General features: G+C 35.2%; 2 non-coding genes across 2 annotated transcripts; one reads left to right on the top strand and one right to left on the bottom strand.

Moving 5' to 3' along the window:
* The first annotated feature begins 45,310 nt into the window (after window positions 1–45,310).
* LOC121223845 (small nucleolar RNA R71) lies at window positions 45,311–45,417 on the top strand. The gene has a single exon (XR_005921311.1). It is a non-coding gene; the product is annotated as a small nucleolar RNA R71 (small nucleolar RNA).
* Window positions 45,418–55,822: 10,405 nt separating this feature from the next.
* Window positions 55,823–55,929, bottom strand: LOC121224043 (small nucleolar RNA R71). Its single transcript, XR_005921506.1, has one exon. It is a non-coding gene; the product is annotated as a small nucleolar RNA R71 (small nucleolar RNA).
* Window positions 55,930–72,089: the final 16,160 nt, after the last annotated feature.

The raw sequence follows: 72,089 nt of genomic DNA, 5'->3' as shown, positions 1-72,089 counted from the left end.
GGTTTAAATTTTCTTGACTGGTTCCGTAACTTGAGGATTGTCCTCAAACAAGAACGAAAATTATATGTCATTGAACAACCAGTTCCTAACAAACCACCCGCTAATGCCTCGAGGGCTGATAGAGATGCTTACAAGAAGCATCTCGATGACATGGTAGACGTTGGATGTCTTATGCTTGCCACTATGAATCCTAAGCTTCAGAAGCAACATGCGGACATGGTTACTTACGAAATGATTGAGCACCTGAAAGAACTTTATCAGGGGCAAGCACGATAAGAGAGGTTCGATATCTCTAAAGCTCTATTCCAATGTAAGTTGGCTGAAGGAAGCCTAGTAGGACCTCATGTCCTTAAGATGATTGGCTATATTGAAAGCCTATCTAAGCATGGGTTTCCATTGAGCAAAGAGTTGGCCACTGATGTTATTCTACAATCGTTGCCGGATAGCTACAGCCAGTTTGTCTTCAATTTCAATATGAATGAAATTGATAAGACTCTGCCACAGTTGCTCAGTATGTTACGAACTACTGAAGGCAACATGAAAAAGGTTGGACCTAAGCCTATACTGATGGTCCGTAATAATAAGGGCAAGGGAAAAGCCAAAGTTCAGACAAAGCCCAAGGGCAAAGGTAGGCCCAAGCCTGGAAAAGTAAAGGATGCATTGAAACCTAAATGAGGGGTGGCTAAGGAAGGGAACTGTTTTCATTGTGGTGTGACTGGACATTGGAAGCGGAACTGCCCTATCTATCTTGAGGAAGTCAAGAAGGCCAAAATAAGCGGAATGTCTGCTTCAGGTATTTATGTTATTGATATTAATTTATCAACTACTACTTCATGGGTATTAGATACTGGTTGTGGTTCTCACATTTGTACTTCTGTATAGGGACTGCAAAGGAGTAGGACTTTGGCTAGAGGAGATGTGGACCTACGAGTTGGAAATGGAGCAAAAGTTGCTACATTAGCTGTGGGAACATATAATTTATCTTTGCCTAGTGGACTTGGTTTATGTTTAGAGGATTATTATTATGTGCCCAGTTTGACTAAAAACATTATTTCAATTTATTGTTTAGATAAAATTGGTTTTGAGATAATTATTAAGAATAATTGTTGTTCCTTTTATCTCAATAATGTTTTCCATGGTTCGGCACAATTGATTAATGGCCTCTATATTTTACATCAAATGAATCCCATTTACAACATAAATACTAAAAGATCAAAAATAAATGACTCAAATCAAACTTATCTATGGCATTGTCGTTTGGGCCACATAAGTGAGGAACGCATATCCAAGCTCCATAAAGATGCCCTCTTGGATTCATTTGTTTTTGAACAATTTGAATTATGTGAATCTTGCTTATTGGGAAAAATGACTAAGTCTCCTTTTACTGGTAAAAGTGAACGAGCTAGTGATTTATTGGGCCTAATACATTCTGATGTATGTGGGCCAATAAATATACAGGCTAGAGGAGGATTTCACTACTTCACTTTCAATGATGATTTCAGTAGATATGGGTATGTCTATCTCATGCGCCATAAGTCTGAATCCCTTGAAAAGTTCAAAGAATTCAAAAATGAAGTACAAAATCAACTAGGAAAAACTATCAAGACACTTCGATCTGATCGAGGTGGGGAGTATATGAGCTTAGAGTTTGATGATCTTTTGAAGCAATGTGGGATTGTCTCACAAATTACTCCTCCTGGTACTCCTCAATGGAATGGAGTTTCTGAAAGAAGAAATCCAACTTTGTTAGACATGGTTCGATCCATGATGAGTCATGCTGATCTGCCGACTTCCTTTTGGGGACATGCACTTGAGACAGCTACTTTCACACTAAATCATGTTCCATCTAAATCGGTTCAAAAGACACCGTATGAGACGTGGACTGGGAAACGTCCTAGTATGTCTTTTATGATAATTTGGGGTTGCGAAGCTTATGTTAAATGTCAAATGTCTACTAAGCTTGAACCCAAATCTGAAAAATGTGTTTTTGTGGGGTATCCAAAAGAAACCAAAGGATATTATTTCTTTAATCCCACTGAGAATAAAATACTTGTTGCTCGAACTGGTGTCTTCCTAGAGAGAGAATTTGTTTTTAGAAAAGGAAGTGGGAAAAAGATTGAACTTAATGAAGTTCGAGAATCGAAAAATACCACTGAACCAGAGATAGAACAACAGCAAGTTCCACAAGGGATTAAGGAGCAAGTAATTCCTATAGAAATACAACCACCGCGTAGATTTTTAAGAGAACGCCAAGCACCTGAGAGATATGGATTTCTCGTTACAATGCATGGTGACTTTCTACTGATAGTTCAAGATGAGCCTAGGACTTATCAAGAAGCAGTGACGAGCCCAGACTCTGAGAAATGGCTTGAAGCCATGAGATCTGAGATGGATTCCATGTATGAAAACCAAGTATGAACTTTGGTTGACCCACCCGAAGGGGTTAAGCCCATAGGGTGAAGTGGGTTTTCAAAAAGAAAACCGACATGGATGGTAATGTACAGACATACAAGGGGCGATTAGTCGCTAAAGGTTTTCGCCAAGTTCATGGTGTTGACTATGATGAAACCTTTTCTCCTGTAGCTATGTTTAAATCCATCAGGATCTTGCTCGCTATAGCTGCATTTCATGACTATGAAATCTGGCAGATAGACGTCAAAACAGCTTTCCTTAACGGGAAACTTGAAGAGGATGTGTACATGACACAACCTGAAGGTTTTGTCAATCCAAAGGATGCTGGAAAGGTATGTAAGCTACAAAGATCCATTTATGGATTAAAGCAAGCTTCTTGAAGTTGGAATCTTCGTTTTAATGATGCAATCAAAGAGTTTGGTTTTATAAAAAATGAAGATGAGCCATGTGTTTACAAGAAAGTTAGTGGGAGCACGATAACATTCTTGGTATTGTATGTGGATGACAGACTTATCATAGGAAATGACATACCTACCTTGCAGTCTATTAAGACTTGGGTAGGACGTTGTTTTTCTATGAAGGACTTGGGCAAAGCCACTTACATCTTAGGAGTAAAGATCTATAGAGATAGATCAAGACGACTACTAGGTCTAAGCCAAAGTACATACATAGACAAAGTACTGAAAAGGTTCAGTATGGAAGAATCTAAGAGAGGATTCCTACCTATGAGACATGGTATTTCACTCTCGAAGGAAATGTGTCCTTCAACTCCACAAGAGAGAGAACGCATGAGTAAAATTCCATATGCTTCCGCTATTGGATCTATCATGTATGCCATGTTATGTACCCGTCCAGATGTCTCATATGTCTTAAGCATGACGAGCAAATACCAAGTAGATCCTGGTGAAGGTCACTGAACCACAGTCAAGAATATCCTTAAGTACTTGAGAAGAACTAAGGATACTTTCCTAATATATGGAGATGAGGAAGAGTTAAGTGTAAAATGTTACACTGATGCCAGCTTCCAAACTGATAAGGACGATTCTTGATCACAATCAGGTTTTGTGTTTTGCCTTAATGGTGATGCTGTGAGCTGGAAGAATTCAAAGCAAAGTACAGTAGTCGATTTTACAATAGAGGCCGAGTATATTACAGCCAGTGAGGCAGCAAAAGAAGCGGTCTGGATCAAAAAGTTTATTATTGAACTAGGGGTTGTGCCTAGCATATCAGATACTATAGAACTCCGATGTGATAACAATGGACCCATTGCACAAGCTAAAGAACCTAGATCTCACTAGTGATCCAAACATATACTTAGGCGCTACCATCTTATTCGAGAGATTATCGATCAAGGGGATGTAGAGATATGCAAAGTACCTACAGATGATAACATTGTTGATCCATTGACCAAGCCTCTGACACAACAGAAGCATGATCGTCACACTAAGTCACTTGGTATTAGATATATAAGTGATTGGTCTTAGTGCTAGTGTCACGGGGCTGGACCTTTCGTCTCGCGATCCATGCGGCCTTAGGCGATTCGCTCGTCCAAACTCGCCCAAGTCAGCCTTTGCTCGAATGAGGATTCCTTAAGAACTCCTCCAAGGCACCAACTCGTACAGCGGAAGCGAACTTAAGCCAAAATAAGCTTATAAAGAACAACAGAAAGGGACGCACACAAAGTGTTTGAGTAAATGCTCTCTATTCTCTTATTCACAAAGAATAATGAAACAATGAATGGAGTGAGTACAAATGAGGGGGAGGCTCTCTATTTATACTTGAGCTCCCCCAAAACCGACGGTCAAGATACAATTACATCGACGGACGAGATTAAAGTTTACCTACCATCAAATCTCTAAGAATATAATATCATATCTTCTAAGATTCCATATCTTAGATAAGATATATAATCTTATAAAATAATATCTTATAAGATTCCATATCATATCTAAGATCTCTAAGATTATAATATCATATCTTTTAAGATCATGTTTCCATGTTAGCCTAAGTTGCCATCTCTTCGCTATCGGGCCAACCAGGCTTCAATCTGATAGGCTTCTCCAATATCTCATTGAATCGGGCCAGTTCTCGTGGGCCAAATGATCCCCATCTGAGCAATAGACCTCCATTGGATGCATTTGGTGCGATGGTCACGGGCTTTGAACTGTGGCCCGTGACATTCTCCCCTACCCATTCTCGCAACGCCCTCGTTGCGACTTCTGAATGGTACTGACTTGATTCGTCTCGATCTCGTCTCGACGCCTTAGCCTTTCCCTTTATTTGGGACTTTTGCCTCGGCTTCCGTCGCTTCTTAACTCGAGCCGTCCTACTCGTTTGTACATCTCGACGACAAGGAGTTATGTCACTCCTTTGCCCACATTCTAACTTCCCTCGAACAGAATCCTCATGATTCACGACACTTGGCTTCGCTTTGCCCACAGTCTCTTGGCCTCCTTGCTCAAGAACTTCGAAAGGGCCCCTACGTTCTCGCCAAGTACACAAGTTAGAATGCAAAACACTATCAGAGTGTTTCGAATGTACCTTTGCATTTACTCGGGTCAACTGTCCCACATGCATCACTTCTTTTTCCTTGAAGTCCGATGCACCACCCACCTCTCCCATAGGTGGAAGCCTTGTCGATGACTCGGCCAACTCCGACGCTTCACTCGATTCGAGCCTCATTGTTCCTAGCTTCACTATTTTCATCGCAACTTCTTCCTCTAAGTTCGATGACAAACTCACCTCTCCCTTGGGTGGAAGCCCCTCCGACGACTCTCTATGCTCGGACGTTGCCTTTCCTTTGACTACGGCTTGCTTTGGACAGTTCCGCAACTCATGCGGACCACGGCACAAGAAGCACTTTACTCGCTTCTTTTTGCTCCTCTTAGCCCTCTTGGCTTCGGCTTTACCCTTGCTCGAACCAAGCTTCTTGGGCTCCGTATCTGCTCGATCATTCCCATCGATAACAGACTTCCTCGGACACTTTCGCAACCGATGCGGACCATGACATAAGAAGCACTCGACTGGCTTCTTCTCGCTTTTGGCCTCCTTAGGTTCAACACCCCTTGCGCTCGAACCAAGTCCCAAGGCCTTATCTTGAACCGTTCCACTCGTTGGTACATTCTGTTGGCAAGTAGTCTCCACTTTAACTTGCCCCAATTTTGACTTGTTTCTGTTGCAATCCCCTTGATTCTCATACCTCGGCTTCGTACCGCCTACAGTTCCTTGGCCTCCTCGCTTATGAACTTTGAAAGGGCCCCTACGACCTTGCCAAGCCAACAAGTCAGAATTCAAAACACTATCAGAGTGTTTGCAATGTACCTTACTCGTAGCATTTACTCGTCTCGACTGTCCTTGCATCGCTCCTTTTCCCTTGAAGCCCAATGCACAACCCACCTTTTCCAAAGGTGTCAGCTCCACAGTCGATCCCGCAGGCTTCATATCGGTCCCTTGCGCCACTAACACTTCCGAAGAGGCTTTCGTAGTATTCCGTTTTGCCGATTTAATGTTTCTCCCATACGAAACATCTTCGACTAGTTGGATTGACGACAACACCTTAGTCCCAACTTTCACATCCCGATGCACCGGCACAATACTCTTTGTTGATGGACCGGTGGCAATATGGATTTGATCGGCCCCTAGTTGCAGAGTTGCCTGAATCCTGACAAGGAAGTTTAAGCCAAGCACAAAATCGTAATCATCTAATTGGATTACCTCGAATTCTTCCTTGCTCTTCCATTCGCCGATTTGTAGTTCCACATCACGAACTACTCCCACAGTTGGGGCTTTCTCAGAAGTTGCTACCTTGATCTTCTTATTTGATTTCCTAACCGACAAACCAAGCTTCTTCGCAGCTTTTACCGACATGAACAAGTCCGATGCTCCCGTATCAATAAGAGCACTCCGCTTCTGACCCGCAATGTTGATGTCTACAAACATCAACCCATTTTCATTCCTCTTCCCAGGAATGAGCACCATCGAATTGATTTTCGATGTGTTTCTCTCGGTAGGCTTCGCCTCCTCCTTCGGCTCATCCTTCTTTGCCGAAACCATCACTTTATTTGGACATTTACGCGCCATGTGTGGTCCTTGACAAAGGAAGCATTTCATCTTCTTCCTCTTGTCCCTTGGGTTGTCTAATCCCCGCTTCGCATCTCGTGGTTTCCCATTGCCACTTGTGCTATCAGTACTGTTGCCCCCATCGCTATGTCCCCTTTCATCTTCTTCATGGTTTCTCTCACCATTGCCCCTTCCATTGGGCTTAGATGCCTCAAGCTTGTCTCCCGCCGGATCAAGCTCAACAAAGGACTCTGCTTCGGCCATGGCTACAGTAAGTTCGGTGATTCCTTGCCTTCGCAACTCCTGTTTTGCCCACGGCTTTAACCCATCCTCGAACCAATAGAATGCTTCTTTCTCGCTCAAGTCGGAGATTTGAAGCATCAACTCGCTAAATGCCTGCACATACTCCCGAACAGTGTCTTGTTGCGTGAGACGACGCAACTTTGCTCGAGCCTCCTTCTCGACAAACTGAGGGTAAAATTGCTTCTTCAACTCTCCTTGAAACTCCTCCCAAGTTCCAATAGCCGTTCCTCCACGTTTCTCATCCGTGGACCTACGTCGCCACCACAAGAGAGCAACATCAGAAAAGTAAATCGAAGCAGTGTTTACCTTAATGCCATCATCCTCGATGCCCATCGCTCGGAAGTATTGCTCCATTTCCCACAAGAAGTTGTCCACATCCCTCGCGGATCGTGCACCCTTAAACTTCTCCGGTTTGGGAACATCCATTGCATGTTGCTTCGGCCTTGAAGACAACATCCCATTACTCAAAGCGACTTTGTAAATCGCGAGCTCCCCTTTGAGCTCCTCCATTTCTTTCTGCATGGCTAGCACCATATCCTCGAGAGCTTCATCCCTCTCTGCCAGCTTTACCTCAGTGGCCTCGAGTAATTCCGTTATCTTTTCCCTATTTGCATCGAGAGAATCCAACACAAAATCTCTGAGTTGCTCTTCCATTGAGTCTAACCCATCTGTGCGTCCCTCGACCAATTCAAGCGTCTCTTTCACGTTTCCTACGGATTCCTCAAGATTGACCACTCGATTCTCCAAAGCTGTCAGCATTTCCCTCGAGCGACTGGCTTTTCTAGCCCTCCCACGGGTCTCCATTGGCTCACTCTGACCAACGACTTCTTTCGACATCCCAACAGTGCCTTTGAACCAATAGCTCAGATACTTCTTTGTTCGAACTCTAGCTCTGGTACCACTTGTCACGGGGCTGGACCTTTCGTCTCGCGATCCGTGCGGCCTTAGGCGATTCGCTCGTCCAAACTCGCCCAAGTCAGCCTTTGCTCGAATGAGGATTCCTTAAGAACTCCTCCAAGGCACCAACTCGTACAGCGGAAGCGAACTTAAGCCAAAAGAAGCTTATAAAGAACAACAGAAAGGGACGCACACAAAGTGTTTGAGTAAATGCTCTCTATTCTCTTATTCACAAAGAATAATGAAACAATGAATGGAGTGAGTACAAATGAGGGGGAGGCTCTCTATTTATACTTGAGCTCCCCCAAAACCGACGGTCAAGATACAATTACATCGACGGACGAGATTAAAGTTTACCTACCATCAAATCTCTAAGAATATAATATCATATCTTCTAAGATTCCATATCTTAGATAAGATATATAATCTTATAAAATAATATCTTATAAGATTCCATATCATATCTAAGATCTCTAAGATTATAATATCATATCTTTTAAGATCATGTTTCCATGTTAGCCTAAGTTGCCATCTCTTCGCTATCGGGCCAACCAGGCTTCAATCTGATAGGCTTCTCCAATATCTCATTGAATCGGGCCAGTTCTCGTGGGCCAAATGATCCCCATCTGAGCAATAGACCTCCATTGGATGCATTTGGTGCGATGGTCACGGGCTTTGAACTGTGGCCCGTGACACTAGTGGGAGATTGTTAGAGTATGCCCAAAGATCAATCATGAAATGGTTGTAATAACATACTTGATTTATTATGTTTATTAATATAAGGCGTTACCATTGTTATTTCAGTTTCTTTTCTGTGTGTATAAATAAACTGCTTTAAAATAATGTCCTAAGAATAATATGATTATTCTGAAAAGATCCTTAGTAAAGTATTATTGTTGGATAGGACAACGATAATGCATTAAGACTAACATGTAGTTGATTAATGATAAAGAGTTGTCATTGATATGGAATGTAAGAATTGATGCATGAATATGTGTGTTAGAGAACAACATATTGGACTGACCCATTATGAGTATGTTTCTTGGATTATTATGTAATTGTCACGACATTATGTTTCTTGGATTATTATGTAATTGTCACGACATTACTAATAGTGATTAATATGTATATGATCCTCAGACTTGAGATCATCATAATCCCAACATCGTGAGTAGTATATTTTGATACAGTCAAACGTACACCATAACTGGTTGTTCTATAATGGCTGACGTTGGATATATCACAATCGATGCAGAGGGATATGGTTGGTCGATATAGAATAAGTCTGTGACACCCCTAAAGTGACCCTAGTCGGAAAGCGGTCTCGGGACCGCTAGACCGAGTCACCAAATTATTTGAATGTGATAATTATTGCCTAAAATATGTGAATATAAATGTGTGAAAGTTTTAAGCTTCGATTTAGTTAATTGCATGTGAATTTAGTTGATAGGACTTATGGGAGAAAATTTAGAAATGTGCTAGGCAAATGCAAGTGGCCTAATAGTGCATGTAATCAAAGGGGTGGACTTGCATGTCAATTTCCCCCCCATTTAAGTACTAGTGGCCGGCCATGACAAGGGATGATGGGCAAAACATGTCATGAAACATGTTGTGTTAATGGAAAAATAAAATAAGAAGCATGGGCAAAACATGTCATGAAACATGTTGTGTTAATGGAAGAATAAAATAAGAAGCATGGGCAATAAACTAATAAGAAATTGAAGGAAGAAAACAAAGAGAAAAAAATGTGTTCATCATTCTCATGCATGACCAAAAAAAAGAAAGAAGAGAAAAGCTCTCATGTTGTTCTTGGCCGAATAGGAGAAAGAAAAAGAAGGAAAAAGAGCTTTGAGGAAATCGGCTATGGTGGTTTGATAGACTAAGGTATGTTTGATGATGTTCCATGAGATGCATGCATGTTTTAGTAGTTAGCTTGAGTTCTAAATAGCCCATGGTTCAAATCTTTACTATGTCATGGAGATGATATTCGGCCAAGGTGGATTGGTGTTGATATCATTTGCATGCTAAAAGGTGGCCATATGACCTATCAAACTCCTTGTCATATTTGGCCATAAGCTAGCAAAATGAGACTTTAATGAATTAAATTTGTTTGAATTAAGCTCAAGAGCAAAGGGGAACTAAATCCGATAAAGGGAAGGAAAAAGTGGTCGAATAGCCGCCGAAATCGTTCGACAACATCCGAGGTAAGTTTTAAGTGATTAAACATTGAGTAAATTCAATCATAATAGGACATAATGAGTTGATTTAATAAGATATGATGTAGCCATGATATGTCTTAAACTCAAATGGTAAGTTCATATGTGTTTGGACTTGGAAATTTAAGAGCAAATTGTAATAATTTGCTTTGGACAGCAGCAGTAACGTGATTTTAGAAAATCACTATAAATTGTTGGTGTGGAATTATAGGCTGAATAAAATATGTAATCAAGGCTTAATTAGTCTAGTTTCTTATAAAAGAGACCTTGTGAGCAAAGAAATTTCCTATAAAGAGATATTTAAAGTTGTGTGAGACGGTGTCAGAATGACTCCGAAATCCCCTATTCTGTTTTTAGAAAATCATTATAAATTGTACAAAAATGGTTATAAGATAAAATTTATATGCTTAGACTCCTTAATGAGTCTAGTTTCAAATGAAATCAAATACAACACATTTTGAATTCCGTAAAATGAGAAATTTGATTCGTAGTGAAGAGTGGTCAGATTAGTCAAACAGTGAAACAGGGGAAACTTTAAGAAAAATCTGGTATTGATTGGCCAAACCTAAAATTCTGGAAATTTTATGGATGGAAGATATACGAGTCTATATTCAGGAAAAATTAACGGCAAGTGATTTGGAGTTTTGTAGCTCCGGTTGTAAATAATTTAGTGACCATTGCTCAGGAAAATAGCTCGTAGTGAATATGTGATTTGTTGTAAACATGGATAAAACTTGTTTTAGTTGCTCATAAGCTATTGATTAAACCCATACTTGAATTCTAAATCGTGATATTGTAAGCTTATGAGTATTCGAATATGAAATGATAGTATGGCGTAAAATTGAATTATTCATTGGAAAGTGATGGATGTAGATTCGGCCAAGACCAAGTCTGTACATGATAGTATATGTGGTATGTGAAGTATATTTGAATAAATGTGAAAGTGTATATATGTGATAAGTCCTAATGGCCAATGTGATGAATGTGAAAGTGTATATATATATGTGATAAGGCCGAATGGCCAATGTGATGAATGTGAACATGAGTATGTGTGATAAGGCCGAATGGCCAATGTGATGAATGTGAACATGTGTATGTGTGATAAGGCCGAATGGCCAATGTGATGAATGTGAACATGAGTATGTGTGATAAGGCCGAATGGCCAATGTGATGAATGTGAACATGAGTATGTGTGATAAGGCCGAATGGCCAATGTGATGAATGTGAACATGTGTATGTGTGATAAGGCCGAATGGCCAATGTGATGAATGTGAACATGCATATATGAGATAAGGCCGAATGGCCAATGTGATGAATGTGAACATGAGTATGTGTGATAAGGCCGAATGGCCAATGTGATGAATGTGAACATGTGTATGTGTGATAAGGCCGAATGGCCAATGTGATGAATGTGAACATGCATATATGAGATAAGGCCGAATGGCCAATGTGATGAATGTGAAAGTGTATATATGTGATAAGGCCGAATGGCCAATGTGATGGATGTGGAAGTGTATAAATGTGATAAGTCCCGAAGGGCAATTGTGTCAGTACTATATCCGGGTTAAAACCCCGCAGGCTTTATGCGAGAATATTATCCTGATTAATGTCCGTAGGCTTCGTGCTCGTACTATATCCGAGCTTTAAAGACCAGACGGCTAAATGCTAGGATTGAAGTAAGACTTTGATATTGAGTATCTGCATTAAGTTACCATCAAATAAGTATTATGTATTCAAGATGTTCAGGTACGTATTACTTACTCATCGGTGGAGTGATTTCGAGGTGAATTATCAGTATCAAAGAGGTAGATAAATGTGATTAATATTATAACTCCAAATGTGAGAATGATCTAATTGGTAATGGTATGTTTGTATAATAAAGTATGCGATGAAATATTCTGTATTAGTGCATATTCTGCCCAAAAGCCTTATGATCTGAGTATGGGTTGGGTTGAGCTAGATGTGCCAGTACAAGGTAAGGATTATGATTTGTAAGCTTACATATATGTGATAAGGAATATGTTGGTTCTTTATGTGCCTATGGTAATTTAGTACTTGTCATGTTGAAATACTTAAAAGTATGGATGTGATTATGAACAAGTGGAAAGGATTATTGAAAGTTGAAAATCGATAAAGAATGTGCTTTGGAAATATTTGACCATCTAGGTCATTATTATTCGAAGGTATATATGTGGCAGCCAAGTGTTGCGTTTAATGATATTATAGATCGAGATGAAGCTCTAGATTAACTTCATCGAACAGTTGAAATGAATGACCAATGATAGTGATTGAGAACACTTTGTTTTGCTTAAAACTTACTAAGCATTAAATGCTTACTCCGTTCTTTGAATCTCTGTTTTATAGATTTTGGTTCGTCAGCTATCGGACTCGGGATTACTGAAGTCGAAGTCACCCACACTATCAAAACCCTTTTGGTACACTTTTGGTTGAACTCTGAAAATGGCATGTATAGGACTACCCTTTTGTTGTTGGTCATGTACCCTTCGGTTTTGTATAATTTTTGGATAGCCATGCGAAAATGGCTTATATATGTTTGAGCATAATATTATAATCATTTGGTATGGATATGGTTATTGAGAGGTGTGGATATGCTTAACAAGGATTGGCCATGGGAATGGTTAATCATTATCATAATTTGTGCTATTTATGCTAAAAGGGCTAGTTGAATCATGGAAACTATGAAATAGGTAAAGTCTACCTTAAAGGCAGATGCTGACAGCAGCAGTGATGTAGATTTGGAAAATTACTAAAAATAGTAGGAATGGAATTAAATAGTGAATAAATTATTTAAATGAACCTTGATGAATCCACTTTCATATGGAAGAAACGAAACAGTCATATGAGTGGTATGTTAAGAGATAATTAGGTTTTCGTAAAATAGGGCCAGAACAGTTTCTGGATTCCCTGTTCCGACTTTGGAAATTCATTATAAATTAACCAGAGATAATTAGGAGTCATGCCATATATGTATAGATTCCTATATGAGTCTAGTTTCTATAAAAACAAACGGCATCAGTATTGAAGCCCTGTACAGGGAGATATCCAAATTGTAATGCATGAAGGTCAGTGTAGTCGCACCCTGTAACAGGGGAGACTTTAACTAATAAACTGTACTAATTGGCCTGACCAAAAATTCTAGAAAACAATATGTAGATGGACATATGAGTCTAGTTTCAGGGAAAAATCACGAAACTGATTTTTGAATTGTGAAACTCAAGATATGATTTTTAAGGTGACAGCGACACAGTTAGCCAGCTATCTGGAAATTTTTAAAATGGACTGCGATAGTAAGTGAATTTAGTCTGTGAACCCCTCGTGTCCGACTCCGGCAACGGTCTCGGGTACGGGGCGTTACAAAGTCCCTCCTACATAATGGGAGTAATATCTTAGGCCACTTGATTAAGTGAGACTAGAAATGCATGACCATGCTCAAATAAGTTGATATGAGATGTCATACTTATTTGTATATCATAGTCTGCTTAAGATATCAAGGAACATGGAATGGACTATGCAAGTGTGACTATTCCATGACTTGTGTCCAATCCAGAGATAAAGGACTTAAGGATTATTGCATAAAAAGTTATGATAAAAAGGTTATGTCGAATCATGATCTCTTGTGACTTAGGTAGAAATGATGCATTGCTAGATGCCACTCATTGTTTGTAACATTGGAATTGTTCTAGCATTACTGCTAACGTTACAGGAACCTACAGGGTCACACCCTATAGTTGAAATGAACGGAATAAACCATAGTTGGTATTTTTTTTGAGGGTTGCTTGAATTAAGTTGATTATAGAATTAATTTAATTCAGTAATCAAATTTCAACACATTATGTACAAGGTTGTTGTACGCATAATGAGGACATGAATTTGGTTAGCATATGAATTCAAATAAATATATGGTTTACCGAAATTATATTATAATTAATGTAAATGTAATTTTCGGTTTAAAATATTATTATATTTATTTAATTCCTAAAAACCCTAAAATAAAAGATATATAAGAATCCTGTTTTTCTTTTTTTTTGGGTCTAGCAGCCGTCAAAGAAAAATCACTTTCAAAACTGTTTTGGGGATTTTTGATTTCTTCTGTTTGTAGTCAACTGGGTGGATTACGTAGAGGTCAGGGTCTCGATAGATTGTGACTTGGTTCAACTGTAGATCTGACTACACGTTGGTAAGACGTTGATGTCTGGTCAGAATAAACATTCGGTAATTTCGTAACCTTTATCACCCAGATTCGTTCCTCACACTTGGATCCTTGGTTAGGATCGCCAGATTTTATTTTTTACGCTGCGCCATAGGGGTGCCGGCGATTCAACATATGTAACTTGGGTGCGAGTATCAACTAGATGCCCATGTAAATATTTAGGAAGTTGGGGATAGGTGAAGTTAAACCTACTACGGTTACACTTCAATGAGCAGATTGATCCTTAGCACATCCAGAAGGAAAAATCGAGGACGTATTGGTACGTGTAGACAAATTTATCTTTCCTGCTGACTTTGTGATTCTAGACTCTGAAGTAGACAAAGAGGTGCCAATCATCCAACGAAGACCATTCATAGCAACCGGAAGGACCCTTATTGATGTGCAAAAAGGCGAGCTTACTATGCGTGTTCAGGATGATCAGGTAACATTTAACATTTTTAAGTCCATGCGATTTCCTGACACAATTGATGATTGTTTTGCAGTGTCTGATTTAGAGGATATAATCATGGGGAAGGAACTCAATTATGTTGAGGACCCATTGGAACAAATTTTGACAATAGATCCTCTAAATGATGATGAGGAGGATGAATACTTAGCTTTGTTAGAAGCTAATCAAAGGGGATTTAATCCGCAATCCCACTTTGAATCTTTGGAGTTAGAGAAAAGGGATTATGCCCAACCAAAAGCGTCAATCGAGGAGCCACCTAAATTAGAACTGAAGGTAATTCCCTCACATTTGAAATATGTTTATTTAGGTAACTCTTCTACTCTGTTTGTGATTATTTTAGCAGAATTAACTACTGAGTAAGAAGAGAATCTCATCCTGGTGTTGAAATAATTCAAGAAGGCTATCGGATGGACCATAACCGATATACGCGGATTATCTTAGAAGATGGAAAAAAAGGGACGATTGATGGACAACGAAGACTGAACCCCATCATGAAGGACGTAGTAAAGAAATAAATCATCAAGTGGTTAGATGCGGGTATAATTTACCCCATCTTAGATAGTTCATGGGTGCCAAAGAAATGAGGTATCACGGTCATTGAAAATGAGAATAATGAGTTGATACCGATTAGAACGGTTACGGGGTGGAGAATTTGCATCTATTACCGAAAGCTGAACAGGGCAACTAGGAAAGATCACTTTCCTTTGCCGTTTTTGGACCATATGCTGGATAGACTCGCAGGGCGAGACTATTACTGTTTTCTCGATGGATACTCAGGGTATAATCAGATTACAGTAGCATCGGAAGATCAGCACAAGACAACATTCACCTGCCCGTACGGTCCAATTGCATTTAGGCGCATGCCATTTGGTTTATGTAATGCACCTGCTACATTTCAAAGATGTATGACGTCTATTTTTAATGACATGGTTGAGAAATATTTGGAAGTTTTTATGGATGATTTTCAGTATTTGGAGATACACATGATGATTGCCTAGCCAATCTAGCTAAGGTACTAAGGCGATGCGAAGAAACAAACCTTGTACTTAATTGGGAAAAGTGCCATTTCATGGTACGAGAAGGTATTGTTCTAGGACATCGGATAACAAGACATGGAATCAAGGTAAATAAAGCAAAGGTAGATGATATTGAGAAACTCCCACCTCTAATATCTGTAAAGGGTGTTAGGAGCTTTTTGGGCCACACCGGTTTCTATCGAAGATGCATCAAGGACTTCTCCAAAGTTGCTAAACCCTTATGCAAATTATTGGAGAAGGACACGACGTTTAAATTTGATGAGGAGTGCTTAAGAGCTTTCAACAATTTGAAGAGTCGATTAGTCTCAGCACCCATAATAGTCACACTAGACTAGGATTTGCCATTTGAATTGATGTATGATGCAAGTAACTTCGTAATCGGAGTTTTTCATCTCATCTACTATGCAAGTCGAACTCTGACAGGAGCTCAACTAAATTACACGGTAATAGAAAAAGAGTTACTTGCTATTGTGTTTGCTTTTGACAAGTTTCGATCTTATCTTGTAGGTAACAAAGTGACTGTTTATACAGACCAATCGGTAATTAAGTATTTACTTGCCAAGAAAGACGCTAAGCCGAGACTGATCCGATGGTACTTCTACTTCAAGAGTTCGATCTAGTAATTCAAGATCGAAAGGGAGTGGAAAACCATGTAGCAGACCACTTGTCCAGATTGGAGCTGCAATAAGGGAACTCTCCTCTTATACCAATTCGAGAGACGTTTCCAGAGCAAACAAGGACTTTCTACTCAAAGCATCAGCAACTACATTTGCTTTACCTAAGTGATACTCAATGATCAACTCATAATCTTTTAACAGTTCGAGCCACCTGCGCTGTCTCAAATTTAGATCTTTTTGCGACATTAAATACTTTAAACTCTTGTGATCGGTAAATATGTGACATTTTTTACCAAACAAATAATGTCGCAAAATTTTCAATGTAAATACAATAGCTGCCAACTCTAAGCCATGTGTTGGATAGTTCTTTTCGTGCGACTTTAACTGTCTAGAAGCATAAGCTATTACTTTGCCTTCTTGCATCAAAACACAGCTTAAACCATTCAATGATGCATCGCTGAAAATCACTATTTCTTTACCAGATTCAGGCTGAACCAGAACTGGTGCTTCGAATAACAGTGCTTTCAACTAGTTAAAACTTTGCTGACATTTATCAGACCATTCAAACTTCACATCTTTCTGTAATAACCACGTCATCGGTGTAGCTATCATTTGAGAACCCTTTTATGAATCTCCGGTAGTAGCCAGCTAATCCTAGAAAACTTTTGACTTTGGATACGTTTCTCTGTGGTTTTCAATCAATAACTGCTAAAATCTTACTCGGATCAACTCTAATGCCTTTAGCCGAACTATTTGTCCCAAAAAATGGACTTCTCAGAGCCAAAACTCACATTTGTTAAATTTAACAAATAGTTGTTTATCTCACGGAGTTTGCAAATAAATTCTCAAGTACTTGGCATGTTCAGACTCGTCTCGGGAATATATCAGAATATCATCAATAAATACCTCAACAAATTTGTCTAAATACGGTCTGAAGATTTTGTTCATCAAATCCATAAGTACTGCAGGTGCATTAGTTAAACCAAACGGCATTACGAGAAATTCATAGTTTTTGTACCTGGTTCTAAATGCAGTTTTTGGCACATTCAAATATTTCACTCGTAACTGATAGTAACCAAAACGGAGATCAATGTTCAAGAATACTATGACACCTTTTAGCTAATCAAACAAATCATCAATTTGAGGCAGTGGATATTTATTCTTAACTATAACCTTGTTGAGTTGATGATAATCAATACATAATCTCATTGATCCGTCCTTCTTCTTAACAAACAGAACCGGTGCACTCTAAGGTGAAAATTTGGGTCAGGCAAAACCCTTATTTGTCAACTCTTGCAACTAACTATGCTTTCAATTCTTTTACCTCAGTAGGAGCCATTCTTTACGGTGCTATCGATATTGGTGATGTTCTCGGTACAAGTTCTATAGCAAAGTCGACCTCTCTGATCGGCGGTAATCCAGGTAACTCCTCTGGAAACACATCGAGATACTCAGAAATCACAGGCACTGATTCTAACTTTGGTTTAGACAATTTAGTATCCAATACATAAGCATGGTAAGCATTACAACCTTTTCTCACATATTTCTGCGCTAGCATAGCTGATATCACAAGAGGCAACCCACTCGGATTATCTGATTCAATACGAAGCATTTCACCATTTTGACATTTCAATACGATAAACTTTCATCTAAAATTTACCACCGCATCATGCAGAGTTAGCCAATCCATGTCCAAAATCTCATTGAATTCATCAAACGGTAATAGCATCAAATTAGCCAGAAAACTGTAACCCCGAGTCATCAAAGGACAATTATTGCAGACATTATCAACTAGTACATACTGGCCTAGGGGATTTGGTACTTTAACCACGAATTCAATGGACTCAATAGGTAATTTTTACTAGATACTAAATTCGTGCAAACATATGAATGGGTTGATCCCGGATCAATCAAAGCAGTAACATCAGTATCATTAATAGAGAAAGTACTGGTAATCACAACTGGAGTTGAAGCATCCTTGCAAGAGCGAATAGCATAAGCCCTAGCTGGTGCTCATGCCTCGGATCTTACAGTAGTGTCTTTCGTCACGCCACGGCTAGCACTCACATTTCCAAGATTATGATGTGGTCTACCTCTCGCAGCAGTATTGCTTGGCCTCGTTGTCTGAGCTTTCTCTTTCTCGAATTTCTCTGGGCAATCTCTAAGATAGTGATCTAAAAAACCACACTTGAAAATGCTCCACTCTTTACCCGACACTCACCATAATATGGCCTATCACAGTGCTTGCACTCGGATCTGGTGTTTTTGACACTACCCACACTTGCTACAGATGTAGCCTCAGGTTTAGAACTAGAGCGTTGGGTACCTCTTTCTCTACTAAAATATCCCACAGAAGTAGTAGAATGGTAGTGATGTTCTTTAGATTTCTTCGATGTTGATTGGTATGATTTTTCTGTCAACCGTTTTCTCGCATCTCTAGCTTCAAATTCAGTGTGTCTTTTCTCCTCGGCCTTATGTGCTCTGTCATCTAAAATAACAAATTCTTTCAACTCAAGGATCCCAACTAAAAGCTTTATATCCTCGTTTAATCCATTTTCAAATCGCTTACACATTGTCGTCTTGGTTGGAATGCACTCTCGAGCATATTTATTCAATCAAATAAATTCTCGTTCATATTTAAACACTGTCATACGACCCTACTTGAGCTCAAAAAATTCTTTACGTTTTTTATCCAGAAACCTTTGACTGATATATTTCTTACAGAACTTAACTTGAAAAAATTCCCGAGTGACCTGTTCTCTCGGCACTACAGAAGTCAATGTATTCCACCATTGAAAAACTGAATATTTTAGTAGAGATACTGCACATTTTACACATTCAGTCGGGGAATAGGATAACTTATCAAAAACCTTAATAGTATTCTCTAACCAATTGAAACCATACATACAAGCCCTCGAGGCCCAAAATAAGCATTAGAAACAAGTTGGAACTAAATTGAAAACTCAAAAAAATTTTCAAAGCTGAAGGGGTCACACGGCCAAGAGAAATGCCCGTGTCTTAGTCTGTATGGGCATTCGAAATAGAGACACAAGGTTGTATCCCAGCCCGAGTCCGTGCCCGTGTAACTCATTGACTTGGGTTACACGGTCAAGCCACATGCCCGTGTGCCAGGCCGTGTACCCTTTCGAAGTAACCTCACACACCCGTGTGCCAGGACGTGTGCTAGGCTGTTTAACAGCCTGGCTTGCAAACCTTTATAAAGCTACAGGGACACACGGTCGTGTCACCTGGCCATGTGTCACACACGGTTGAGACACACGCCAGTGTCTCTTCTAATGCTGACAAAAATATGCCATTTTACAAGCCACATTTCTCACCCAATTTTGCACCAACCTAAACTCAACATTTTGCAGATACACAAGTCATAAATAGGCATCCAAAACAAGCCAAAATCAAGCTTTAAACATGTACTATCTTCACATACAACCAATATGCCCTTAGGCACCTCAAATGACAACTTATAACATGTTTATCTAAACATTCAATATACACAATTGTTTAACTAACTTTTATCGATATTTGTACCAAAACTTACCATGGAGGTCATTAATCAAAACATACCATTTAGTACCATTTATGAACTTGATCTCTAGCATCAAATGGTTATATAAGTCACTTGTAACTTGTGTACTAAAAACACCAATATAAACCATTCAAAACTAACATCATTATACATATGTGCTTTCCACAAGAAGCACTAAATCACTCCAAATTATAATACATATCCATATGCATATTCAACTACCATTTAATTTTCATCCATCAAAATCAATTCACATATTAATCATACCAAACCACATATCAAACATGATAAGGCCATTTATATATACATAGCAAAATATACCAAAACACAAGCAAAAACATATGGCCACAACCACAACATCACACATAGGCCAACATTAGTTGAAATAACCTATACATGTCATTATAACTGAAATTAAACAACTGAAAGTTCCAAAAGAGCTTATGGATAGTGTGATATAACTCTGACAGGCTTCCAACCCGAATGAGCTCCCGAGTCACTATAAAACATGAAAAATAACACAGAGTAAGCATTTAAGCTTAGTAAGTTCGTATAACATATAATTTAACTTACCATTTCATCACAATTTAGATAAGTAAACATAGCATTTCCCAAATCAATTTGGCCAAAAGCCTAAACACATATTCACCAACATGTTAGCCATGTAAAGCACATATAATATCCAATACACATGGATGAACTCAATTATTATTCAAATTTCATATACATGTTTCATACATTTCATATATCAATATATCATGTAATATCATTTCCATGTACTTCATGTAAATACCTTTAGTAGTTCATATCGAACTCATATATTCTCGTAACAGAATTGTGCCCGTTGAACCATTTAGAATATCGTTGGATGCTCGAGTAGTACACACAAGGCGTATTGAACTATAATCCGTCAATCCCTGTACATGTATGCTCATACGAGCTCTGAATCGGTATGCTCTTACGAGCTGTAAACGGTAAGCTCATGCAAGCTGAATATCGGTAAGCTCTCTTGAGCTGAGAATCGGTAACCTTAATGACATGTCAATAGTATCCTATGAATTCCTAAGGTTTAAACGGGACTCGGTAATTGTCGTATGTCATCGGATATGCGATCGGTATTCATTCATAGTAATTAAAAAATTCATAAACATATAATTCAATTTAAAACATATAAATGTACAATTTAATTACACGAACTTACCTCGACGAGGGTAAGTAGATACGAAGGCGACTAATCCAAGATTTTCTCTTTACCTCGATCTAACTCCGTACGAGGTCTGACAGGATCTATATGGATAAATTTAACCGAATTCAATAAATTTCACATTCAATTTAGTCCAACATGTAATTTTGGAAAAATTACCATTTTTCCCTACACTTTTAATTCTTTACAATTTAGTCCCTAGGCTCGTAAAATGAAATTCATTCAATTTTACCCCTACCCAAGCCTAGCCGAACTATATACATGCTTATAGCAGCCGGCCTATTTCATAAATTTACAAATTTAACCATGAATTTATCACACTTTTCAATTTAATCCCTATTTGACAATTTCACTAAAAATTCATTAACGAAAGTTGTTTATCCAACAACAAGTATTCATTTTCTATCATCAAACATCAAAACTCAAGCATAATTATCAATGGGAAAACCCTAATACTTTAGTAATTTTGCAAATTAGTCCCCGGGCTAGCTAGATTAAGCTACAACGATCCCGAAAACATAGAAATTATTAAAAATGGGACAAAAATCATACCTAATTGGACAATGAAAGCTTGGCCAAACCTAGGTCTCTAAAAATGGCTTCTTATCTTTGAAGTTTCGCCTGGAGAAACAAATTAAAGATGATAAATTTTAATTTGTTTTAATTATTATATCATTATTAACTAATTTACTTAATTAACCTTTTAATTTCAACCAAATTTCTATAATGCGAAACCAATATCTTCCACTAACTCATTAATGGGCTATTTACCATATAAGGACCTCCAATTTTAATTTCTATAGCTATTTAATACCTTTAGCTATTAGAACTCAACTTTTACACTTTACGCAATTTAGTCCTTTTTATCAAATTGAGCATGTAAATGGTAAAATTTCTTAACGAAATTTTTATACGGTAATGTTGTCATGATTTAGACCATAAAATAATAATAAAATAATTTTTTTGACCTCATATTTGTGGTCCCAAAACCACTATTTTAATTTTACTGAAAACGGGTTGTTACATTACAATTTAGTCCTTAGCTCATAAAATGAAAATTCATGAAATTCTCCATTAACCCACCATAACTTCATTTCATATAGGTCCCTAGCAAGCCCTTCATTTCATTTCATTTAATCTCTAATTGACAATTTCATCAAAAATTACTTAACAAAAGTTGTGTAACTAACAACAATCATTCATTTTCTTCCATCAAACATCACAAAAAACACATAAATTCATGGTAATACCTTAGACTTTGAATAGTTTTACAAATTAATCCCTAGGCTAGCTAGAAACATAGAAATCATAGAAACGGGACAAAAAATACTCACATGTAAGGGAATGAATGTTGGCCAAATGTTGAAGCTTTGTTAGTGGTTTCCTTAGGTGAAATCTTGACAATAAAGAAAGAAATATTCTTTCCTTTACTTATTTTATTTTAAGTTATTTTATTAAATTACAAAATTAACCTTAGTAATTAAATTTAAAAATCATTAAAAAGATGTCCATCTTTGTCCACTATTATTATTAATGGTCTAATTACCATTTAAGGCCACTCATATTCCAATTTCATAGCAATTTGACACTTTTTACTTATAGAACTCAAATTTTGCACCTTATGCAATTTACTACTTTTTATTAAATTAAACATGCAAACGATATGATTTCTTAACGAAATTTTTATCCGACACTACTAATATGCTGTAGACATTAAAATATCAATAAAATAATTATTTCAATGTCGGATTTGTGGTCACAAAACAACTGTTCTGATTCATTAACAACATAACATTATGAACTTTTTCTCTTAGCTTTATGAGTTTCTACTCATCCAAAGCAACTTTTTTAATCAGATACTTGAGTATCGCTTTCAGCATTATCAGAATTAGCTCAGGTGGAAAACATCTTTGTCTAAAATGAAACAAATCTCATCAGCGTCAGGAGATATCACATTATCACAGGTTATATAATGGCATGTATTTCTAGACTGCATACATGCTACGTTCAGTCTGAGAACTAACTAAACCATAGCTCTAATACTAATAAATGTAACACCCCTAACCTGTATCTGTCGCCAGAATAGGGTTACAGAGTATTACCGTAAAAATGTAACTCAAACCATTCATTCTCAACAATTTATTATCATTTCAAAATCCAATCAAACACACGCATAACATCCCTGATTTGAGCCCTCAAGGCATTAGAAACACTTTAGAAACAATTCAGGACTAAATCGGGAACATTTAAAGATTCATGGAAAAATATGAAAAAATTCACACGGCCGTGTGGCTCAAACGGCTGAGACATAGTAAACCAACATCACGTATTCTTTTAACATTTCACATTTTCATTTCAAGTATTCATTTCAAATATCCCTTTTCACATATCTATATCCATATAAACAATTCGAATGTCTATTTCATATTACCATTTCTGTTTACTCATTCTCCACCCGATGAACCATAATGAAATAATGTTGGATATGTAACACCCCAAACCCAGCCCAATTGTTATGGCCGAATCTGGCGTGTCACATCAAAACGTCAATCAAAAATTGATTTTTCGTTAAAAGTTCATTTCTATGTTTAATTCCTTTTGCTCGAGTTTAGCAAATTATCTCGTCAAAAACGTTTACTTAATGTTTGGCATTGATGCTTTAGGTTATTCCAATCACGAAAGCTATTAAAGTTTGAAATGCAAAAAGGTTTGTTTTTAAGTGTTTTTAGAAAATAGTTGCTAATTTTGAAAATTCGTGTTTAGCAGTTTTAAATAAGGAAATCTAAAGACCTTTTAAAAATTTAATCCCTCAAAGGCCTTATAACAGAATTAAAACCCAAAATATAAAATTCAAATAAAAAGTCTTCGACAGAGCATCAGTGGTCGTGTGGCCACCTCCGAGTCTCTCACTGCTCCAAATTGCCTAAAGTTGGGGATTACCTGCACAGTTAGACGGAAGGGTGAGTTTGCAAAAACTCAGTGTGTAATCCCCTTATTAAAGAAACAGAATTTGTCTAGGCTTGAGCCCTTAACAGTAACAGTATCAGTGTGGGCCTTAGCCCATTACGGTAACAGTGGCAAATGGCCTTAGCCCCCATTAGCCTCGGTTGGGTACATATCACATATATCTGGGCATAAGCCCATCTCAATATCAAAATCAGTATATGCAATGCATAAATACCCATACCAACCCTGCACTCCATCTCCTATCCAACCCTACACTCCTATTGGGATTAAATCGAACCACCTATCCAACACACCACGCTTAGCACCGGTTGCGGCACTAAGTCTACAGAACGGCTCGGTATTGTAGATAGAACGACTAAAAGCCATAAACAGAAAGGTAGTAAGCCTTGAACAGAACGGCTACAAGCCATACACTTCCTTCGTCAATATTAACCCAACCCCATGCAGGATGACATGCAATAGTAACATACGTGAATGCAGGATGTCATGCCCAGAATTATTCATATCGGTCACAGTTAAGACAATCAAACCATAGCACAAATCAATCATTTACCCACGAGGGGCAAAACAGCCATTTACCCTCTAGGGGCATTACGGTCATTTTACCTTACAGGGGTACTACATTTATTTAACAACCTTTCCTAAGGTCTACAGTCACCTTGAGCGGCATAGATAACCTAATGGTCATAACGGTGTAAATGGGCCCAAGTGAGCCCACATGCTCGTGTGGCCCACTAAGCCCAAAACTACCCTTGGCCATGCGATCGTCATGGCCAGCTCATTATTTCCTATCCATCCAGGAAAATTTATTCGTGTAGGGCCCGCGGCCCGTTGAGCCCATTCGGCCTAGTCCGGTCCATTTGGCCCAAAAACGGCCTAAGACCACGAGATCGCTCGTGGTGACCTCTGTTGTTGTATCGACTTATCCTCACACGCGTTCGTGCGCTCGTGTGATAGCCGTAGTCGTACTTTTAGCTTTTCAGCTTTTCAACTTTTTGAGATTTTAGCATTTGCCGATCTACAATTGAAGTGGTGTGTGTACACACATTGTTGAAGAAAAACGCAGTAGCCTACGAGCGCAGAACCTACATTCGATTAAGGTACTCGGTTAGCCATTCCATTTATAAGATTTAACAAGCCTTTCTAATATAGAAACCGAACCCAAGATTAATACCTACCTTAATTGAATCGATCTCACCTCCCTGTGGTTTATCTGTACCACAAGCATTATTAAGCATCAATATCCAAACCAAAGTTAATCAAATACTTACCTAAGGAAAACACACGGCCAACAACAAAACTAGCATTTGGCCACAGAACTAACAAACCTTGAAGATACGGATTAAAGCAGATGGGCAAGAAGAGAATCGGTCACGAGTAGCAATCAAAAGTCGACCGAATCAGAAGAGAAGAAGAAGAAGAAAAGATAACTAATATTCGACCTAATTCCATATTAAGAAAGAATACTCAAGGTTGACAGAGATGAAAAGTTACAGAAAAAGAAATAAAGAGAAGGAGAATTCAGTTTTAGATAAGTAAGAAGAAGAACTTCGAATGAGTAAGAAATGAGGGAGAGAAAGGATTGGTTCGGTCAAATTAAGAAACAAGAAGAGTAGAAAAGTGCCAAGAGGAGGAGAATATAGGGAGAATCGGCACAAGCAGCAATTGTTGAAAAGAAAATAGTAGAGAAAAAGGATTTTGCTCGATTTTGGCAAAAGGCGAAAAGAACTAAAATGAAATGAATGACTAGAGTAAAATCAGCCACCACCCAGATCACTATTTCAAAACCAAACAAAATGATCCAAAAGCTAAAATGACTAAAAGAAAAATGGCATCCCTACAACACACTAGTCGAGTTTCCAAAAGTAAAGACCCTATTTCGACACCAACTTTCACCTACCCAACTTCCCTTGATTTCTTCCCCTTATCTCTCCATGATCCCCTCCTTAATTTCATCCATGATCCACTCCTTAAATCACTCATTTGACCCATTCAAACTCTCCAACACAGAGTTCAAATCTAGCACCAACTCTTGCCTCCTCACGAGCAAAATAAATAATCTCATTTGCATGAGTGAGACTTGAACCTCTGACCTCCTTACCACACCTGTGCTGCCACCTTGCCACTATACCACAGACTCTTTTTGTGATGTAAATCTACCACATTCATTTATAAGGCCTACAGTCTAGAGTCAAGGTTTACTTAAAAGGAAAAACTAAAATTTTGCTAAAGCCTAGGTTTGATCCCAATACTTCTCAGACACTCCTAAACACACCAAAATCACTTAACCACTGAAGTAGATGTTCATTTATGTCATTTTCTTGCACACATAAATTTTTATGCTCAGCGTCCTAACCGTTCCCTTCCTAAAGGCCCAATACTTCTAGGCCTAAATTTTGGTGCGTTACAGGATACACGAGAATAATGCTCACACAAAGTGTGACTGTAAATGCTCACACGAGCTGTGAAATGGGCCTACTCACATGAGCTGTGGATCAGGATGTTAGGCTACATGATGTTGCTTACACGAGCTGTGGAGAATCCCTAACAAATGCAAGACCTCAGCCATCAATAGGACATTCAAGACCAGCACCTGAACTATAATAACCCTAATGACATGTCATTTGTATCCTAAGCCTTCATGAGGTTCATACGGGTGACATTACATATCCAAGTCATTTAACTTTATTCACATCATACCATTACAAGAACTCATCCATATAGTTTCCATTTTTAGACATAATCATCAACTCTGCAATTTATTCCAATTCATAAGTTGCCATATACATAAATCAATTAATTACATTCATTACATATAATATTTAATAAATCATCAAAAACAAAAATTAACTAGTTTAATCAACATACGAACTAACCTAATAAAAAACGATTACGAACGTAACACTGATGATTACCCCGCTAACTTTCCTTTCCCACAATTAATGTCTGATTGACTCATTTCTTGATCTAAATATAATAATTTAATTCAGTTGTCCATTTCAAATACTTTTAAATATTAAAATTCACATATTTGACCTTTTATCAATATTTTACATTTTTACCCTAAACTTTCAATTTAGTCCATAAAACTGAAACTTTCAATTCAATAACAATTTAATCCAAATAAGGCCAGCCGAATTTTCTATAATTCCCACACAGCCCATATTCATCATATTTTTACAAGAATTTCATATAACTTTACTATTTTAGCAATTTAGTCCTTTAACTTAAAAATTAACCAAAATCACTTTACAAAATTGTCCTATTTAACTATCAAGCATATAAATTTATCATAAAACTTTAAAAACATCACCAATTCATCAATTTCATAAATCAAAACATTTAACAGTTTTACAAATTAATCCCTAGGTTAGCTAAATTAAGTTACAATGATCTCAAAACATAAAAATCATTGAAAACATATTCAAAACACATACCATGCAAGAGACATAAAGATTGGTCGAATACTTCCTTACTCAATAATGGTTTTTGGTTGAAGAAAGGTTGAAGGAGATGGGAATAAAAATGGCAACTTTTTCCTTATTTTATTTATTAACTTTTAACTTTATTAAATTATAATAAAACATATAATTTTTATACTGAAGTCATTCATTAACCAACCAACTAAAGTAAATATGTCATATTTTTCAATTAAAACCATCCAACAATTAATTTAAACCTATTTAGCCCTTATAAACCAATAGTGATTAAATTTTGCAGCTTTTACGATTTAGTCTTTTTTACCTAATTGACTATCTAAACTTCAAAATTTTAAGACCAAATTTCAATACACCTATATAATCACTTTACGGGCTCGATTTACAGAAATGAGGTCCCGATACCTTATTTTCCAAAACCACTTAACTTAAGGAACAAATCACTTGTACTTAAATATTCATTTAATTACCAAAAATTATCAAATCAAAATTCAATATAATATTATATTTGACTTGTAAATATTAAATAATAATATTTACGGACTCACTCGTCGAATTTGTGGTTCCGTAACCACTGTTTCCAACACCAATAATAAACAGGAAGTTACATTTTTTTTTCCAAATCTACCTAATTGACAATTCAATTTGAAAACCAACTCAACATGTGTTCCATTGCCAAAATTTTAGCCATTTCAACTACTTATATAGATTTCATATATGCATTTAACAATCCATATACAGTAGGCTCAAACTAACATTACTAACTCATAATTTCAAAATGACCATTACATTATAAAAGTAACTCAACCTTAGGTACATGTCATATATCAAAATTGTAAGGGAATTATACAAACATTGTTAAGTCGAGTGCTGCGGACTAGATGTTGAATCACTCATTGAGTCTTCGAGATCTATAAATACTTGCATACGGAATAAACAAACCGTACGCTAAGCGATAAAGCTCAGTTATATTTTCATGATTTAAGACAATATTACTTATCAAATAGCATGCCAAAAGATGCAATCAAAACATAATTTAACTTCCAACATCATCAATCGATATATATATTTGTCTTATGTATCAATTTTTATGCCAATCTATTGTTACATAACACATTCATATATAAATATGATCATACACATGCTATCATTATATCATATAATCATATATAACACAATCTTATTTCTTTTTCTCATTTGTGTAATAACCTATTTTTAGTGGTACCAAAAATGACGATTTTGGAACCCTATTTTCTGATGATTGAGTCGGTAAATATTATTAATTAATATTTACGAGTCTATATTAGGGTTATATTGAATTTTAGTATGATAATTTTGTTGATTGAATGATTAAATAAGGTACCAGGACTAAATTGTAAAAGAGGTAAAAGTTTTATCACTATGAATTTCTATTTATAATAGGGATCAATTGATTTATTAAACCCTTTTTTAGTTGTGAATGGTGGATGGTGATGCCATCATCCACTTAGGTGGGCTTAATGATAATTAGATTGAATTAAATTAATGTTAACTAAGGTTTAATAACTTAATCAATGTATATAGAGAATTTAAAAGAAAAAAGATAAGACCATTTTTTCATCATCTTTATCTTTCCTACGGAAAGGGGATGAAAACTTAGGGTTCCATTCATTTTAACTTTAGTTCATCAATTAGTAAGTGATTTCAAGCACGTTTCTTGTATTTTTTATGTTTTTAAGATCTTGAGAGCTTGATTTAGCTAACCTAGGGACTATTTCATGAAACTATTAAAGTTTGATGTATTCCTTAAGCTTTTGTGGTTATTTGGTTAGATTTGAAGCTTAGATATGTAAAATGACTAGTTTGTAAAGTAAAAGTTGCTAATTTTGAACATAGAAGCTAAAATATAATAAATTTGAAATTAACATAAAAAAATCTATAAATGTAGGTTTTAATGAACTATAGAAGGATGAACATGAGATCAATTTTGAAATCGAAGCTCAAATTTGAACATTATGGCATTTTTGGTTTTAAGGTCTAAATTGTAATAAATGCAAAACTTGAGGAATTACTCCATAGATGAAATTAAACTGTCACATAAATATTATACTTTTGAATGATGTTTGGAATATATAATTGAGTTAAATTATGATTTAGATCGAGATTTACAACAACCGGAGGATCTACGCGAAAAAGAAAAAACTGCTGAATAGTTCTTGGCATCTAAATCGTTGTTGTTTTCCAAGTAAGTTCATACGATATAAATAAGTCTAAGTTGCTCTTAAGTTATGTCTAAATTCTTATATATGTTCTATTGAAAGTTTAGATGGTTTATGAATTAGTATACAACTTGGAATTGGACTTCATCGTAATGAAATCGTACTGAATTGAAGTGTTGGGATAATCTCGATGAACTTAGTAAAAGTCTCGTACATGAGGTTACATGTTGATTTTAAATGATACTGAGCTTCAGCATTTGTTGTAGACTCGAAGATACATTTGACACAGGTTTAGCTTGGACGAGTAACCTAATGTCGTTTTATAGGTTTAGCCTAGACGGGTAACCTTACATGTATATACAACCTTGGCTAGGCTATTTACTATGTCGCTAAAGGTTGATCCTGGACGGGTAACTTGACACTAATGTATATGATTAGCTCGAACGAGCATCAGATGTTATTTTCATGTGTGTATCGAGTTCTTTTACAAGGTTTCAGTAGGTAAAACAAAATACTAGAGATGTGGAATTGTGAAGCTAATGTTGGTTAAAGATGAATGATGAATACATGTATATTTATTTGGACTTGGTATATTGTTATTTGAGATTACAAGTACGATCATAAACCAAAATCTCACCTATTTGACATTGTTGTGTTATGCCATGATAGGGAAATTGTTTTGAATAACGAATTGTATATATGTTAAATGAATAAGGTAAGTTACTTGTTTAAAATGTATGAGCTTACTAAGTATTCATAATACTTACTCGTGATTACTAATTTCTCTATAGATTTTAGACGTTGGGAATGTATTGATCAGATCAGCGAGAAGTACACACCCTTCGTCTCCTAAATTGGTAGACTTTTGATTGTTTCGAACTTGATTATATGTGGCATGTATATATGATGGTCAAATACTTGTATTGTAATGTATGTTTTTTTGGTATTGTTGAGCTTTGAATATATATATATGGTAATCTTAAGGAAATGATGAATGGTTGTTTGCAAAGTTTTTGCATATAGTGATGCATATGTGAATGGAAAAGCTTAGAAGATGATATGCATATGATCTAGCTTATGGTATGGAATGATTAAAATTTTTTGTATGACTTGTGATGACTTATGTTTAATGTTGGTGTTGGTGTCAAATGTGGCATATTGGTTGTATGCTTAGGGATTTGTTGTAATTTATGTTTTGGCTTGGGAATGTGAATGTTTTGAACAAGTTTGGTTGGTTAAAGAATGCATTTTAGGTCATTTTGGAAGGTTGGTTTGCATTATGCATCAAATGGGCTATTTTGGTTTCACACGGGTTGGCACACGGTCGGTGTCATACACGGGCAGGTGACACGACCATATGTGAATTTAGGGGAAATTTATACACGGGCTGGCCACACGACTATGTGAGTACTGTAGATTTTGTCACTTAACTTTTCACACGACCTTAGTTAGTTACACAACCCAACCACACGGCTATGTGACTTTTGTTGAATTTTTGCACTTTGATCCACACGGTCATAGTTAGTTAGAGAACCTGGATACATGACCATGTGGGTCCATTGGTACACGGTTTCAGCCGAGGCACATGGCCGCGTGACCCCTATTTTACATTATTGCCCTTCTTTTTATAAAAGTTTTAAAATAGTCATTCATTGATTTTGGGTCAATTTTAGAGCTTTCGTAAGCTTAATTTAAACCCAAATTTGTTTGCAAAGCATGATTTTGTGTGAATGCATGAGAATTATTGAATGTTTAAATGAATTCTTAATTTAAAATCAAATGTAATTGTTTCGCTATTTGTTGTAGCATCCCGTAACTTGATTCTGGTGATGGGGATGGGTAAGGGGTGTTATACATTTCATTTTCAAATCCTTTGATTCATTTCATATCTATACTGGCCTCTACGGATTCTATTAAACCTGTTCACAAGCTATCTTTCATATGCTCTGATACCCAAGACAAAACATCTCTCCAATTGGACTTGAGAGATGACATATTAGTCTTTCAATTGGTTTGCTCATTTTTTATTAGACTAAGAACATGTTTAGGTTCGTCAACTAATATAATTTTTTTTCCATATTATGACCCGATCATGTAATACCCCTTAGAATTTGACTGTGCCCCAGCATCCAAGAATTGAGGCTTAGAATTATGCAATTGAATTGAGAATGAGAATGTAATATCTTCAAGCAAACAGGTCAAATTGTAATAATTTTTTACAACAAAAATACTTCAGAAGTATTCCAAGGATCGTACCCTTTTGGTCTCATCTACCTAAATTACTTCCTAAAGTCATCAATTCTAAGGTTTGATCAGATTCAACCTAATCCAACTAACTAGTTTAGAAACCCTAAACCTAAGCTAACTACTCCCACTTTGGTCAATTAGTCTTTTTAGGGTTTAGTTACTAGAACAATGGAAATGTGCAAGTGTACAAAATCGCAACAAGTAATAAAGTGACAAGTAAATGTCGAGTTATCGTACCCACAGGGACTGTTTAAGAAAATTATTTATAAGATTCAATCCAAACACTTTGGTAATGAAAAATATTTTGATTTTGATGAAGTGATTAAAAACTAAAATTTAACTGAGTAAAATAAAATAAAATAAAAATAAAAGTTCCAATGCATGAATTCAAAAGATAATTTTAATCAAGATGACATAATTGTGTTAGATTAATTACATTTCTTAACTTAATATTACAAAAAAAATGTTCATGTTTTTACGAATAAATTCACGGCAAATTAGTAATTTGTTAACTATAACATATACAGGCTTACTAAATTAACTAATCTCTTGAACATATTACTATGCCAATTCAAACAATTAATCAATTTTAATAAGCAAGTAAAAGATTAAGTGAGGTAACAAAATATACCTACATTAAAATAGTTTAATCACAATCATCTTGCAAGTTATGTAAGGCCGTCGCTAATTTAACCCTCAACTACCATAAAATATTAAACATGCATTGATTAAATATTGTGCAATTAATTACATTTTCAATATGATTAATAATTAATTCATTATTTATCTTACAATTGTAATGCAAGAATAACATAATCATGTTTTACCTTAATCAAACAATTTACAAAGACCTATAACAACACAAACATAATTTTAATAACTTAAGTGGACGAAATGCAATCAACTGAACACGAATTAAATTTAAGTCATGTCAATTAAATTAAGAATAACAACATAATAAATGTTCATAGACATGTTCATAACAACAATAATAAAAGTTAAAGGATAGGGAACTGGAATCAAATTTGGTGTTACTTCGAAGCCTGACTAGTTTGCTCTGCTCGTTCTTGTGGAACCAAGGCTTCTACAAGAACTTGAATGTTGCTATCCAAGGTGGTTGAATGGCTCTTTTCCAAGAGGGAAATCGACAAGGAAAATGGACAAGAAAAAGAGAAAAACAAAGGAGAGAAAGTAAGAGAGATGTGAGGAATGAAAGCTGTGTTGAATGAAAAGGGGAAGGGGGTATTTATAAGTTGGATTGATTGCTAAAAATATCAAAAAATCAGCAGCCATATGCCCCCTTGGTCGGCCACACATGTGGCAAGTTTGAATGTTTCAAACTTGCTAAATTTAGCTTGGGGTGAGTCTATAAAAGTACAGAAAGTGGAGGGGTTTGAATGCAATTTAAAGGAAACTTCAAGGGCTGATTTGCAAGTCAAATATAATCAGCTAATTTGAGATGATTGGGTCAGCATGTTGGATGGTCTTAGGCAACCCATTTGCTATGTTGGATCAGTTTTTCGGTTTAACACAATTAGACCTCATTTCATAATATAATTAATAATAATTTTTTTACCCAAAATAAATTGGATATAGTTAAAATTAATTATATTATATATTAATATTCATCAGTTGGACCATCTTATGCTAAAAAATTAATTCGCCTCAATGCTTCAAAATCGCTTCTCGATTTTGCCTCTAGTAGTGTCTACCGAACCAATTTTCACCCATTGTGCAAATCTATCGAAAATAAATCAAAATTTATAAAAATTTATTAGAAAACTAATTAAAATTAATTATGTTAATAATTTGAGTGTAATTTAATTATTTTATATTTATAAATATTTTTCAACAAGATTTACTACAAAACTGCATGAATTTGAGTTAAAGGGTATGAAAAAGTCTATATATTTTCGTGTTTCCACACCCCCAAATTTAATTCATTACTCATCCCATGTAATGCACAAATTGAAAAGAACTTCGTGGAAACAAATTTGAAAAATTCCTTCAGAAAACATTCTTTCTCAAAGTTATGAATTTAGTATACTTATGCTCAAGAACAAAAATTTTGAGATTTATGCAATTTAAGTATACATATCGTTCAAATTAATCTCAATTATTGTTATGATAGCAAAAATAGACTAAATGTTTCTCAATAATGACATGTTAAATCCCTACCAATTTGATTTTATTCCCTTATTTAAGATTAAGCTATACTATTTAAGTTTAATTTATGCCTTCATATGTTGAACATAGAAATTTTTCTCCACTAATGTAGGTAGCATAGAAACTTGAATCAATAGATATTTTAAATAGGTTGTAACGTGGCTTGGCTAGGGGCAGGTAAAAGACAGATAAATTTAGGGTAAATACCCTAGACTCAGCTTGTATTGAACCTTCTAAAGAAATACCTTCAATACACCGACTCATTTTGTTTTTACATGCTCTTTTGTACATCTATTTCTTTCGAGTACATATGCTCTTTCTTGTTCTTCTTTTTACACGAGCATTTTACTGTATGTACTACAACTTTTTTGAGCATTTGATACTTCTTTTCAACTCCCCCAAACTTATTTTCAAAGAATATTCTAAATAGACTGAGTCTAGTGTTTGGGACAATTTAAAGATAATTATGAGAGAAGTGATGGCTAAATATTGCAAAGGTTCAAATAAAATTAGGTCATATAATCTCAAAGTTGGGTTTAAAAAGGATCAAAATTCATCAAGGTTGGCTTGAAAGGCTCAAACGGTCTAAACAAAAGTTTGCCTAAATCATTTCAACATTCCATGCTTTCTAGGATTTCACCTCAAGAAATTACTAAGTCAATTCTAGAGACTTAAACTTTCATGCATGCCTAACCTTCCTAAGGAAGTAAAAATTTTATGGTATGATTTACATACTTCATTAAGAGTACATTTATGTCATAATTCAGCTAACATACAATTATTGAAATAATAGAACTTTATTTATACTGAAGTTTAGCATACTTAACAAAATTTCAAATTCTTGAACAAAATATAACCTAACAATAATTAAAAGAAAATTTTATTCTGAGAAGAAATAATTTCAATTTTTTTTGGTCCCCCTACTTTAGATGAACAATGTCCTCATTGTTAGAAGTGAATAGATACTATACCCCAGTTAGGATTCTAGAAAAGAGGAGGTGAGTCAAATTAACTTCTTAAGTACCGAGCTCTCTCAAGATCCAATCCTAGACTTGTATATATCTATTGCCACACTTTGTACTTTGCAACTTGTTCATTTTTATTTATGATTTCCACCTCTTGTTTTATTGTGCGAGAGATAAACAAACTAATACAACCTAATCCTAAAACATTAAATAACCTAAGAAATAAAATAAAATAAAGTAAAGATCCCCCACTTTTTATTTACTTACAGATCCTTCAGAATCTGACTTTTCTTTTGCTCTATCATCTTTGTTTTTGCATGAATTGCTTTGTTCCTTCTTCGATATTGGATTCTATGGTTCAAATACAAAATCTGGAAACTCAGGCACAAAAATAAACGGGTCATTGAATATTTTCGTAAGAGTGCTTCTCATTGAGTCATCCCGTATTTTTGAATATCTCCAGTAAGCTTATTGCTGCTACTGTATATGTTGCATTATGTCCCTCAACTTTGATAGCTCATCTTGAAGATTTGGGCGAGGCGATTGAGTTCTAAATGCTGAGGTTGCCAGGTCAGATTTGGTTATTGGTTGCATTGGTTCTGCCTTATTAGGGATTTCAGCTGACTACATTAGTTCAATCTTTGTGGGATCTTTTTCTTCTTCTTCGAGATCTTCACTCTCTTCAGCTCGTTGCTATAGAAAAGGATCTCTGGCTATTCGGTAGAGGTCCCAATCTATGATTGTGCCCTGGCTATAACCTGTCTTCTTTAAGTTTGCAAGAATTTTAGTTTTCAAGCACAAAATTGTTATCATAAAGGGAAAGTAAGCTGGGCTAGAACGTCTAGTGTCACAATTTCGCATTTGTCTCAAAATTATTTTTCCCACATCAATGGTCTTTACCATTAAGGTCGAGTATAACAAGACGATTCGCTCTAATGAAATTGTGGTTCCATGTGAAATAGGCATAAGGTTGAACCGAATGAAATAGAACCATACCTTCGCTAGTGGTGTCAAATATCCTCTACGACAAGTGTGAATTCCATGCTTTGACACAGTCCACTTAGAACCCAGAACTGTAAGTTCCTCGAGAATTTCTTGCAGATTTTCAGTCTCAATATTTCTTCTTAAGAAAAAATATTCGTCTTCTTCAAAATCAGGTAATTCAAAGAATTCATTAATAGCATTTGAGCTTATTGGTACCTTGATTTCTCGGGAAAAAACTTTTGTTAATTCATTTGAGGTCAAATTCAGATAAATTCGTGAACTAATTCCTCATCTGTACTAGGTATTTTCTCACAAAATAAATCTTAATTAAGGGCTTCAGCAATTTGTCAAATGCGCGTCATGAAATCGATATAGTTGCTTTCTTTCAGTGTAAAGCGTTTTTCAGGGTGCATTTGTTGATTCTTGAAAATGCTATCGTATCTCTCTTTGGCTTCGTCACAGTGAATTTTTTTTTGTAATTCTTCAATTTGGACAGAGGCACGAGTTCTTTTGCAAGGCATGATTAACTTGAACATAAGATGAAAACAAATTTTCTCAAAAATTCAATTTGCATGAAATATTAATAATTCAATAAATTAAAGAATTAAAATAATCAAATAAAATTGAAATTTAGGAGAAAAATTAATTGAAATTTAGGAGAAAAATTTTCTTACCACCTTTGTATAAAAATTAAGTACTCAATAAATGAAATTAGAAGCAAAAGGTTTTAATTGAGGGTTGGTTGGAAGGGTGATTGGTTGGTGGCTAAATGAGATGGAAGTGTGGTGCAAAGGTAACAAGGGTGTGCGGGTTGTGAAAAGGTACGCACAGGTTTGGAGCAAAGAACCGCAGCAGCATATGGGGCTGGTGCGCAAGCAAGGCGCGAGCAGGGTTGATGCGTGCAGGGACAGTAGGGCTGTTGCATCGAGTGAGGCCTGGCATGAGCGACTGCAGTAGCGTGCGAGAGCTGGTACAGGAGTTGCTAGGCAGGTGCACCAAGTACGTGTGCAACTGCTGGTCGAATAGGCGCTACTCGGCGGTGCTACTGATGGTGGTTAGGAGCTGTAGCACTTGGTGGTTTTTGGATGCTAGGGTCGGCGGTGGAACGGGTGAATGTAGGTTAGTTTGATGGATGGTGAATGATGGAGAAGGTTGGTAGAATTTATACTGAATGGAGGAAGGAATTCAATTAGAACTCTTAGAGCAATTTAATAGTAAAATATTCTAAGTCCTAATTCCTCATAAAATTAATAACAAATAATAATTAATATATGTATATTAAAATATTATTTGCTGACACTTGATTTATTAAAATAAATTTTACTAAAATAAGATAAAGTTAAAATAATTCTAATTCTATATAAAGTTGATAATATTTAATATATATTATAATAAATATAATTATATATTGATTATTGTCACCTTATTAAAAATAAATAAATTAAAAAAATTTATTTTAGCTTCCTTTAAAAATATTTACAAAAAGAGACAATTAATTTTTAATATTTACAAAAAAGAACAACCAACTTTTTCAAATAATTCAATTAAGTACCTAAACTTAAAGAAAATTTGAAAATTGAGTTGCAATTAGAGCTTGCATCAAAATTGACCCTTAATTTATTTTGTCATTTAGAGAATAATTTCTCAGAAGACTATGTTAAAATCAATTCCCAAGAAAGATTGGAGGGGTCACAAGCGATCCCGCTTAAGTTTCAATCTCCTAGATAGAATTTATTTAAACATACTAATCCTGAAAATATACCCTAAATTATTTATTTAAAAAGAAAATGAGAAAAAAGTTAAATATTTGATAAAATGAACATGACTTTATCCCGCTCAATTTTATCCCCCAGTAATGTTTTAAGCGTTGAACATTAACTCGAAAATTACCTTTCTTACCTTGAAGTTCGACAACTCTATATGGAAAAACTCGGTGAATTGTAAATGGACTAGACTAACATGATTTCAACTACCTAGAAAAAACCTTAATCTGGAATTGAACAAAAAAACTTGCTGACTTGCTTCAAATTCTTGAAATCGGATGTGCTTATCATGCCATCTTTTAAGTCTTTCCTTGAATAGTTTGGCATTCTTGTATGAGAACATTAGGAACTCTTATAACTCATTGAGTTGAAGCATCTATTTCTCTTTAGTAAGCTTAAGGTCTAAGTTGATTTGTTGGAGAGCCCAGTAAGTTTATGTTCTAACTCCAAGGGTAGATGACAGGCTTTCCCAAAAACCAACCTATAGGGTGACATTCCTAAAGGTGTCTTGTATGCTGTCCTTATAATGGCCCAAATTCAAGGTTATCAGAATAGTGGTTTTGTAACTACAAATTTGATTTAAAGAGAAAATTATTATTAATTTTTAGGATTTATCGAGTGATTAGATATAAGTATTAAAGTATTGATAAGAAATTTTATTGATTGCATGCCTAAATTGCCTATTAGGACTTAATTGCAAAAGTGGGTAAATATGAGTTTAAGATGATAAAGGATTTATTTGAAGTGCATAATCAAAGTAGAGGTCTTTAAATAATAATTAGACCATAAAATTTCCATGGACAAAAATAGGCATGTATAGATAAAAATAACTAAAGTTTTACTGAAGGGTATTTTATTAAATGAATAATAAAAAGAATAAAAAGGGAAAAAGATGGAAAAAATATCATCTTCTCCATAGCTTGCTGCCGAATTTGGAAAGACACCATAGCTAGGGTTTTCACACTTTTTCAAGCTCATAGTAAGTGATTCTAATCCCCGTTTTTAATGCTTTCTACGTTTTTGAGATCCTAGTAGCTTAATTTAACTTATTCTAGCAATAATTTAACCTAGGGTTTATATTTGGAAAAATACCCATAGGTGAAAAGTGTTTATTTTGATGTTTTATGATAGAATATGAACCTATAAATTATGTTAAACAACTTTTTCTAGCCGATTTTAAGCGAAAACGAGTAAGTTGACATAATCGGTAAAAATCCCTAATGTGCATAAGTAAGTGTTAGAGTGAGAATTTGATGTTGTCATAGAAGAGAAAAATGTTCAGCATGTTATGTAACATAAGAATATGAGATGAAATTTAATTTTTGAACTTTGGGGCAAAAGCATAATTATGTAAAAATTTAGGGGCAAAATTGTAAATTTTCCAAAGTTAGAGTCGAGGGCTGTTTTAATGAATGTGAGTATTAAATAAGTTAAATTTGCTATTATAGATCAAGAAGAACAGAATTTGAGGTTAGATTAAGGAAAGAATAAAGTTGAAGACTAAATTGATAAGTTTGGCTATATTTGCTACTGAGGTAAGTATACGGTAAATAAATACAATATTTTAATAATTATTATTAATGCTGCTAATTTCCAGCAATTATGTATTTATTTCATGAATTTATTTGATATTGACTCAAGTATGAGATGATAGAGAATTGATATTAAAAAGTCTCGTTGAAGCATAAGGAAGGTATTGGATACAAATGTCATGACATTTGGGTAAAGAGATCCCATGTAAGACCATGTCAGGGACATGGCATTTGCATCCTTGAGATCATGAGAGATCCCATGTAAGACCATGCCTGGGACATGTCATTGGCACCGAGACGAGAGGTCCCATGTAAGACCATCTCTAGGACATGTCGTTGGCACTGAGATGAGAGGTCCCCCGTAAGACCATGTCTGGGACATGGCATGGGCACCGATGTGAGAACTCCCATGTAAGACCATATCTAGGATATGGCATTGGCAGTACATGAAACATCCCATGTAAGACCATGTCTGGGACATGGCTTTGTCATGTTATTATCAAAAAGAGACCCAAGTATCCTTATTATTCCAATGTGGTTCAACAGGCTAGTAAATAACTTATGTCCATGAAAGTTCAGTTAAAAGCATAAATGGCAAGTTCAAGTGAGTTATAAGAGTTAAGAGTATATTACGTTACCCATTGAGAATCAACATTTCAGCAAGATAAAAGTAAGTTATAATTATGAGTTATCTAAGTAAACAAGTAAGTGAATGAGTAAGAGATCAAGTAAAGAGGAAATTAAAGATTATGTTACTTGGTTATTATTATTTGTGTTTAATGTTACTATTTATTTACTTGTAAACTTACTAAGCATTATGCTTACTTTGATTATTTTCTTTTTATATAGCATTATTAATCAAAGTCGAGGATCCTAAAGACGTCAGAGATCGTCCATACTTTCAACCACAACGACTCAGTATTTTATGATGAACTATGTTTGAACTATGGCATGTATAGAGACTTACTTATTTTGAATGTTGTATTATGATTTTGCTAAACAATGATGTGTAAATATCTAATGATGAATGGTTGTCAAAATGTCTAAGTATGAAGGTGTTTGTTGTTATACATGTCTATGTGATAAATTATGCATAGAAATCATGAAAGAGTAATAATTTGCAAAGAAACAGATTTCAAATAGCAGTAGTGACGTGATTTTGAAAAAATCACTTAGGATAGTATAAAATGAATTATAGAGTGTATGATATATAGAATGAAATCTTTTTGAGTCTATTTTCAAGGAAAAATAACGGTTTAGAAAAAAGAATTTTATATTTTAAGATATGTGAATTTTGGTGAGATAAGATCAACACTATTTTGGAGTCCCCTATTCTAAGTTTGGAAAATCACTAAAAATTGTACAAAAATATTTATGAGTTTTAATTTATATTTATAGATTCATTATTGAGTCTATTTTCTGTAGAAACAAGTGAGAACACCATATGAAAATCCTACAATGAGAAAACTTATTTTTAGTGGAAAAAGGTCAGGACAGTTGAATGGTGAAATAGGGGAGACTTTAACTAATAAACTGTATAATTGGCTGAACCAAAAATTCTGAAAAATTTATGGTAACAAGATATATGAGTCTAGTTTCAAGGAAAATTTATGTATTTAAATTTTGAGTTTCGTAGCTCGAGTTATAAATAATTTAGTGACTGCTATGCGAGTGGACAGCTTTATTATAAATAGTGAGATAAATTTTAAAAGCAAATTTTTATGCCCCGAACTAATAAGTTAAGTAAAGTGATGCCTCGAGCTCGACTCTGGCTACGGTCTCAGATTAGGGGTGTTACAGTCCTGTAGGCCCATAAAGCATCATCTAGTCTTTTAGACCAGTCTCGTCGGTTCAAACAAACTACCTTCTCGATTATGCATTTTATCTCTTTGTTCGCCAGTTCAGTTTGCCCATTCGTCTGCGTGTGGTAAGCTGTGGCAAACTTGTGCTTTACTCCATGTATTTTGAGTAACCATTTCAACCATTTGTTCACAAAATGGTATCCCTCATCACTAATGATAGCCCTAGGAGTTTCAAACCTTATGAACACATGTTTCTACAAAAAACTTCACCACAACTTTGGCATCGTTCGTCGGATATGCCTCGGCCTCAACCCACTTAGACACATAGTCTACTGTTACCAATATGTACTTGTGACCAAAAGGTAGAGGGAAAGGACCAAGAAAGTCAATCCCCAAACATTGAATAATTCTACCTCAATAATGTTTGTCTGGGGCATCTCATTTCTATTGGTGATGTTTCCAACCCTCTAGCATCGATCACAACTCTTTACATAGGCATACGTGTCTTTAAATAGTGTTAGCCAAAAGAATCTAGCTTGCAATACTTTGGCTGTAGTACGTGTACCTCTGAAGTGTCCCCAACTCGGAGCTGTGCGACAATGATATAAAATATTAGGTACTTCATCTTCTGCCATGCATCTCCTGATGCTTTGATCTGCACACTTTCTGAACAAGTATGGTTCCTCCCAGAAATAGTACTTCACATCATGAAGAAACTTTTTCTTTTGTTGATATGACTTATTAAGAGGAATCAAACCACAAGCTAGAAAGTTAGCAAAATTAGCAAACCAAGGGGTATTATGGATATGATTTACCTTAAGTATGTGTTCATCTAGGAATGTCTCCTAAATAGGTATAAGTGGAGAAGTCTCTTCTTGCGGCTCTAATCTAGAGAAGTGGTCTGCTACTTGGTTTTTTACTCCCTTTAAATCTTAAATTTCTAGATCAAAGTCTTGGAGTAGAAGTACCTATCAAATCAATCTCGGCTTAGTGTCCTTCTTGGCAAGCAAATACTTAATTGTCGAATGATCCATATAGACTGTCACTTTGGTCCTATAAGATAAGATCGAAACTTGTCAAAAGCAAGCACAATAACAAGTAACTCTTTCTCTATTACTATATAATTTAATTGAGCTCTCGTCAGATTTTGACTTGCTTAGTAGATGGGATGAAAAACTTGTTCCTTCATTAGCCCATTACAGCTCCTATTGTGAAGTCACTTGCGTCACATATCAATTCAAATGGAAATTCCCAATCCGGTGTGATGATGATGGGTGCTGAAACTAACCAACTCTTCAAATCATAGAAAGCTCTTAAACACTCCTCATCAAATTTGAACATCGTGTCCTTCTCCAATAATTTACATAAAGGTTTAGCAATTTTGGAGAAGTCCTTGATAAATCTCCGATAGAAACCGACATGGCCTAAAAAGCTCCTAGCACCCTTTATAGATGTTGGAGGTGGGAGTTTCTCAATAAGATCTACTTTTTCTTTATCTACCTTGATCCTATGTCTTATTATCTGATGCCCCAGAATAATACCTTCTCGTACAATGAAATGACACTTTTCCCAGTTAAGTATGAGGTTTGTTTCTTCGTATCACCTTAATACCTTGGCTATATTGGCTAGGCAATCATCATATGTATCTCCAAATACTAAAAAATCATCCATAAAAACTTCCAAATACTTCTCAACTATGTCAGTAAAAATAGACATCATACATTTTTGAAATATAACATGTGCATTACATAAACCAAACGGCATGCGTCTAAAAACAAATGTATTATACGAGCATGTAAATTTTGCTTTGTGTTGATCTTCTAGCGCTACTGTAATCTAATTATACCCCGAGTATACATCAAGAAAAACGTAATAATCTCACCCCGCGAGTCTGTCCAGCATCTGGTCCAAGAACGACAAAGGAAAATGATCTTTCCTAATCACCTTGTTCAACTTACAGTAATCTATGCAAATTCTCCATCTTATAACCGTTCTAGTTGGTATTAACTCATTATTCTCATTCTCAATGATCATAATACCTCATTTCTTTGGCATTCACTAGACTGGACTTACCTACAAACTGTCTAAGATGGGGTAAATTATACTCGCATGTAACCACTTAATGATTTCCTTTTTTACCACGTCCTTCATGATGGGGTTCAGCCTCCGTTGTCCATCAATCGTCCCCTTCTTACCATGTTCTAGGATAATCTTGTGCATGCATACAGAAAAACTAATGCCACGACTATCAACTATGGTCCATCCAATAGCCTTCTTAAATTGTTTCAATACTAAGATGAGTTTCTCTTCTTGCTCTTCAGTCAACTATTCTGAAATAATCACAAGCAAAGTAGAAATGTTACCTAAATAAACATATTTTAAATGTGAGGGAAGTACCTTCAGTTCTAATTTAGGTGGCTTCTCAATTGACGCTTTTGGCTGGACATAATCTCTACTATCTAACTCCAAAGATTAAAAGCAAGATTGCGGATTAAATCCCCTTTGATTAGCTTCTAGCAAAGCTAAGTATTCCTTCCCCTCTTCATCACTTGGAAGGTCTGATGCCAAAATTTGCTCCAATAGATCCTCAACATAGTTGAATTCCTTTTCCATGATTTAATTCCTCTAACTCGGATACTGCAGAAAAATCATCAACTGTGTCAAGAAATTGCATAGACTTAAAAATATTAAATGTTACCTAATCGTCCTGAACACACATAGTAAGCTCACCCTTCTGCACATCAATAAGGGTCTTTTCGGTTTCTATGAAAGGCTTTCCTAGGACGATTGTCACCTCCTTACTTACTTCAAACTCTAAAATAACAAAGTCAGCAGGAAAATAAATTTGTCTACACGTATTAATACATCCTTGATTTTTCCTTTTGGATGTGCTAAAGATCGATCTGCTAATTGAAGTGTAACCTTAGTAGGTCTAACTTCACCTATCCCCAACTTTCTAAACATGGACATAGTGCCTTACCACAATACATTGCTCAAATTTTGTAAGGTATGGTAAAACATCCAAGATCCTTCAACTTTGGGGGTAGTTTATCTTGAAGATATGCACTACATTCTTTCGTCACGGTTACCATCTCAAATTCTCCAAGTCTTTGTTTCTTAGACAGGATATCCTTTATAAATTTGACATAATTCGGTATTTGTTCAAGTGTTTCTACCAACAAAATGTTGATATGAAGTTGCTTGAGTACGTCTAAGAACTTCTTGAATTGGACTTTTTGCTTCTGTTTTTGAATTCTTTGAGGGTTGGGTGGTGGAGGATTCTTTACCGGAACTGGTTGATTCGTCTTCTATGAAAACTATACATCTAATGAAGTTGTTCGCTTATCAGAGTTGACTGGTTTTGAAATTACCTTTTCAGAGTTTACAGATTCTGGTTCTAGTGAGATTAGAGTTTTAACACTTGGTTGAACTTCCACTGCATCTTGAGCAACAAATGGCTCCTCTTTAACTTCGACAGTGTTGGGCTCTAATGTCTTTCTGCTCCTCAATGTTAATGTTTTACAATGCTCTTTCCCCGGGTTTCTTAGTTTCTCTATATCACTAGGCAAAACACCTTGTGGTCGATTCCTGAGTTTAGTTTCAAGCTGGCCCATTTGGTTTTCCAGGTTTTTCAGTGTGGCTGCTTGGCTTTGGATTAAGGCATCATTTTTCGCTATGTATGCCTTCAACAGGTTTTCTAAGCCATTGGATGTTTCAGATGGAGTTTTTTTTGAACTTATTGTGTAAATACAGGTGGCTAGGTTGGTCTAGGTTGGGCGTAAGTGTTACTGGGTCCAGCCCTTTGGTTACTCCAAGAGAAATTAGGGTGGTTTCGCCAAGATGGGTTATAAAAATTGGATTGCAGTTCTTGTGTTCCTTGGTTTTGGTTCTGATTACCCATGTAATATACGGATTCTGGGTTTGATGGACATTCTTCGAACAAATTTCCTTCCCCACAATAAACACATGCTACATTTTAGGTGGCTGAGTTGAAAAACTATTAAACCCATTAGTGGTAAAATTTTTAAGCATTGAGGATATTTAGGATACTAAAGATGCGAGTGAAGTGAGAGCATCCACTTTATGTACTCCAATGACTCATCTTCCTAACACTTCTTGATTGGTTGGCCATTGATAATTATTACTAGCAATCCTCTCGATGATTTCATAAGCCTTGTTATAAGACTTAGAAAGGAAGCTCCATTAGCAGAAGCGTCTACTACCATTCTCGTGTGAGTATTCAAACCATTATAGAACGTTTCTAATTTGATGCAATGAGGGATTTTGTGATGGTGGCATCTTTTTAATAGTTCTTTAAACCTTTCCCACGCCTCATACAAGGACTCATCATTCAACTGTTGGAAGGTAGTAATCTCGTTCCTCAACTTAGCATTTTTTGCTAGGTGGGAAGTACTTGACAAGAAATCTTTCTGCTAACTCTTGCCATGTGGTAATGGAATTTGGTGGCAATGAGTTCAACCAGGCTCGAGCTCTGTCCCTTAGTGAATATGGGAACAACTTTAATCGTAGTGCATCTTCGGGTACTTCAGCTAGCTTGAAAGAATTGCTCACCTCCATAAACAGTCTTAAGTGAATGTGAGGATCTTTGGTAGGCATTCCACTTAATTAACCCACTATCTGAAGCATTTGGAACATAACTAGCTTTAGCTCGAACTGTTGTGCCTTGATTTTGGGTCTCCTAATACCCGAATTAAGATTATGAAACACTAGAATGGCATACTGTCTTAGAGCTCTATCCCTATCATCATCAATAAAGACAGGATTTTGAGCAAGGTTTGCTCTGTTTCCTTGATTCAAATTTTCGTAGTTCATCTCTTTGGTCCTTCTCTGAACTGCTTGTCCTCTTCGTTGTCAAAAACTTCTTTCTACCTCAGGGTCTATAAGGAGTAAATCGATAATTTAATCAATACTCATAAACACTTGAAACAAACACAGAAAAATTAAGTTAAAACTGAACTAAAAAAACCAAAATGCAAAATTAACAAATTCACAAATAATGACTTCTTAAAACAGTCCCCAGCAACGATGCCAAAAACATGGAACGATGGAAATGTGCAAGTGTACACAATCGCAACAAGTAATAAAGTGAGAGGTAAATGTCGATTTATCGTACCCACAGGGACTGTTTAAGAAAATTATTTATGAAATGAAATCCAAACACTTTAGTAATTAAAAATATTTTGAGTTTGATGAAGTGATTAAAAACTAAAGTTTAACTGAGTAAAATAAAATTAATAAAAATAAAAATTCCAATGCATGATTTCAAAAGATGATTTTGATCAAGATGACATAACTATGTTAGATTAATTACATTTCTTAACTTAATATTACCAAAACAATGTTCTTGTTGTTACGAATAAATTTATGGAAACTTGGTAATTTGTTAAATATAACACATACTGACTTACTAAAATAACTAATCTCTTGACCATATTACTATGTCAATTCAAACAATTAATCAATTTTAATAAGCATGTAAAAGATTAAGTGAGGTAACAATATATACCTACATTGAAATGGTTTAATCACAATAATCTTGCAAGTTATGCAATGCTAATGTAACATTTAATACCGTAGCTAATTTAACCCTTAGCTACCTTAGAAGATTAAACATGCATTGATTAAGTATTGTGTCAATTAATTACAATTTTAATACGACTAATAATTAATTCATTAGTTACCTTACAATTGTAATGCAAGAATAACATAATCATGATTTTACTTAATCAAACAATTTACAAAGACCTATAACAACACAAACATAATTTTAATAACATAAGTGGACGAAATGCAATCAACCTAACACGAATTAAATTTAAGCCATTTCTATTAAATTAATAATAAAAAGATAACAAATATTCATAGACATGTTCATAACAACAACAATAAAATTTAAAGGATAGGGAACTAGAATCAAATCTGGTGTTTCTCTGAAGCTTGACTAGTTTGCTTCGCTTCTCCTTCTCCGCTCGTTCTTGTTGAACTGAGGCTTCTACAAGCACTTGAATGCTGCTACCCAAGGTGGTTGAAGGACTCTTTTCCAATAGGGAAATCGGCAAAGAAAATGGACAAGAAAAAGGGGAAAAAAAGGAGAGAAAATGAGTGAAAGTGAAAGAGATGTGAGGAATGAAATATTTGTTTAATGAAGAGGTGTGTAACAACCCTTACCCGTGTCTGACGCCAGGACAGGATACGAGGCATTACCTGTCTTAAACACAAGCAACCATACAAAATTGGGCAATAAAATTTCATTTAATTTAAAACTATTTATACACATGCATACCATCCCTTATAATTGTAATACCCCGAAAATTACTACAGTAAGAAAGTAGGTATCCTTGATAGTAAAGTAAGAAAATAAAGTGACAAAAAGGGAAATTTTGAGTTATGGCAACATTGGGAATTATATTATGACATATTAATTCAAGAAAGGATTAAATCGTAAAAGTGAGAAAAGTTTTGTTACCCAAGAGTAAATACTCAAATTTGAGGGATTAAAGTGTAAATACAAAAAATTTTAAGGACCAATAGTGTAAATATTTTAAGGGTGGAATAATCTAGAAACTAAGGAAAATGGATGAATTAAGACCAAATTGAAAAGGTGAAGAATTTTGAGAGACTAAATCACAATTTTACCAAATTAAGTGATGACTCAAGGATGAAATTTTTAAAGATTATAAAGGGAAAAATAGTCAATTAGAAGAGAGATAAATCTATAATATAATGATGATGTTGGAGATATTTTATATTAAATAAATAAATAAATATTAGTTTATTAATATTTTAATTTGATATTTAAATGATATTTTATTATTTTATTTAGTATATATAAGAAAAGGAAGATGAAGAATCATCCATTCCACCATATTTCCATGCAACTAACGTGAGAAGAGAGGAAAAGAAAGAAAGTTTTGCTTTCTTTACAATTTGGTCCTTCCACCAAAAATTTACCATTTTCACCTAGAAATCAAAAGAATTTCCATAGCTTCCAAGAGAGAAGAATAACAAGGAGACAATGGGGAGCTAGAATATCAAGTTAGATTCAAGAAATAGAAGATGGAGGAGAGAGAAAATCAAGTTAAAGACTGAAATCAATAGCACAAGGTAAGAACATCAAGATTTCAATATATTTTTAAGTTTGATATTATTGAAAAATCATGGAAATAATGTTATAGTAGAGTTTTCTTATATGAGGTCTTATGTTCTTGATATATTAGTGAAGAGAAATAAGTGAAAGTGATGGGAAATATTATAGAGAAAGGGAATAAGGGACTTATACACCTAGTAATCAACATTTTGCACTAAAACAGTTTTGGACAGCAGCAGTAGGTTAAACTTTAAAAATCACCATAAATTGTGGAAATAGAATTCGAGTATGAATAAAATATGGAAATAAATCTTATTGAGTCTAGTTTCTCATAGAATAAACGGTGTAAGTAATGGAATTGTAAATTATGAGAAATAATAAATTTTGTGAGACAAGATCAGAATGAATTCGGGTTCCCCTGTTCTGAATTGGAAAAATCATTAAAAATTGTAAAAAACATAATTATGGGTTATAATTTATATTTTTAAAATCATTAATGAGTCTATTTTCAATAGAAACAAACGAGAATATCATCCAAGTTCTGTACAAAGAGATAATTAATTTTTAGTGAAGAAGGGTCGGAACTGTCAAACAGTGAAATAAGGGAAACTTTAAAGAATAAACTGTACTTATTGGCTAAACTAAAAATTCTGAAAATTTTATGGTAAGAATAAATGTGAGTCTAGTTTTAGATAATATTTGCAGATCTCAATTCAGAGTTCTGTAGCTTCGGATATAATTAATTTAGTGACTATGACTCAAGTGAACAGCTTGTTATGAGTAAACAAGTTAATAGTGGTATTATGTATATATCAAGGATGTGGAATGGAGTGGAGGAGGAAAAATATATGTGAATATTTAGCTAATATGAGTTTATTTTAAAATAGCTAATTTACATGTTTTAGGTTTAGGGACTAAATTGAATAAAAGTAAAATTTTAAGGGTAATTTTGTAAAAATGTCAAAAAGTGACCAAATTGCATGAAATGAATTGTTTTATTATTTAAATTAATAAATTGAATGAAATATTAATTTATATCAAGATTGGGTGGAAATTCGAGAAAAATAAAAAAAATACCAAAATGTCCCTAAATTTTGGTATTTCTACAATTAGCCTGGTAAGTTCGTATAACTTGAATTATATTATTAGATGATTGAAATATATATATTGGATTGAGAAATTGATTTGAATTGTGAACATGAGAAATTGTGAATTGAATGAAATGGAAATGAAGCTTTGAGGCCCTATTTGTTATGAATATAATATTTCGAGGATATGTTGTAAAGAATTATAAAAGCACGTTAAAAATTTGAACGTTTTAATTCGGATGAAATTTTGTAACTCGGTTTAATACATATGCAAATGTATGTCTTCTAGTAATGCCTCGTACCCTATTCCGGCGTCGAATACGGGTAAGGGGTGTTACAATGTGACATCGCCAGATTCGGTCATAACGTTTAGACCGGGTTTGGGGTGTTATAATAAGGGCCTATGAGGCCCTAAAAATACATTTAAAGTGGTTCGAAACTAAACCGGAAACTTTGGAATACTAAGAAAATTTCCATGTTTTGGAAGGTCACACGCCCATGTGGCTCGAGGCACACCCGTGTCCTCAGCCCGTGTAACTCTCTGCTATGACGTCATTAACAAATGAGGGTCTCACAACTCATCATGTATCATGTAAACACAACTCACATCAACATATAATTAATATATATAGGCTTACAACCAATTAGCCAATATAAGCCAAGTTACGTGGCTACATATAAATCAAACCTTTAACCATTACAAGCCAAAATATTTGGCCAAAACATAATAACTCGTACACAAAATGACTGAGTCCCTATACATGCCATAAGCTTAAAATGCTTAAATACATTGATACCGATCAATAGCTTGATAGCGTGATAGAATCTCCGACGATCTCCAACCCGAGCTAGTATCTGTAACACTATAGGAAAAAGAAAGAAAGGGGGTAAGCTATATAGCTTAGTAAGTTTGTATGTAAACAATAAGCAATCTGTTAACATGCTTTTACCAATCCTCACAATATGTTCTCAAGATAATACAATCATAATTGCACATAGTTCCACTATTTACTCATGTTCACATCAAGCTGTCTACTCGTGTTATAGTCACTAAATTATTTATATCTTGCTCTACGAAACTCCAATTTAAGATCCGCTTGATTTTCATGAAAGATTTTCAAAATTTTTGGTTTAGCCAATAAGTACAGTTAATTTTTCAAAGTTGTCCTTATTCTGCTATCTGACAGCTCCGACCTTTCTTATCTAAAAATTAATTATCTCTTAGTATGGGATTCGAATGATGTTCCCGTTTGTTTTTCTTGAAAATAGACTCATTAAGAATTTTAATCATATAAATTCTAACCCGTAATTCTTTTTATAAAATTTTTAATGATTTTCCAAAATCAGAATAGGGGATTCCAAAATCATTCTGACTGTATCTTACAAAAATTCAAATATCTCGTAATATGAGATTCTTTTGCTCACATCGTTTCTTCTATGTGAAACTAGACTCAATAAGCTTTAATTTCATGTCTTATTCAACCTCTAATGTGATTCCCACAATTTTTGGTGATTTTTCAAAGTTATACAACTGCTACTGTCCAAAACTATTTTATTGCAAATTTTACTCTTCCATGCTTTCTTTGTATTAACACTTATTTCGACACACATAACACCAAAGCATATCCATAACTAGCCATTCCAATAACTAATCATTATCATATATTCACATGCCATTCATTAGCCAATTTCACCTATACATCAACAACAAAGACTTAAACATATCATGTCTCAATTTAATTTGGCCTAAAAGCCCCACATAATCATCAATAAAATTTACCACATATTTATACCTCATAAGTATAGACCTATAATCATAAGGTCATCGCAAGATTATTCTCATAAGTATGACTTCCTCATTTACATTCTTGCCAAAATGTCCAATATACATCGAGTTCATTACTCATGAATTTTTCGTACATACTTGTATCCTTTCAACATGATCATACCTTGTCTTTTCTTTGACATAATCTTTGGATTACCCGTTGAACCACTTGGAACACTAAGGATACTGGGGAAAACTCGTACATAATGTATCGTACGAATGCCATGTCTCAGACATGGTCTTACATGGAAATCTCATATCGATGCCAATAGCCCAGTTATGGTCTTATATGAAATCTCAAATCGATGCCAATAGCCCAGCTATTGTCTTACACAAAATCTCAAATCGATGCTAATAGCCCAACTATGGTCTTACACGAAATCTCAAATCGATATTGAAACATCATCAACCGAATTCACAAAGTAATTATACAATTCATGCTATATGAAAACATTAAATACATAATAATGTGATGTTGTATTATTTACACACAAACTTACCTCATATGGAAACGAACGGATCGGATCAACTACTCGTCAACTTTCGATTTCCCCCGATCTAAATCAAATTTCTTTCTTTCTTGATCTATATGAATTCAAATTTAACTCATTTAATCACCTATTCATTCAATTTCATCCAAAATACCTATTTGGACATTTTTGCACTTTAGCCCCTAAAGTTTCACATTTATTCAATTTAGTCCTTATTTCACAAATACACAAAATTCACACAAGTCAATATAACGCAAGCTTAGCCAAATTACTATAGTGCCCCTAACAGCCCAAAACTTTTATTATTTCACATTGCAACCACTCAATTTGCATATTTTACAATTTAATCCCTATTTGACAGTTTTGTCAAAAATCACTTTACAAAACATATTAATCTATCAACAATTATTCATTTTCCATCATCAACATTCAAAAACATCAAGCTATCATCAATGACAACTCAAAAATTCATCAACCAATTCAAAAATTAGGGCATGGGCTAGCTAGAACACGAAGCAACGATCTCAAAAACATAGAAATAATTGAAAATGAGACAAAAATATCTTACCAATCAAGAAAAATAAGCATGGTTGAACCCTAGCTATGGTTTCTCCATGTTAGAATCGGTTGAAGTGTTTTTGTGAAGAAGATGGACATATAATTCTTATGTTATTTTATCATTATTAATTATTTTACCTTTATAACCTTATAAAATATTACTAATTTCAAAAATGTCAAGCCAACACATTCCACTATCACCATTTATGGTCTAATTACCATATAAAGACTTAAAATCTAATGTTTCATAGCTATTAGACACTTTTAGCTTATAGAAGACAACTTTTACGCTTTACGCGATTTAGTCCTTTTTACCGAATTAAGCATTCAAATAGTAAAATTTTTTTACGTAACTTTCACACATATATAATCACATGCTGTAAATACAAAAATTAATATTAAAATAATTTTTTGACCTCGAATTTGTGGTTTCAAAACCACTGTTTCGACTGGACCCAAAATTGGGCTGTTACAAGGTGAAGGAGGGTATTTATAGGTGGGATTGGCTGCTAAAAATAGCAAGAAATTAGCAGCCATATACCCCCATTGGCCGGCCACACATGTGGTAAGTTTGAATATTTCAAACTTGCTAAATTCTGCTTGGGGTGAATCTATAAAGCATAGAAAGTGGAGGGGTTTGAATGTAATTTAAAGGAAAATTCAAGGGATAATTTGCAAGTCAAATAATAAGCTAATTTGAGCTGATTAAGTCAGCATGTTGGACGGTCTTGGGCAACCGATTTGCTCAGTTGGATCAGTCTTTTGATTTAGCACAACTAGGCCTCCTTTCATAATATAATTAATAAGTTTTTACCCAAAATAAATTGGATATAATTAAATTTAATTATATTATGTATTAATATCCATCATTTGGACCATCTTAGGCTAAAAAATTAATTCACCTCAACGCTTCAAAAATTGCTTCCCGATTTTGCGCCTTTAGTAGTGTCTGCCGAGCCAATTTTCACTCTTTGTGCAAATCTGTGAGTTGAGATTGGATGACCGATTACTTAAACCCACAAAAAATGTTTTGATTTTTTATTTGGCGAGAAGTTTAAAAGACAAATAAAGTAAATGAATAAAACTGAAAAGAAACTTCAATTGAACAACCGAAAGAAATTTAGAAATCAGCTCTAATTTCTCAAATAATCTTATAAAGAACTAAGAATAAACTAAAAAAAAGTTGCCTCCTAATCTATTGTCTTGTGCTAATATATATAATGTTAATGTATTATGATCTATTTAGGCCAATTAAACTGCTCAAATGGATAAATGAGGTTGTGTGGACGAAGACACCCTTGCAGAAATATTGGTCTCGTCAAACTGATGTCGCGACTTTGTTGGTAGTCTACATGGACCTTTAGGATGAATGTCGTGACTTTGTCTTCAATAGCTTGCCCCATGGATTTGGGTTGGAAAATTGGCTAAGTGTTGAGGCTTGCTTCAATGTCGTGACTTCCTCCTTGAATGTTGTGATATCCATGATAGTCCACTGACTCCTCAACTTAGGTTGTTTTCTTGCACACTCGATCAACTCGTTAGTTCTTCCTTAGGCCCAAATTGACCTAAAAGGTCGTAAAAAATACAAAAGCTCAATTTATTCAATCTAAACTTAAAACCTAAATAATTCTAAAAATAACCATAAAAGACATAAAATGACTTGAATACAAGCTTCTTAAGTAGTGAAAATAGCTTAATTTGGAATAATAAATTATGACAGATCAAATTTTGCCACACTTAAGTCTTTGCTTGTCCTCAAGCAAACAAAACACTCAATATGCAATAAAGGTGTCCATTGAGCATGCTTAATGAAAAGTAATTAGTTTGAAGTTGAGATTTTAAGAATGCTTTTTCTAACGTGCAATTTCAACATGATATACAAAACACTCATAGCTTGTAAAATTAAACATGAGAATTCACTAAATTATAATATCAACAATTAAAAAGGTGATTAAGCATGACTCCATCAAAACATACTACACAATTATATCAACATTTTTTTCCCATTTCCTTTGTCCTCTTCCCTTGTCAATTTCCACTCTTGAAAGTGAGCTTGCATCCTCCTTGGAGTAGCAACATTCAAGTGTGCGTGAGGGCCTTGAATCGACAGAATAAGCAAAAAGAAGAGGAGTGCACTAGTTTGGCTTCGGAGAAACACCGGGATTTGTTTCCTAGTTCCTTCCTCTTTATGTTTTCTTGTTTATGTTGTGATTATGAACATGAATATTTTTTGTGTTGTTGTCCTTGATTTAATTAAAATGACTTAAATTAAATTCGTGTTAGACTGATTGCATTATGTTCGCTTAAATTATTAAAACCATGTTTGTGTTGTTATAGGCCTTGGTAAATCATTCAATTAAATAAAACCATGTTTATGTTATACTTACATTATAAATTGTAAGGTAAATATATAAATTATTTATTAATCGGATTAAAATTATAATTAATTGACATAGGATTTAATTAGTGCATGTTTAATCTTCTAAGGTAGCCTAATGTTAAATTAATGACGATATTAAATGGTACATTAGCCTTGCATAACTTGCAAGATCATTGCGATTAAATTGTTTCAATATAGGTATATGTTGTTACTTCACTTAATCTTATGCTTGCTTATGAAAATTGATCAATTGTTTGAATTGCATCGGAATATGTTTAAGAGATTAATTGATTTAGTAAGTATGTATATGCATTAGTTAACAAAATACCAAGTTGTCGTGAAATTATTTGTAATAACATGAGCATGGGTTTAGTAATTCTAAGTTAAGGAATGCAATTGATCTAACACATTTATGTCATATTGATTAAAACTCATCCTTTTGAAATCTTGCATTGGAATTTTTCCTTTTATTTTTCTTAGTTAATTTATTAGTTATTTTTAGTTTTTATAAACACTTATTCAAATCAACATATTTCCCTTCACCAAATTGTGTAAAGTTGCATTTCATAAATATTTTCTTTCATAGTCTCTGTCGGTACGATAACTTGACATTTACTTATCACTTTTTTACTTGTTGCAATTGTGTACACTTGCACATTTCTGTCGTTCCAAGTTTTTGGCGCCATTGCCGGGGACTGTTTTAAAAGACATTATTTTTTAAATTGTTAATTTTGCATTTTGGTTTATTTTTTCTATTAAATTTTAATTCCAATATATATATTTGGTTATTTTTTCAAATGTTTATGAGTATTGATAAAATTATTGACTTACTCCCCATAAACCCTAAAATTAAAAAGACTTTCAGATAAAGGAGAAAACAAGCGAACCAAAGAAGGACCGAAGAGACGAATTTCAAAACTCAAAACCAAAATCAAGGAGGAGCATTCACTTATAATACTTACAATTCGATGATTGTTACCGGTGATAGAAACTGTGCCATTTGACAGTATGTCATTCCTCTATTCAACAAGCTCAATCTGAGTATTATGAGACACCAAAATTTGAACTAAATCCAGTCATGTTCCAAATGTTTCAACATATGGGTTAATTTAGTGGGATCCTATTGAAGATCCATATCTTCATCTTCAACTATACATGGAAGTGAGTGACTTATTCAAACTAATCGAGGTGACTGAGGATGCCTTGAGACTGAAATTTTTTCCATACTCTATAAGAGATAGAGCACGAGTGTGGTTGAACTCCTACCTTCTATTTCAATAATTTAATGGTAAGAGTTGGTTGAACATTTCATGATGAAATACTTTCCTCCATCTCTGACCGCCAAGATCCGAAATGAAATCACTTCATTTCAACAACTTGACAAAGACTCTTTATATGAGGCATGAGAGCGGTTCAAAGAGTTATTTTGAAAGTGCCATCATCACGGCATTCCTTATTGCGTTCAAATAGAGACTTTCTATATTGGTCTCAATATTCATAGTAGAACGATGGTGGATGCTTCGGCAAATGGAGCCCTTATTTCTAAGTCTTATAATGATGCTTACGAGATTATTGAAAGAATTGCCAGTAATAACTATCAGTGGCCAACCAACCGAGCACCCTTAGAAAGATGAGTAGTAAGAGTACATGAAACGGACGCATTTGCTTCTTTGGCAGCCTAGGTATCCCTTATGTCCTCTATGCTTAATAACATAATTGTTAATGGTTTCAATGGTAATTTGATAGGTCAGCAGTCGAACTAATTCAAGAATATTTCTTGCCAATACTATGGAGATGGCTATTTCTTTAAAAATTTCCCATTGAATCAAGATTCAAAATATTACATGGGAAATCAAAATTGGAATGGTGCGCAATCAAATTCTTACAACTTTTCATGGTAGAATCATCCAATTTCTCCATAAAGTAATCAATGGGTGGACCATAGCGGCTCTTCTATGCCATATCTACCAAATTATCCACCAGGATATTCTCAACAAGTGCAACAACCCCCACGAACTAAATCTTCAAGTAATCTTGAGAATTTGCTGAAGGCGTACATAACAAAGAAGGATGAACTAATTCAAAGCCAAGCAGCAACATTGAAGAATTTAGGAAACCAAATGGGACAGGTAGCTAATGAATTCAGAAGTAGACCCTAAGGTATTTGGCTGAGCGACACAAAAAATCCAAGAATTTAGGGCAAAGACCATTGCAACGCAGTCACTTTGCCAAATGGAAAGACATTAAAGCCCAAGGTGGTTGAGGTTCAAGATGAGCCTGTTGTAGCTCAAGATAAAGAGGAAGTTCAATCGAGTGTTGAAAGTCCAGTTTCAAAGAAGTCAGATACAGTGATACTTGATGAGGTATGTAACACCCCAAAATAGGCCTAGGAGTTTTATGGGTATTTTAGTAATTTTAGCCTTAGGGTATTCGAAATTTTGTGACATGGTTTATCAGTAATGCTTTTTACTATGTCTTTTAGGAAATCAAATTAATTTTTGAAAATAAGTTTTAAATACTTTTAATTTTGAAAATAGGATTGATTTGTAAATGATTCAAAACTTAGAGTTTTTAAGAGGAAATTAGACCAAAATTTAAAATTCACACTATATCTTCCCCCACCTAGTTTTATTTTCACTTAACTTCTCCCTTTTATTTGCTCTTACCGTCCCATGCTCTCCCAACTCCTCCCATTCAATTTCCTTTGTCAAACCTAAATTCTTTTGATTCCTATCAACATTAAACCTCCATTAAATACCAAGAAAAACACTCAAAATCACCATTGATTTCTCTCAAGCTTGTGAGTTTTTTGGGTTTTCAATCAAATGCTTAGTTTTTCATTGTCTAAGGTAATGATTCAAATCCTAAATAGTTTTAAATGTTATTTAGTCTTTAAAACTAAGTTTTTAGCTAATAAATCGCATGTTTTGAATAAAAGCCGAAAATTAGGTCATTAATGGTGAAATTCATGATTTTGCATAAAAACGATGTTTCAAAGTGTTTTCTAATTAGTTTTAACATGATTAGGAGGTTTCTAAGCTTACTTTAAATTTTTGTTAAAGATTTCTTGAGTTTTAATGAATTTTTAGAAAATAGCCATAAAATATGTCGAAAAAGTCGATAACATGAATTGAATATTTTATTATAGTTTTAATGATTTTATTAATTATAAATTAGCCCTTGAAGTTCCCCTTAAGTTTTTTCAAACCCCCTCCTCTTTTTGTGCCTTCTATTTTTAGCCCTAAGCTAAAAATAACAAGTTTGAATCACTCAAACTTGCACCAAGCATAGATGACTAAGAGAGAGGGAGTGGATGATGTTTCTTTGCTATTTTTAGTAGTCATTCCCACCTATAAATACCCCCTCCTCCCTTATTCATTTCACACACATCTCTTCATTTCTCTATTCCATTTCCCTTATTTTTTTCCCATTTCCTTTGTCCTCTTCCCTTGCCAATTTCCACTCTTGAAAGAGAGCTTGCATCCCCTTTGATGTAGCAACATTCAAGTGTTTGTGAAGGCCTTCAATCGATAGAATAAGAAGAGAAGAAGAAAAGTGCACTAGTCTGGCTTCGAAAAAACACCGGGATTTGTTTCCTAGTTCATTTCTCTTTATATTTTCTCATTTATGTTGTGATTATGAACATGAATATTTAATGTGTTGTTGTTCTTGATTTAATTAAAATGACTTAAATTTAATTTGTGTTAGATTGATTACACTTTGTTCACTTAAATTCTTAAAACCATGTTTGTGTTGTTATAGGCCTTGGTAAATTGTTCAATTAAATAAAACCACACTTATGTTATACTTGCATTATAAATTGTAAGGTAATGAATGAATGAATTATTAATTGGATTGAAATTATAATTAATTGGCACAGGATTTAATTAGTGCATGTTTAATCTTCTAAGGTTGCCGAAGGTTAAATCAGTGACAGTATTAAACGGTACATTAGCGTTGCATAACTTGCAAGATTATTGTGATTAAATTGTTTCAATATAGGAATATGTTGTTACTTCACTTAATCTTATAATTGCTTAAGAAAATTGATTAATTGTTTGAATTAACATTGAAATATGTTCAAGAGATTAATTGATTTAGTAAGTATGTATGTACATTAGTTAACAAAATACCAAGTTGTCGTGAAATTATTCGTAATAACATGAGCACGGGTTTAGTAATTCTAAGTGAAGGAATGTAATTGATCTAACACATTTATGTCATATTGATTAAAACTCATCTTTTTGAAATCGTGCATAGGAATTTTTACTTTTTATTTTTCTTAGTTAATTTACTTAGTTAATTTTTAGTTTTTATAAACACTTATTCAAATCAACATATTTCCCTTCACCAAATTGTTTAAAGTTGCATTTCATAAATATTTTCCTTCACAGTCCCTATGGGTACAATAACTCGACATTTACTTGTCACTTTATTACTTGTTGCGATTGTGTACACTTGCACATTTTCGTTTTCCAATAAAGCATCTTCTGAATTTGACAAATGTTAAAGCGGTTTGAAATTTTTTAGGCCAAGCAAGATTTTATCAAAGGTTTATAAAAGGCTTCGCTCATATTTCTAAACCTCTGAATCAACTCCTTCAGAAAGAGACACATTTCATATTTGAACAAAATTGTATCAAAGCTTTTGAGGTAATAAAATAAAAACTTATATTTGCTCCTATAATCATCACACTGAATTGGTCAGAACCTTTTATTATTATATGTAATATTAGTGACTATGCTGTAGGTGCAGTTTTGGGACAAAGGCAGAATAATTTATGTAACGCCCCGAAATTTGGGCTTAGAAGTATTGGGCCCTGAGCAAGGGAACGGTTAGCAAACTGTGCACAAAAGTATGTATGCTTTAGTGGTTAAGGGTCTTGAGAGGAGTTGGAAAAGTCTTGGGTTCAAACCTGGGCTTTAGCAAAAATTTTGGTTTTAAGTGGATAAAACCCTGGATGCTTGGATGAAGGCCTTTTAAATTATTTTGTTAAAAAAATGCCATAAGGAAGTTTGTGGTCTAGTGGTTGTGGCATCATTAAGGTTATAAGGGAGCCTGGGTTCAAGTCTTGGCTTTTGCAATTTATTTTGGTTTTTCTTTTAAAGGAACCTAGACTTTGGCCTTTAGACCTTGTTATTAATTAAAGATAAAATGTAACACAAAAGAGCTTGTGGCAAGGAGGCAAGTGGCGTGTTGAGCTATTGAGGGGGGCTTAGGTTCAAATCCTATTGCAAGCAAAAAGGATATTTATTTTGCTAGTATGAGGTGGCAGGAGTTTGAGGTGGTTTCAAACTCTGTAAGGTGAAGTTTGAATTGGTCATGGAGAGATTGTTGGAGCAAATTGTGGAGAGGATTAAGGGGATTAAGGGAGAGTTTTGTGGAGAGAATCAAGTGAAGGTGTGTGGGAGTGTTTGTGTTGAATGGGTAGAGGGGAGCCTAGGAATTTCGGCTGGGGGGTTTCTTTTCTCATTTTGGTCAGTTCTTGTCACTGGTTTTGGACTTTTTTCTCCCTTTTCTCTCTAGTGTCGAATTGATAATTTACCACTCGTGTATCTTTACTTTTTAGTTTTTGTTGTTCTTACTTCTGCGATTGAAAATTCCTTTCTCTTTTGTATCAACCTCTGCCAAAACTCCTCTCTTTTCTATTCTTCTCTAGTTTAGGCCAACTGCCTGATCACCCCTCTTAACCATTAATTCTTTCAGCCAAACTGATCACCCTAGTCTTGAGATTTTTTCTCTTCTTCAATTTGTGATTGAAAGTTCTTCCCTCTCTGTTTCGATCCTGCAACGGCTTTGACAATCGGTAAGTGATCAAAGGCTACTTTCTGCTTTTCTTTTAAAACTAAACTACCCTTTTAACCAGTTGTTATTTCATTCTTCTTGTACTGCACTCTTTGCGATTGTAGGATCTTCCTTGAGGAGGCGAAGTGCGAACGGGTTGGAGGAGTCACACTTTTTGATATCAAACATCTGGTAAGGTAATAAGTTTACCTCTTGATTTTGGGGATGGCCGAATATGCCCTACCATTTTCTAATCGGTTCTTAACTGTACTTTAGGAGGCAGCAAAGGCGTGGTCGGTTTTTGAATAGCGAGCGTTGAGGGATTAAGGTCACCCTAATTGAAACAAGGTTAGGTGCTCGTAGATCTTGGAACGACTCCGTAAAAAAGTGTGTATCTGTACACCATAAATCATTACTGTCGTAAAGTCGAAAGAGTATATGTAATCACATTGTCTCTTCTGTGAATCGGCAAAAGCCGAAAAGCCGAAAAGCTAAAAATCCAAAAATACAGCGATTTAGGCCACATTGGCGTGCGAACGTTCGTGTGGTGAACTGAGCCCATGAAACATGGTGTTAGACTGTAGAGGCCACCACGAGCGTTCTCGTGCTCTTGGACCGTTATGGGCCTCATTAGGCTGAAATGGGTCGTGTGGGCCCAATGGGCTCGTGGGCCCCACACGGATAAAATCTATGTTAAGTGACAAATACTGGACTGGGCTATATAGTTTGCATAGTCGTGACTGAATTTGGGCTAAATGGGCCACACGAACGTGTGGGCCCATTTGGGCCTAATATGGGCCTTGGGCCTATTTGCACCGTTGTGACCATTTAAGTTATTTGTGTCACTCGAGGTGGCTGTAAAGCTTCAAAAAGGATGTTAAATGATCGAAATACCCTCGAAGGGTAAAATAACCAAAATACCTCTAGTGGTAAAGTTACCGTTTTAACCCTAACTGACGAAATGACCGTTACACTCCTAGTGGTAGGTTGACTGATGTATGTATGAAATTTATATGACCGATACTGAGCATGACATCCTGCATTCACGTATGTTACTATGGCATGTCATCCTGCATGGGGTTGGATTAATATTGACGGAGGAAGTGTATGGCTTGTAGCCGTTCTGTTCAAGGCTTACTACCTTTCTGCTTATGGCTTTTAGCCGTTCTGTCTACGGTGCTGAGCCATTCTGTAGAATTAGTGCCGCAACCGGTGCTAAGCTTGGTGTGTTGGCTGGTACGGGTGGTGTAGTGGTTGGATTGGGCTGGATTTCTGTTTGCATATCTGCATCTAATACTGATTATGTAATGGGTTTATGTCCATCTGGTTCTGTTAATGGGCTAAGGCTCACCTGATACTATGCCTCTGGTGGGCTCAGGCCCAATCTGTTTCTGCATACCGTATATATGACTATTTGTATTACAAGGGATTACACATTGAGTTTTTGCAAACTCACCCTTCTGTCTAATTGTGCAGGTAACCCCCAGCCTTAGGCGATTTGGAGCCGCGAGAGACTCGGAGGTGGCCACACGACTGTTGACGCTCTATTGAAGACTATTCATTTGAATTTTATATTTTGGGTTTTAATTATGTTATAAGGCCTTTGAGGGATTAATTTTTTTAAAAAAAGGGCTTTAGATTTCCTTATATAAGACTACTAAACATGAATTTTCAAAATTAACAACTATTTTCCAAAAACACTTAAAAACAGACGTTTTTACATTTCAAACTTTAGTAGCTTCCGCGATTGGAATTGTTAGAGTATGCCCAAAGATCAATCATGAGATGGTTGTAATAACATACTTGATTTATCATGTTTATTAATATAAGGCGTTACCATTATTATTTCAGTTTCTTTTCTGTGTGTATAAATAAACTGTTTTCTAATAATGTCCTAAGAATAATATGATTATTCTTAAAAGATCCTTAGTCAAGTATTATTGTTGGATAGGACAACAATAATGCATTAATACTAACATGTAGTTGATTGATGATAAAGAGTTATCATTGATATGGAATATCAGAATCGATGCATGAATATGTGTGTTAGAGAACAACATATTGGACTGACCTATTATGAGTATGTTTCTTGGATTATTATGTAATTGTCACGACATTACTCATAGTGATTAATATGTATATGATCCTCAGACTTGAGATCATCATAATCCCAACATCGTGAGTAGTATATTTTGATACAGTGAAACGTACACCGTAACTGGTTGTTCTATAAAGGCTGGTGTTGGATATACCACAATCGATGTAGAGGGATACGGTTGGTCGATATAAAATAAGTCCCTCCTACATAATGGGAGTAATATCTTAGGCCACTTGATTAAGTGAGACTAGAAATGCATGGCCATGCTCAAATAAGTTGATATAAGATGTCATACTTATTTGTATATCGTAGTCTGCTTAAAATATCAAGGAACATGTAATTGACTATACAAATGTGACTATTCCATGACTTGTGTCCAATCCAGAGATAAAGGACTTAAGGATTATTGCATAAAAGGTTAATCATAAAAGGTTATGTCGAATCATGATCTCTTGCGACTTAGGTAGCAATGATGCATTGCTAGATGTCATTCATTGTTTGTAACATTGGAATCATTCTAGTATTATTGCTAAAGTTACAAGAACCTACAGGGCCACACCCTATAGTTAAAATGAACGGAATAAACCATAGTTGGTATTGTTTTTAGGTGTCACTTGAATTAAATTAATTATAGAATTAATTTAATTCGATTTCCAACACATTATGTACAAGGTTGTTGTACACATAATGAGGTTAGCATATGACTTCAAATAAATATATGGTTTACCGAATTTATATTATAATTAATGTAATTATAATTTTTGGTTTAAAATATTATTATATTTATTTTAATTCATAAATAAAAACCCTAAAAAATAAATAATAAGGATATAAGTATCCCGTTTTTCTTTGTTTTTTTTGGTCTAGCAGCCGTCAAAGAAAATTCACTCTCAAAACTGTTTTGGGGATTTCTTCCGTTCGTAGTCAACTGGGTGGATCACGTAGAGGTCGGAGTCTCGATAGATTGCGGCGTAGTTCGACTGAAGATTAGACTACACGTTGTTGAGAAGTTGCTGTCTACTCAGAACAGCATTAGGTAATTTCGTAACCCTTTTCACCCCGATTCGTTCCTCACACATGGATTCGTGGTTAGGGTCGCCGATTATTAAATTTTTCTGCTGCGCCGTAGGGGTGCTGATGATCCAATAGTGGTATCAGAGCCACTTGTGTGACACAGACTCGGGTTTAAATACTTGGGTGATGCAATTGTATGAGATGCATGCTTCAATTTTATTAAATTTCTGACTGTTTAAATCGTTTAATAGTAACCTGATAATCGTTCCTTTTGACAATGGATTAATTGTTAATCATGGTGTTATGGCCTAATCGATTTTATGTTATTACTGTTAAGTTTTAATAGGTCTATGATGGTGCGACGGTGGTGTTGACAGTTTCCAGTAAGAGTTAACTGGTTAGCGGAACAAGGGTTGTTCCAGCATGAAACCTCAGGGATTAAAATCCCGAAAACACGATTTTGTCGGTAACAGTTATCAAATCGTGAGGTTTGAATGGGGTGTGTGGTTCGTACCGCGGGGGCGACCGCGGGGGCTTCGCCCGCTCCCTCCACCGCCTCAGCCCCCATCTTCTTAAAGTATGTTTTTTTTAATAAATAAAACTTGATGGGCCATAAAAGTTGAAAGGATATGTTTTAATACACGTTAACAAAAGTGTTTATTTATGTATGCTATTTTTGATATGCACGGTGTTTGAAATGCATAGTTATAGCCCGACAGCCCATTTGATAAAAGGTTGTAATTTTATAAATACGACCTGCGTGTCATGCCTTGCTACTATTCTCTTGTATTTCTCTTCTCATCTTACTCTCTCGTATGTAAAACGAGTTTCTACATATTGTAATCTGCAAGAGTTGCTGTGGGCTAGCCGAGAAGGAAGATGGGCCAACAAGTGTGGACTGATAGCTTGAAAACCGGCTTACACCTTTAAGTTTCCTTATGGTTCACCCATTGGCGTGGGTTGTGCCACCTTAGTTTATGGGCTATAACTATCGCATTTATTTATTGCTTTATTCATGTATGAGATGCTATGGATGTCAAAAGTATGCCAAATTTTAAGCATGTTAAAATTTGATAATATTAAACCACATTAATTGATGAGATCAATTAAATGGCTAAATGGACTAAAGTAAACCATAATTGGAAAGATGGAATGATCTTAATAAAATCCCTCTATTAAAATATTAAGTCAACATAGCCTTCCAATTTTGCCTTCGTAAAAGGCCTCGATCAATACTGTGTAGGTTCTACTAAAGCGAAGTACTAGTATTTATCTTGGTTAAACGCGAAGAATAAACAAGTGATATTTGCTGGTTAAAATTGGTTAATGACTTAACTAGGTTATTCTAATAGGATTAGAAACCTAGAGGCGAGTAATTTGGATAAATCATAAGATGATTAGAACAAGAGTTGTTTACCAAATTTTAGGAATTACATATGATGTAATTAGCAAAGTGTTGCTTTCCTAGATAACCGTAATCTTGAGAGTAAAGCCAAAGCTGACTTAAGAGGAGGTGAAATATGGATCCTTAACCCACTTGAAATACTTTTCGAGAAAGTCTTTCCGAAACTAATCTATGAGGGTATTAGTTTTGTAATAAAATAGTGGGAGCATCATTTAATTAAGTCCTTTTAATGATTGATATAAATTTGATAAATTTTTACACGCATAATTTCATTGTTGTAGATATATTATGGCTGCAAACACAAATACACTATCATTACGATCGGTCCTTGAGAAGGACAAGTTGAATGGTTTAAATTTTCTTGACCAATTCCGTAACTTGAGGATTGTCCTCAAACAAGAACGAAAATTATATGTCATTGAACAACCAGTTCCTAACGAACCACCCGCTAATTCCTCGAGGGCTGATAGAGATGCTTACAGGAAGCATCTCGATGACATGGTTGACGTGGATGTCTTATGCTTGCCACTATGAATCCTGAGCTTCAGAAGCAACATGAGGACATGGTTGCTTATGAAATGATTGAGCACCTGAAAGAACTTTATCAGGGGCAAGCACGGCAAGAGAGGTTCGATATCTCTAAGGCCCTATTCCAATGTAAGTTGGCTGAAGGAAGCCCAGTAGGACCTCATGTCCTTAAGATGATTGGCTATATTGAAAGCCTGTCTAAGCTTGGGTTTCCATTGAGCCAAGAGTTGGCCACTGATGTTATTCTGCAATCGTTGCCGGATAGTTATAGCCAGTTTGTCCTCAATTTCAATATGAATGAAATTGATAAGACTCTACCACGGTTGCTCAGTATGTTACGAACTGCTGAAGGCAACATGAAAAAGGTTGGACCCAAGCCTATACTGATGGTCCGTAATAATAAGGGCAAGGGAAAGGCCAAAGTTCAGACAAAGCCCAAGGGAAAAGCTAGGCCCAAGCCTGGAAAAGTTAAGGCTACATTGAAACCTAAAAGAGGGGTGGCTAAGGAAGGAAACTGTTTCATTGTGGTGTGACTGGACATTGGAAGCGGAACTGCCCTATCTATCTTGAGGAAGTCAAGAAGGCCAAAATAAGCGGAACGTCTGCTTCAGGTATTTATGTTATTGATATTAATTTATCAACTACTACTTCATGGGTATTAGATACTGGTTGTGGTTCTCACATTTGTACTTCTGTACAGGGACTGCAAAGGAGTAAGAAATTGGCTAGAGGAGATGTGGACCTACGAGTTAGAAATAGAGCAAAAGTTGCTGCATTAGCTGTAGGAACATATAATTTATCTTTGCCTAGTGGACTTGGTTTATGTTTAGAGGATTGTTATTATGTGCCCAGTTTGACTAAAAACATTATTTCAATTTCTTGTTTAGACAAAATTGGTTTTGAGATAATTATTAAGAATAATTGTTGTTCCTTTTATCTCAATAATGTTTACTATGGTTCGGCACAATTGATTAATGGCCTCTATATTTTAGATCAAACAAATCCCATCTACAACATAAATACTAAAAGACCAAAATAAATGACTCAAATCAAACTTATCTGTGGCATTGTCGTTTGGGCCACATAAGTGAGGAACGCATATCCAAGCTCCATAAAGATGGTCTCTTGGATTCATTTGTTTTTGAACAAATTGATGTATGTGAATCTTGCTTATTGGGAAAAATGACTAAATCTCCTTTTATTGGTAAAAGTGAACGAGCTAGTGATTTATTGGGCTTAATACATTCTGATGTATGTGGGCCAATAAATACACAGGCTAGAGAAGGATTTCACTACTTCATTACTTTCACTGATGATTTCAGTAGACATGGGTATGTCTATCTCATGCGCCATAAGTCTGAATCCCTTGAAAAGTTCAAGGAATTCAAAAATGAAGTACAAAATCAACTAGGAAAAACTATCAAGACACTTCGATCTGATCGAGGTGGGGAGTATATGAGCTTAGAGTTTGATGATCTTTTGAAGCAATGTGGGATTGTCTCACAACTTACTCCTCCTGGTACTCCTCAATGGAATGGAGTTTCTGAAAGAAGAAATCGAACTTTGTTAGACATGGTTCGATCCATAATGAGTCATGCTGATCTGCCGACTTTCTTTTGGGGACATGCATTTGAGACAGCTGCTTTCACACTAAATTGTGTTCCATCTAAATCGGTTCAAAAGACACCATATAAGATGTGGACTGGGAAACGTCCCAGTATTTCTTTTATGAAAATTTGTGTTTTTGTGGGGTATCCAAAAGAAACCAAAGGATATTATTTCTTTAATCCCACTGAGAACAAAATACTTGTTGCTCAGATTGGTGTCTTCCTAGAGAGAGAATTTGTTTCTAGAAAAGGAAGTGGGAAAAAGATTGAACTTGATGAAGTTCAAGAATCGCAAAATACCACTGAACCAGAGATAGAACAACAGCAAGTTCCACAAGGGATTGAGGAACAAGTAATTGCTGTAGAAACACAACCACCGCGTAGATCTTTAAGAGAACGCCAAGCACCCGGGAGATATGGATTTCTCATTACAACGCATGGTGACTTTCTACTTATAGATCAAGATGAGCTTAGGACTTATCAAGAAGCGGTGGCGAGCCCAGACTCTAAGAAATGGCTTGAAGCCATGAGATCTGAGATGGATTCCATATATGAAAACCAAGTATGGACTTTGGTTGACCCACCCGAAGGGGTTAAGCCCATAGGGTGCAAGTGAGTTTTCAAAAAGAAAACAGACATGGATGGTAATGTACAAACATACAAGGGGCGATTAGTCGCTAAAGGGTTTCGCCAAGTTCATGGTGTTGACTATGATGAAACTTTTTCTCCTGTAGCTATGTTTAAATCCATCAGGATCTTGCTTGCTATAGCTGCATTTCATGACTATGAAATCTGACAGATGGATGTCAAAACAGCTTTCCTTAATGGGAAACTTGAAGAGGATGTGTACATGACACAACCTGAAGGTTTTGACAATCCAAAGGATGCTGGAAAGGTATGTAAGCTACAAAGATCCATTTATGGATTAAAGCAAGCTTCTCGAAGTTGGAATCTTCGTTTTAATGATGCAATCAAAGAGTTTGGTTTTATCAAAAATGAAGATGAGCCATGTGTTTACAAGAAAGTTAGTGGGAGCACTATTATCATAGGAAATGACATACCTACCCTGCAGTCTATTAAGACTTGGTTAAGAAGTTGTTTTTCCATGAAGGACTTGGGCGAAGCTACTTACGTCTTAGGAGTAAAGATCTATAGAGATAAATCAAGACGACTATTAGGTCTAAGCCAAAGTACATACATAGATAAAGTACTGAAAAGGTTCAGTATGGAAGAATCTAAGAGAGGATTCCTACCTATGAGACATGGTATTTCACTCTCGAAGGAAATGTGTCCTTCAACTTCACAAGAGAGAGAACGCATGAGTAAAATTCCATATGCTTCCGCTATTGGATCTATCATGTATGCCATGTTATGTACCCGTCCAGATGTCTCATATGCCTTAAGTATGACGAGCAGATACCAAGTAGATCCCGGTGAATGTCACTGGACCACAATCAAGAATATCCTTAAGTACTTGAGAAGGACTAATGATACTTTTCTAATATATGGAGGTGAGGAAGAGTTAAGTGTAAAAGGTTACACTGATGCCAGCTTCCAAACCGATAAGGACGATTCTTGATCACAATCAGGTTTTGTGTTTTGCCTTAATGGTGGTACTGTGAGCTGGAAGAGTTCAAAGCAAAGTACAGTAGCCGATTCTACAACAGAGGCCGGGTATATTGCAGCCAGTGAGGCAGCAAAAGAAGCAGTTTGGATCAAAAAGTTTATTACTGAACTAGGGATTGTGCCCAGCATATCGGATGCTATAGAACTCCGATGTGATAACAATGGAGCCATTGCACAAGCTAAAGAACCTAGATCTCACCAGCGATCCAAACATATACTTAGGCGCTATCATCTTATTCGAGAGATTATCGATCGAGGGGATGTAGAGATATGCAGAGTACCTACAGATGATAACATTGCTGATCCCTTAACCAAGCCTCTGACACAGCAGAAGCATGATCGTCACACTAAGTCACTTGGTATTAGATATATAAGTGATTGGTCTTAGTGCTAGTGTGAGATTGTTAGAGTATGCCCAAAGATCAATCATGAGATGGTTGTAATAACATACTTGATTTATCATGTTTATTAATATAAGGCGTTACCATTATTATTCCAGTTTCTTTTCTGTGTGTATAAATAAATTGTTTTCTAATAATGTCCTAAGAATAATATGATTATTCTTAAAAGATCTTTAGTCAAGTATTATTGTTGGATAGGACAACAATAATGCATTAAAACTAACATGTAGTTGATTGATGATAAAGAGTTATCATTGATACGGAATATCAGAATCGATGTATGAATATGTGTGTTAGAGAACAACATATTGGACTGACCCATTATGAGTATGTTTCTTGGATTATTATGTAATTGTCACGACATTACTCATAGTGATTAATATGTATATGATCCTCAGACTTGAGATCATCATAATCCCAACATCGTGAGTAGTATATTTTGATACAGTGAAACATACACCGTAACTGATTGTTCTATAAGGGCTGGTGTTGGATATACCACAATCGATGTAGAGGGATATGGTTGGTCGATATAGAATAAGTCCCTCCTACATAATGGGAGTAATATCTTAGGCCACTTGATTAAGTGAGACTAGAAATGCATGGCCATGCTCAAATAAGTTGATATGAGATGTCATACTTATTTGTATATCGTAGTCTGCTTAAAATATCAAGGAACATGGAATGGACTATACAAGTGTGACTATTCCATGACTTGTGTCCAATCCAGAGATAAAGGACTTAAGGATTATTGCATAAAAGATTAATCATAAAAGGTTATGTCGAATCATGATCTCTTGTGACTTAGGTAGCAATGATGCATTGCTAGATGCCACTCATTGTTTGTAACATTGGAATCGTTCTAGTATTACTGCTAACGTTACAAGAACCTACAGGGTCACACCCTATAGTTAAAATGAACGGAATAAACCATAGTTGGTATTGTTTTTAGGTGTCACTTGAATTAAATTAATTATAGAATTAATTTAATTCGATTTCCAACACATTATGTACAAGGTTGTTGTACACATAATGAGGTTAGCATATGAATTCAAATAAATATATGGTTTAACGAATTTATATTATACTTAATGTAATTATAATTTTCGGTTTAAAATATTATTATATTTATTATAATTCATAAATAAAAACCCTAAAAAATAAATAACTTATATCCCGTTTTTCTTTGTTTTTTTTGGTCTAGCAGCCGTCAAAGAAAATTCACTCTCAAAACTGTTTTGGGGATTTCTTCCGTTCGTAGTCAACTGGGTGGATCACGTAGAGGTCGGAGTCTCGATAGATTGCGGCTTAGTTCGACTGTAGATCAGATTACACGTTGTTGAGAAGTTGCTGTCTACTCAGAACAGCATTAGGTAATTTCGTAACCCTTTTCACCCCGATTCGTTCCTCATACATGGATCCGTGGTTAGGGTCACCGATTATTAAATTTTTTCGCTGTGCCGTAGGGGTGCCAGCGATCCAACAGGAATAACCTAAAGTATCAATGCCAAACATTAATTAAACATTTTGACGAGATGATTTGCTAAACTTGAGGAAAATGATTTAAACGTAGAAATGAACCTTTAATGACAAACTTAGTTTTTGATTGACGCTTTGATGTGACACGCTAGATTCGGCCATAACATTTGGGCTGGGTTTGGGGTGTTACAATTTATTTGGGGCTGTGCATTATGCTAACAAAACACTAAATCCAACATAGTGCAACTACACTACAACTGAGAAAGAGATATCGGTGGTAGAGTTCGCTTGTGAAAAATTTTGACCTTACTTAATGGCGAATCGAGTATATGTGTATGCTGATCACTTTGCATTAAAATACATTATGAAGAAAAAAGAAACAAAAGCCAGAGTAATGAGATGCTTTTATTACTTTAGGAATTTGATTTGTGGATAGTGGATAGGAAGGGTACTGAGAATCAAATCATAGATCATTTATCCAAAATTGAGAACAACCTAAAAGCAAAGGATATTGTAGAAATTAAATAGACTTTTGCGGAAGAACAATTATTCAAAGTAGACATTAATCATGCCAGACCAGGTAAGTATATAACACCTTGAAATGGAGATTATGTCAATTATATTGCAAGAGGGGTTTTCCTAGTGCAGGCATCTTGGAAACAGAAAAAGAGCATAGCCCATGAATCAAGAAATTACATTTGGGAGGAACCATACATGTTTCTACAATGTGCAAATCAATTAGTCTAGAAGGTACTACAATCGGGGTTTTATTAGCGAACTATTAATAAAGATGCTTATGAATTTGTATAAGGATGTGATAGGTGTAAGAGAATTAGGAACATATCAAAAAGGGATAAAATGCCGCTAACAGGGATACTTGAGGTTGAAGTGTTTGATGTTTGGGGAATTAATTTCATAGGACCTTTTTCGAGCTCTTTTGGGAATCAGTACATCCTCCTGGCTGTAGATTATGTCTCAAAATGGGTTGAAGTTGTCGCACTACCTACTAATGATACAAAATCAGTAGTGAGATTCCTAAGAAAAAAACATCTTTTTCAGGTCTGGTGCACCGCGAGCACCAGTCAATGACGAAGGATCTCACTTCTGTACCAAGTAATTTGAAGCAACGTTGGCTAAGTACAACATAAGACACAAAATGAAAACGACATCTCACCCACATTCTAATGGGAAAACAGAAGTATCGAATTGGGAAATAAAGCAGATTTTGGAGAAAACAGTGAACCCAAGTCGAAAGGACTAGGCAGTCAAGTTACACGATGCATTATGGGCTTACAGAACAATATATAAAACTCCCTTAGGCATGTCTCCATATAAGCTAGTTTATGGTAAGAACTTTCACTTACACAATTAGAGGAAGCCATATTAAGCGATCAAAGAGTTAAATCTGGATCCAGAATTAGCTAAAAAAGAAAGACTGTTTCAACTCTAGGAATTGGAAAAATTCTGCTTTGTGGCTTATGAAAATCCTAAAATGTATAAGGAGGGGAGTAGACTTCAACATGATACTAAAATGTGTTGGGACAGAAAGTACTGTTGTTCAACTCAAGATCAAAATTATTTCCTGGGAAGCTGAAGTCAAGATGGATAGGTCCATATACAATAAATCAAGTAACTCCTCATGCAACCATAGAGTTGATCAGAAAAGGG

Source organism: Gossypium hirsutum, chromosome D11, assembly GCF_007990345.1.
Source record: "Gossypium hirsutum isolate 1008001.06 chromosome D11, Gossypium_hirsutum_v2.1, whole genome shotgun sequence".
Taxonomy (NCBI): domain Eukaryota; kingdom Viridiplantae; phylum Streptophyta; class Magnoliopsida; order Malvales; family Malvaceae; genus Gossypium; species Gossypium hirsutum.
Note: the sequence above shows the minus strand (reverse complement) of the source record. Positions and strands in the feature narration are given on the sequence as shown.